At 45.6% G+C, this 72,089-nt stretch overlaps 2 protein-coding genes across 2 annotated transcripts; one reads left to right on the plus strand and one right to left on the minus strand.

The window, feature by feature from the left end:
- The first annotated feature begins 5,830 nt into the window (after window positions 1-5,830).
- LOC135826571 (uncharacterized) lies at window positions 5,831-9,082 on the plus strand. The gene is made up of 3 exons (XM_065339176.1): window positions 5,831-6,562; window positions 8,950-8,977; window positions 9,069-9,082. The coding sequence occupies exons 1-3, from the start codon at window positions 5,831-5,833 to the stop codon at window positions 9,080-9,082; spliced, it is 774 nt and encodes a 257-aa protein (XP_065195248.1).
- Window positions 9,083-19,570: 10,488 nt separating this feature from the next.
- On the minus strand, window positions 19,571-52,853 carry LOC135825932 (uncharacterized). Its single transcript, XM_065338574.1, has 8 exons — window positions 52,406-52,853; window positions 50,664-50,936; window positions 46,806-47,090; window positions 42,028-42,435; window positions 25,109-25,579; window positions 23,459-23,734; window positions 22,196-22,360; window positions 19,571-20,064 (listed from the first exon to the last, which is right to left on the minus strand). Exons 1-8 carry the CDS (start codon window positions 52,821-52,823, stop codon window positions 19,811-19,813), a joined length of 2,550 nt encoding a protein of 849 aa, XP_065194646.1. The 5' UTR covers window positions 52,824-52,853; the 3' UTR covers window positions 19,571-19,810.
- Window positions 52,854-72,089: the final 19,236 nt, after the last annotated feature.

Raw genomic sequence — 72,089 nt, forward strand, 5'->3', positions numbered from 1 at the left:
TTGCAGGTTTGCCGAGTGGAGGGTTCGATGGTCTTCTCGTGTGCTCTGGATGGCAGTCGTGATTCAGTCAAGTGTCAAGTAAAGTCGGCGGAATAGCGCGAGCTCCGGTGTGGGGGAGCAAACCCTTTCTTATAATAATAATAATAATAATAATAATAATAATAATAATAATAATAATAATAATAATAATAATAATAATAATAATAATACTGACTGGTTTGAGGGAAAGAGACAAACGGGAAAAGTCTGAAGAAAAAATTGACTGTCACCACCAGGACTCGAACCAGGGACCCTCGCTTGTAGCCAGCGATGCTCTAACCACTGAGCTATGGTGTAGTCGTCATCCCAGCAGAGGCCGTTCAACATTCTCTTCAGACTTCGTAACTCACACTTCCTGTGAATCCACACAGGCGGGTGGGACGCAGCCCTCACTGTAACCCACACACTTCACGTACAAACTAGCACGCGGGGAGCCCCAAGTCGTAAAATACTGACTGGTTTGAGGGAAAGAGACAAACGGGAAAAGTCTGAAGAAAAAATTGACTGTCACCACCAGGACTCGAACCAGGGACCCTCGCTTGTAGCCAGCGATGCTCTAACCACTGAGCTATGGTGTAGTCGTCATCCCAGCAGAGGCCGTTCAACATTCTCTTCAGACTTCGTAACTCACACTTCCTGTGAATCCACACAGGCGGGTGGGACGCAGCCCTCACTGTAACCCACACACTTCACGTACAAACTAGCACGCGGGGAGCCCCAAGTCGTAAAATACTGACTGGTTTGAGGGAAAGAGACAAACGGGAAAAGTCTGAAGAAAAAATTGACTGTCACCACCAGGACTCGAACCAGGGACCCTCGCTTGTAGCCAGCGATGCTCTAACCACTGAGCTATGGTGTAGTCGTCATCCCAGCAGAGGCCGTTCAACATTCTCTTCAGACTTCGTAACTCACACTTCCTGTGAATCCACACAGGCGGGTGGGACGCAGCCCTCACTGTAACCCACACACTTCACGTACAAACTAGCACGCGGGGAGCCCCAAGTCGTAAAATACTGACTGGTTTGAGGGAAAGAGACAAACGGGAAAAGTCTGAAGAAAAAATTGACTGTCACCACCAGGACTCGAACCAGGGACCCTCGCTTGTAGCCAGCGATGCTCTAACCACTGAGCTATGGTGTAGTCGTCATCCCAGCAGAGGCCGTTCAACATTCTTTTCAGACTTCGTAACTCACACTTCCTGTGAATCCACACAGGCGGGTGGGACGCAGCCCTCACTGTAACCCACACACTTCACGTACAAACTAGCACGCGGGGAGCCCCAAGTCGTAAAATACTGACTGGTTTGAGGGAAAGAGACAAACGGGAAAAGTCTGAAGAAAAAATTGACTGTCACCACCAGGACTCGAACCAGGGACCCTCGCTTGTAGCCAGCGATGCTCTAACCACTGAGCTATGGTGTAGTCGTCATCCCAGCAGAGGCCGTTCAACATTCTCTTCAGACTTCGTAACTCACACTTCCTGTGAATCCACACAGGCGGGTGGGACGCAGCCCTCACTGTAACCCACACACTTCACGTACAAACTAGCACGCGGGGAGCCCCAAGTCGTAAAATACTGACTGGTTTGAGGGAAAGAGACAAACGGGAAAAGTCTGAAGAAAAAATTGACTGTCACCACCAGGATATAATAATAATAATAATAATAATAATTTTGTTTTTTGTAGGACAGATTTTTGGTGTACTGATTTCGGTTGTTGTTGTGTCTGACTCTATTCCCAATATCTAATTCTGTGGTTGGTTTTCCAACTCATTGGGTTGTAGTTTCCATCATGAGTTTGATTGCATCGTGAGTTTGATTCCGTCTTGAGTTTTGATTCTATTTGCTATTTTTCGTTCCATTTTTGAGCTCATATTGTATTTTTCCTGATTTCTTCTCCAGTGTATGTTGTACTGCATTTTAATACATTGTGTTAATTTTGCCCGTAAAAGAGGCTTGCACTTCAAAGAAAAAAAAAATAATAATAATAATAATTTGAAACTCGGATGTTGAGCCATAAATAAATTAAAAAGAGAAATGGACATATGGATACGAGTTTAGAGTAACTCTCCATCACTGTAACATGATACTATAATTATACAGTCAGAAAGTGCAATACCTAGGCACAAAACTAGGTGTCAGGACGTCGAATGTCTCAGTACTCTGTCAGTTTTGTGCCTAGTTATTGCACTTTCTGACTGTATATAGTATCATGTTACAGTGATGGAGAGTTACTCTAAACTCGTATCCATATGTCCTTTTCTCTTTAACAACAATAATAATAATAATAATCGACGCGGAGACAACAATTTTATAATACCTATAAAGAGAACAAATTCCGCTGTCATCGCCACACTACAACAAAGTCATGAAGGTTTACCAATATTATGTGAAATGTTTTTAGCCACGTAGCGTTTGCGCAGAGCATCATTCAGGATTTCAACCTGATTCCTAGAGTATCTCCGTTTAAAATATGTAAATGAGCCAGAGCACGCCAAAATATGACCACAGACCAAAAATTCGATTTTCAGTTTTTTGTTCAAAAATTATCTAACACACCTAATGTTCACTGTCTGAAAGTTTTGGATTGATCCGACATGTCTAAGTGTTGCTACAATGGTATTATATGCAGCACTGTTGAAATGGTGAAATTCTATGTACAGCAATGGGATTGTCATTTTGCACACAATTGATATGCCCCTTGGTTCATCCTTTCCGGGTCAGTTCCTCTGTCCAGGGTCTTAAAGAATGAGCTGACAGGTACTCAGCCACATCCAAATTGTCTATAGGCAGCTGAGCTAGGTGTCCGAAATACCCCCTGTTTGAAGCACCACTGGAGAACCGCCAGCGAAAACACGGTCAACATCTGTCGATGGCCGAAGAAGTTGGCACTCGATGTCCTCTCCATCACACTCCACCTGTACTTTCAGATATACAGTATACTGCTGCACACAGTGTTCCTCAACATACTCGACGTCGCACTCATATTCCCCACACCAAAGCCCATCTGCACACGGTTTTCTCCGCTCACCAGAGAGTACTGCTTTCGCTGCATACTGCTCATGCTAGCGATGTTCCGCATAAGGGTCCTCAAATTATCGACTTGAGCAAGTTCAGGGAGCAGCAGAGTCCAGTGATTGTTTTTACACTTGCAACCAATACTGGCATTGTCCCGGATATGTGCAGCGATGTCCATTCTGGCCAAATCATCGGCCGACTCACCTCCCAAGTCAGTGTCGATGCCAATCGCTTGCCAGGTTGTCATCAGAGTAGAATTCCTCGTCACTGCAGATCGTGGGACTACCAGCATCAAATATTTTTACGCTCGATGAAAGTGTCGCCCTCAAATGACTCGTCGCTGTAGCCATCATCGTCTTCCTTCTGTTTCCGACTCGAATCCTCAAAATATTTTATCCTGCGCATGGAGTGCGATGATGTCGTCTTCTTCCGCTCCGCAGTACATTACTACTACTAGGCTCTTCTGTCGATACATCGATGACGATCAGTTTTAGGCGACTCAGCGCAACATGGAATACAAACTCTAACAAATAAACTTACTTGCAACAAAGAATTGCATCCGGAACAGTCCAGTCGACCGAGGAGAACAACAACAGCGACTCGCGTTGCACTGCACTTCGTATTTTTTGCCGCGGAATTCAAATCGCGATTATCTCGACTTTTTCAAAAAAAGCTGTGGTCATGTTTTAGCGCGCTCGGGCTCAAATAATCGACGCGCAGACAACAATTTTGTAATAGCTATAAAGAGAACAAATTCCGCTGTCATCGCCACACTACAACAAAGTCATGAAGGTTTACCAATATCATGCAATAATAATAAAAATTTTTTTTTTTAAATATTGCAATAAGTAGGACGAGCTGAAGCGACATGTGGACTACTTTATTAACAATGTAAGCGATGGAGACGATGCAAGAAACGACCTAAAGGGTAAGGAAAAAATACATGTAAGAAGAAAAAGGGCAATGGAAAAAAAGATGATTCGAACAAGTTTTCGTACAACACTCTTCAGGAATCACCGTTGTACTAAAGAACAAAATGAGAACAAAGGAAATAATATAGCAATCCAGGTAGGGTGACACGATACAATGACAGCACTGGAATATCGAGGTGCGATTTCTCACAAAAGTGTGCAGAACACAAGGGTATACAAGTAAGAACTAAGCGTGACAAGTGTGTATCAGCAACAAAAACAAAAATGTGAGAACGAATGATGATAATAATAACAACAATAAACAAGAAGGTGACAAAACACATTTAGGCACAAGTGGCAACAGCGTTGCCACATTACACAAAAGAACATTATTTGAACAATTTCAGTTTCTTGCATCGTCTCCATCGCTTACATTGTTAATAAAGTAGTCCACATGTCGCTTCAGCTCGTCCTACTTATTGCCATATTAAAATTATTGTCTACTCGTCGAATTTTTAAATAATATTAATAATAATAAACTCGGGTATAATACTCATAAAAAGGACACACTTCAGGCTCATTACAAACATCTTGAAAGTTTTTGTCTTCACAAGTATACTTTCAAGCCTTCTCATCAGGTGAAATACAGGCAAGGGAAAAGGAACAGGAACAGGGGATTAAATACAGTAAGAAGGTGGTAAAACAGCGCAAAAAGAAAGAAAGAAAGAAAGAAGATAGCTAAAGTAAACAGCGAAAATTGCAATAATGACACAAAGATGATGGATCGGGATAGGTTGTTGTCAAGTTACGGTTCGGTTATATCTCGCGTCCGTGGGTTTCTTAGCCCATTTGACTATATTCGTTTCTCGCGTCTTATTGGTGAATGTGACAGTAAACAGCGGAGCAAGTTAGTTGCCAGGTACTCACGACAGTTAGAACTTTTGCGTAAAGATCGCTTTGGCTCATTCAAGTGCCGTGATGAGTTCATTGTTAATTTAGCAGGAATTGAACTGTCGGATGCACAAAGAGAGTTGTTGTGCCGGGGTATGGACTATGGTTTACCTTGCAAGCCTGGCCGCGAGGAGGTCTATGCACAATTTGAGTTGTTTCACGATCGGTTGTCTGGTTCCCTCCCTAAGTCATCTGAGTCATATGACGTTGCCGCGACCAAGCTCTCTACTGTGGCAGTTGACTACCTTGATGCGCGGAGTGATACGGCGCAATACCCTATATCTCCTCAACATTACAAAGCTCGTAAAGAGTTACGCAATAATCCAGATATAGTCATCACAAGGCCTGACAAGGGTCGAGCCGTAGTAATTTTGAAGAAAGCCGAATATATTGCTAAGACCCTTCACATTCTTGGCGATGCCTCTAAGTTTGTTAAGTTAGGTCCCGTCGAGTCACATGATCGTACCTCTATAATTGAAGATAAATTATGCGCCTTTCTTGATAGGTTGGTTGAGTCGAAGGAACTGATTGACTATGAGGCTAAGCTGCTTAAGCCTTTGGGTTCAGCTCGCCCTAGAATATATGGCTTACCGAAGATTCATAAGAGGGATTGTCCTGTCCGGCCCATCCTTTCTATGTTAGGTTCTCCCCAGTATAAGATTTCTCGCTGGCTGTGTAGAATGTTGCAACCCGTTTTAGAATTATACAGTCGGTATGTAGTTCGCGATAGTTTTCAATTTGTCGATATTCTGCGCGACCACTCCTTCCCCGATACCTATGTTATGTGCTCTTACGATGTTGTTAGTCTGTTCACAAATGTCCCTTTGGATAAAGTCATTGATATTTGCTGCGAAACGCTATATCATCGCTCACTATGTCCGCCTGGCGAGTTACGTGAAGATTCGTTCCGCGAAATGATCCGCTTGGTAACGTCAGGTGTGGAGTTTTCCTTTGATGGTGTCATGTATCGACAGATTGATGGTGTTGCTATGGGTTGGCCCCTTGGTCCTGTTTTGGCATATATATTTGTTGGTTATTACGAATGTCAGATTCCGGTTAGTTTGATGCTCCCATTGTATGTGAGATTTGTCGATGATTCTTTCTCGTATTTTCAGTCTGAGGCTCGGTGCCTCCAATTTCGTGATCTGCTGAGGAAGGTTGTTGATGGTATGTTGGATTTCACGTGTGAATTTGAGGAGTCAGATCGTCTACCTTTTCTTGATGTGCTCGTTGAGAAGTCAATTGATGGTGGTGTTGTCACGTCGGTCTATCGCAAGCCTACGTTCACTGGCTTGTACATTGTTTGGGATTCGTTTTGCGCGACACTGTATAAGATCAATTTGTTGCGTAATTTGGTGGATCGTGCACGTCGCCTTTGTTCGTCTTCAAGGTTGGAGCAGGAGTTGGAGAAGTTACGTGCGCTTTTTCGTCTCAATGGATACCCCGAATCTGTTATTGTGAAGTATGTAACTGAGACCAGTCCAAAGAAGAATGCTGAAGTTTCCACTAATCCAGTATACCTATGTTTACCGTGGAAGGGCGAGTCAGTATCACGTATGGTTCAGCGTCGGGTTAAGTCTGCCGTGGAGTCCAATTACCATAATGTTCATATTCGCATTATCTACTCCACGGTGCGTGCGTTCACGGTGAGGAAGGACGTCCTACCTACAGGTCAATTATCCAAGTTGATTTATCACTTCGAGTGTCGGCAATGTGAGAGCCGATATGTAGGTAGGACTCTTCAACATCTGGACGCACGCATCCAACAACACGCACCGCTACACCTTATTCCACAACACGCACGATCCACTCGACCACGGAGGGGACGTCCAGCAAAGAATCATCCTGGTACAAGATGGTCCAACGCAGCGGCATCAACACCAAGCAACGTCACCTCACAATTAACTAGACCACCAGAAAAACAACCGGACAAGACACCTACGTGCGTGGCAGTGACAGGAACCGCATCAACCAGAAGAATGACAAGATCGGCAACAGCGGCGATGGCAGCGACTAAAGCACAGACAGAGGCAACGGCTAGGGTCCACTCGACTAGCCATGTGAAATCGGATGTGTCCACTGCACATGCTGATTGTTCTGATGTTAGTTCTGATAAGTATGAGTCGTCCATTGCTAGTCATTTGTTTGAGCATCCTGATTGTCGTGCTGTGTATTCGGATGATTGTTTTTCGATTGTGTCACGTGTACGCAGTGCTAGATTGCTGAATGTTTTGGAAGCTGTATACATCCACACAAGGAAACCCAACCTTTGCAAGCAGAAACAAATCAAATTCACACTTAGGCTGTTAGGTAGGTCGTCAAAACCTCGTTAGTTACATGTATGTCCAGTGGTTGTCTCTTGTTGTCGCACTACATGTCGCGCTTATTGAGTTTTCTCGCATTTGCACCTTTGTGTCGTTATTGCAATTTTCGTTGTTTACTTTAGCTATCTTCTTTCTTTCTTTCTTTTTTTTGCGCTGTTTTACCACCTTCTTACTGTATTTATTCCACTCTTCCTGTTCCTTTTCCCTTGCCTGTATTTCACCTGATGAGAAGGCTTGAAAGTATACTTGTGAAGACAAAAACTTTCAAGATGTTTGTAATGAGCCTGAAGTGTGTCCTTTTTATGAGTATTATCGCATTTTTGTCTCAGAGGAAACTGTTAAACTCGGGTATTGAGCCAATAATAAAAGTAGAAAGGAAAAAGACATAATTATGGAAACAAGTTAAGAGTAACTCTCCGCCACTGTAACTAGATACTATATACAGTCAGAAAGTGCAAAGTCGGTTAGCGCTACGGAGATGTGTTGAAGCTAGGTGTCAGGACGTCGAATGTCTCAGTACTCTGTCAGTTTTGTGCCTAGTTGTTGCACTTTCTTACTGTATATAGTATCTAGTTACAGTGGCGGAGAGTTACTCTTAACTCGTTTCCATAATTATGTCCTTTTCCTTTCTACTTTTAATAATAATAATAAAAATAATAATAATAATAAGACCTACTCCGAGTCTCCCCCCCCCCCGCACAAGTCTCTCTACTTCACATGGAAAACTAGGAAATCCGCCATATGAGCCGCAATCAGCGAAAACGACCCTTAGAGGTTTCGTTATTAATTCAAGAAAAAGGTCGATTTGTGACGTTCAACGATTTTTTGATCGCGCTGCGAACAGCTTGACGCGTTCTTCTTGAACTCCTTGCTTGAATTTATTTGAAGTTAGTTAGTTAGTTGAAGTGGTGTCGAGTGGCGACTCAAGTGTTCCTTGATCTTGTTGCGATTGGACACCAGAGCTGTTCTTAGAGCACACGCGGCAGTCATTGTATACAGCTAGCTCGAGCCTTGTGGGGAGTGGATGCTGAAGTAGCGGAGCGCTGAAGTTCAGAGTGAGGATGAGACGTTCTTTGGTTCCGACATCGATGTTGACAGCGAAGCGGAATCGCAGCCGTCATCTCCTGCTGCGTGGTGGCTCAAGGAGGTCCATGACTCGTCAGAGTCGGAAGATGAGGAGTCATCACCTGAGATAAAGTCTGAGTCGGGACTAGTGACGGCAGCCACGTCGTGTCGTCAGCTGCGGAGGAAGAAATGGAAGACATTGCGGAACGACTCCACGCAGGATGCAGCTGCAAATAAGTTGATCATATCTCCGCACTCTTCAGCTATTCTTTGTCATTCTAGCTGCTTACTGCACTATTTCAAAGGTATTCAAGCTGCCTACCCACCTTAGAATGCTGAATATTTATTGTAAACATACATCGTATGCATACATTGCACCAATTTGGAGTACACCTTGTAAATTTGTGTATACACCCGTTTTAAATCGGAATATTTAACTTTTTCTTGGCTAAAGTCCTTCAGTAGATGTATTTCAACAAATTTCAAACAAAAAAGGAATTTTGAAAAATTTGACCCTAAGGCCTGTTTTCGCTGGTTGAGGCCCATATCATTAATTTTGTTTCCCTATATCACATCGTGATACCTGATTATGTTCATTTTCTGTCCTACCTATCTTTTCTTGTATTTGGTGCTTGGTCCTGCAGCTGAACGTGAGACATATAGTCGGAGGAGGTAGGCCCAATTCCTCAACAGGCTGCTTCGGGTTCTCGCTGTATTATCAGGTCTCCATCTTGTTCCTGTCTTCCCAATCTGTACTCTGCAGGTCTGTGCACTTAAGTGCTAATAATTGAAAACTAAAATTAAGGTCCTACCCCTGTAAGAGTGCAAAATTATGCTCCAATATTTCGACTACCAAATTATGCCAATAATCATGCTGCCCTATTCCGCGTAGCCTCTTGCTTATAGCCAGCGATGCTCTACCCCTAGTCTACATGTTTGGTGCAGCCGTAATCTGTAAATACCTAGGTTGTTAGGACAAGAACACGCACTGTGGACCATGGTTTGTGGACAGTGTTATAGTACTACAATAGCAGTGCTACCATCACGCCATAAACGTATTCCGTACCCACGAGCTTTGCAAAGCCGATATTTTGATAATGTACCGTGATACATGCACTGATGGTACCACCACTTCGTAGAATGCCTCCCGTTCATTTCTGTGCTCCTGTCCTTATTCTCGTCAGCTGTGTACTTCAGCAGCTCAATTCCGTGCTCCAGTCCTCATTAGTCTCGTGAGTTTGTGTACTCGTTTTGCTGTTTTTTTGGGTTTATTTGAATTCGCACAATAACTTCAGCTATTCTCTCCTCCCTCTTCTGAGTTTGACTCTCCACCGGCCTTCTCTCCTCCCATTCCCGGCCTTACATTGTCTTGGGCCTCTGCAGCCCCCCCCCCCCTCCCCACCACCATCACCACCCTACGCACACACTACATTGTCACATGGCACAACTCAACCATTCGCTGCCCTGTTATTGAGCACTCCGGCTCCTTTGGTCTCGGGAATCCAAATAATAATCAATCAATTAATCAATCAAACGATAGTTCAATGATTTTTTCTTTACACACCAACACTTACGCTTTATGTGATTCCATACCGGCTGTTGCGACGCAGCCCCCAAGGGTTCCTAAATGTAGAAAACTGTTTTCTAGCACCCCTCTTTCTGTGGAGGTTTTCTCAAGATGACTCTAGTATAAGATAAAATGGTTAGTGTCGACGGCACTGTCGAAGTTACCTAGACATAATCCGCTATGTTAGATAATGTCTTACCGACTTGTTGCGTGCCACTGGTACGTGCACACCCATAATTTAGGTAGACCAAAATCTCAATGTACAGCCACAGCTGTACCGGTATCTGCAATGCAGCCATTCGCGCCTCGATGCGAAACGTCTACAAACCTGGTCACTCGTCACTATGCTCAGAGAAGTACGTCTGCAAACTTTTTCACTCGTCTCTATGCTCAGGGAAGTAAGTAGCCTTCACCTACTATTGAAAACATTACGCTTTTAGTTGTGCAAGAGACTTCGAGCTACATGTAAGTAGTCCTGATTTCTCGTGATGTCCGTGGTACAAAGAAGTACGATGAGCCCTCCGTGACCGGCTTTGTGTGTCACCTGCTAGTACAACAGTGGAGAGTTAACGACGTATTAGCACATCTCTCGTTTGCTTCCTCCTTAACAGCTTATTACCACCTGCTTGGTTTTGTACCAACAGAAATGAAGGTGAAAGATCTGTCCGCTTGCATTCGTTCTCATCATCGTCTGTCATGTACTGTTCGCGTGATTTCGTGCAAAGTACTGGCCCCATACTCCTACTACTACTGTTGCTTGTTAGCTTCAATGCACATTTCGTTTGTTTTGCATACACTGTACAGTGATATCTGTGGAGCACATGGCGTGCATGAGTCACCCTGCAGATGTCAGGAGTTCTCACTGGAGTGCAACAGAGAAAGAGAACGGAACAGGTCGGCTGCCCTGCGCAGAAATTGTAACGTAGAGCATGCTAACTAGGAAAGAGGGACTGGTCAGCCTGCTACGAGCAGGAACTGTTACTGTGACAGATAGTGTGTGAAAAGGAGCAGCTGAGGTGCAGCTGCCCATTCCCCATGTCCCCTGTCCAACATGTTTGATTACCAGCGGATGGTTCAATGGTCTGCGTCACTGCACCATCTACCCCTGCAAGAAGCAGCAGGTTGCGCAATTCAGATGACACTGCGTTCATTGTGAGTAGCTCGCCATCAGCATAGCTGATTATAAGGCAGTCACGGGGTGTGTAAACCCAGGTACTGTACAAGCATGCAGTTGGGCTAGACCCGCACAGAGCAGGTCAATGTGTCCGTGCTTGCTCCAAGCAATACCGTGTGTTTTGTTTTTGTTTTACAAAGACCACCTACATGCCAAACATGACATGCAGCTAGGGGAAGCACGAACAACCTGAATCGTGGCAGGTGTTGGTGAGGTTTAGGGAGCTCCGCTAAGCTAGGGTCTCGACTTCATGGCCACCTAGACGCAACAACAACTGGTTGAGCATATAAGTAACATGCACCTAGCTTTGACAGCATTACCCTATTGAGTTGAACAAGGAATTTGGAGCTACAGTAACATCTGTAACTAAAGTCTAGCGTGACTAGCTAGCAGCCGGTTACTACAGACCACTTTGCCAGGCACGGATGGTCTCACATTCATAATATGCGATGAAGTGCAAACCTCTAACTAAGGACCAGGTGCAACTAAAGACCGCTTTATCTGGCACTTAGGGGTGGTCGCTAGTCACAGGTGTTACTGTACATATAAGTAAAGTAAACTTCGCTTATAACGACTGCGGATATAACGACAATTCGCGAATAACGACAAAATTTTCATGCCCAGAGCAAAGTCCCATCTACCTGTATATATATACGACTTCGGATATAACGACGATCTGAATAACGACAGTGCGCAAATGGCGACATGCCTTTTAGTGCCCCGAGGTCATATACACTGCTAGTCATTATTCAGGTGACGTCCGTGATACGAAAAAGTGTGACCTGAACTCCGTTAACAGCTTTGCTTCCTGCTTGACAGCTTCTTATCACCTGCTTCCTTGGTCGATTCGCAAATTATGATGATTTTCAATGGACATGATGCCATGCGATTGCTGGCTATGCAGAGAACGTGCATGGAACAGGTCAGCTGCCCTGCGCCCTAATTATGACGTGGAGCACACTAACTGAGAGATAGAGACTGGTAAGCCTGCCTTGAACAGGAACTGTGACCGGATGTGTTTCAGAAGAAGCAGCTGCGGACCAGCTGTCTATCCTCAATGTCCCACGACCATTCTGGTGCATGCCAGAAATATCTAGTTGCAATTGCATCATGCTTGATTACCAGGGGACGTTTCAATGGCCTGCGCAACTGCACCATTTCCTACTGCAAGAAGCAGCATGTTGCGCAACTCACATGACATTGCGTTCCTTTCGAGTAGCTCGCTATCAACATAGCTAATCAGGTTGTAGTCACAGGAGCGTAAAACCAGGTGCTGTACAAGCATGTTCGCCATGATCCGCACAGAGCAGATCAATGTGTCCGTGCTTTCTACAAGCTATACCGTGTGCATCTTGCTGTTTTATTTGTTGTTGTTCTTTTATCCAAAAAAAACAAGTAACTTCAACGCACAAAAGAAAAGTCAAAAACTAAACCATGTGCAGGCGCATTAAACTCATGTTTTTTAGAAATACAGGACAAATGACTTATTAGTCTGTCGATTGTTCATGATAGTCTCCGACGGTTACACTTTGGTCGCTCTGCAACCATCCTGAAAAGTAAATTGCATCGTTGTTGGTCATAGTGAGCAATATGTACATGTACAGAAATTTATAAGTGGCCCCATTTATGCGCCCTTCTAAGGTCCTGTATAGTGTGGCTTGGAGGGTTTAGAACTTGAACATTTCAAAATAACTACAACGAAGTTATCAACATCAGCTTGCCGGTTTCTGAGGCATCAACTGGTGTTTAGTACTTTTATACTTGTAGAGTTTTAGGTATTCAGGGTAGCGGGGGCAGGTTTTGTGCCTGGCTTTCATCTGGTTCGACACTATTTGAATTGTGTTTAATGTTCATAAACTGCCACCCCCCCCCCCCAACCCCAACAAGAAACAGTTTTGTGAAACAGGCCATTTGTACAGCTAAGACTAAGAAGTCATACTCATTACAAAGCAGTTATAGTGTGTGTGTGGGGGGGGGGGGGGGTGATGGGTCTTGATAAGCATAATGTTCCACCTCGGCATTTTAGCACTGAAATTTATACGCCGATTTTTCCCTTCTTTAGCATGAATACAAGAATAAGCTGGTGACAAAGGTTTGGTATATTTGGCGACTATTATGACAGTAGAGACCTGTGCACAAGAGGACAGCAAAACCTGATAGGATGCACTGGGCTTGTAAAACAGGGCTGTCCGGTGAGAGACAGATGCAGGATGGGTTCCAGTGCGGATCAGCGGTTACTTGAAAGCCACGCGGCAGACATATAAACAATATACTGGTACTGTTATCTGATGTCTGGTGTTTGTCTTCCGATACTTCAACTTCAACTAACTCGTGAACAATCACATAGGCCAATAGTCATATCCCCCAGTCGTGGATGCGCCGTTTGCCAGGATAGAAAGGGGACGAGCTCCGGATTAAACACCAAAAGTCTCTTCTTTCAGAAGACCCGGCCGAAAGTGTTTCGGGGCAGCGACTGAAACTTCTGCGAGCAGGAGATATTTACTTGCATTAAGAGTCTGAGAATACCAAAGTATGTGCGCAAGTAGATCTCTCTGATTTCGCTCAAAACTTGCAGGTAGGTTCCCTTTGGGTTGTGGATCGATTGTGCAAAGCCCTTGAAAAAGTTTCTGAAGGGAACCTTGAAATTTGCATACCGCTCAAAAATGGCCGAAATATCACATTATTTATGGGTCTAGAAACGAGTCACGACACAGCGTATACGAACAAGCTATGAACAAAACTCCATCAAGCCAACATCGCCTCACCTTAGAAGAGTTCCTGGAGTAGTACCGCATATCCACGCCAGCATCCCAGAAGGCGAGGTCCATCACCCCCTGACGCCACAAATGATCATCTTGTGGCGTCAGGGGGCAAAACAGCCAGCTACGTCCTCAATTGGCCAGAACTATACACCGGCAGATAGTAGAACACCTCTTCTAGCGCTGAGGACATGTCCCCCATCTTCCTTTTTGGGTTTTCTTGAAATAAACTTTTTTTGAATTTTTCCACTCGACCATGCTGAAATACGGCCAAAGTCATACCCGCGCAGTAAAGCTCGCCACTCTGCGACGTCTCCTCAGCAATTTCTACTCCAACACTACTCCCAAGGCCGCAGAACAAAGTGTAGTGTTTACTCTGACAAGGAAAAGCAGCGGTGATCACTTGTCACTCCAAACGACAAGCTTCTCCTTGCGCCACCAATAATGTTTTGGTGCGACTGTTGATGCAAAGGTGACTGAGGGTGCGTTTACACGACAACGCTGCCAGCGAAAACGCAAGAATATTTTTGCGTTTTGGCCTTCCGTTTACACGACAGTACACGAAAACGAAAGAAACGCAAGTGCGAAACGGAACAAAATAAAAACGCTCACCAAGGTGTAAGAATCTGGAAACGCAACTATTTTTTTCCGGATTCCAAACGTGTAAACAGCGAAAATGGAGCCTCATCGTTTCTGTGCCATGGCTACGGCAATGGCGGAAAAATAGAAAGAGCTGAGAGACGTATTTTTTGTGTGGTGGATTATTAGAAATAATTTCATCACGCTCACAAGGCCATCCTCGTGCAGCGTTCTCTACTAACTCCATCCTCGCGTAGTGCCTTAATGACTGTTACGTTCCGTTGTTCTCTGGGTGCAACCCGCATGCCCAGGATTTGGAGTTCTTCACTGGAGGCCCAAAAAGAAGGTTGATCGCTGTAGCCGTTCTCTGTGCACTCTTTGCAGTCCAAACCTGCGATAACTTGGCCATCCTACACGCTCATCTACTGCACCGCTCGAAAGCAGAGAAATAATTGGTGCAGTGGTATTTACTGCAGACACGGGACCTGGTTAGGAGAGCGTATTTGCGCGCCCAAAATTCAACGGTACGTCACTTGTGGACTGCATGTCCGTGCACGCAGCGCGTTCTGTGTAAACACCCGAAAACGCTGCACCGTTTTCGTGTAAACTCCCGAAAACGCATACAGCTTTGCGGGATCGAAAACGCAAAAATGGTCCAGCGTTGTCGTGTAAAGAAGGAGTGAGCGCAGTTTTTGAATTTTTTTGCAATATGCACGGTGAGATCGCGTGCCCTGTGACGTAGGATGACGCTTCCTGCATCACGATACGCGGCCATCGATCGCGAATGTGCCTGGACCGCTACTCGGAACAGACCATGATGGCATAGGTAAGATGAGCTTCATTTCCTGCTTGAACTGCTGAGAACCCCTACAAACTGTCCTAGGAGTGTGGCAATGGCAGCAAGCCGTTGAAAAATGCCCCGCACAGCATGGACAGTAAGGCCGCGGTCACACATGAAAAACTTGCACCGCTTTTGCGGAGGCGAAAAGCGGATCTTCCGCAGCCGCTTTGGCGGCCCACACGATGCAGCGGTCACACATACATGTAGACTACTGTGCTCCTCAACGCTCCGCTTTGGCGGAGAGAATGCAAATGCAGCACGTCCTATAAAATTTTAGATGTTCTTGTCCGATTTGAAGCGACCTTCGCTTGTAACAACTAGAGCTATCGCGGATCGCTGACAGGCTGCTGAATGTCTCCTATCAAGTACACTCGTGGATTTGGGGCGCATTCACCGCGGCCCAGCACAGGTGTATTTGAATATTACTAGTTTGGTTTACTTCAATATCAAATTCAAATAGTTGTGTAGCAGGGTGTCGCTGCCTCCTTCTTGTCCGAGTTGAAGCGACCTTCGCTTGTACAAGTAGAGCTATCGTGGATCGCTGACAGGCTGCTGAATGTCTCCTGTCAAGTAAACTCGTGGACTTGGGGCACATTCACTGCGGCCCAGTACAGGTGTATATCAATATCAAATTCAAAGTTTTATAGCGGGGTGTCGTTGCCTCCTCCATGATCCATCACCGAGCCCAGCGACTGCGAGGATGCCTGCAGTTGCAGTGAGGGTGTGGCAGAGTAATCTACTACTCCCTGGTTGCACTCCTAGTGTTGCATACTCTGGTGGACGCATTGCTTGGAGAGAGAAGGAGAGAGTTGGAGATCGTCCGCGATCGGGGCCAATGAGTTGGGAGACGGATTCCCTCACCAACTATCCACTCATAACGATGCAGTATCGTTTGCGAGATCTCCAGAACGTAAAGTACATAGGCAAAGAAGAACAATATGAAAACTGAATACCAAACGGCAACCAAACAACACCACAACTCAGCGCAGAAGTAGCACACCAAACTCCTAAGCCATCACCACGCAGGTTCCGCCAAAGCGGATCCGCGATAGCGGAGGTTCCGCTCGCATTTTTTTGGCGTAGCGAAATCCAAACTTTCCGCCAAAGCGTAACTTACGCCTAGCGTAAGCTACGCTTTGGCGGAACCGCCAAAAAAAGTGCATGTGTGACCGCGGCCTTATTCGTCTTTCACTTGAAAGTTACCTCCTACAATGCCGAACATAGTCCAACAGTAAAAGTCCCTTGGTTTCATGTCGATGCTCGACAAAAGCTGCTAGCTCGATCCCTTTGTGTTGACTGGCGCGCGCATGGCACGCGAGCAGCACTCACTGCACGCACTTGTCGCGTGAACTGCATGAGAGATTTTTAACGTCATAAAGAATGTGATTTCATCATCATTTCACAGGTCTTCGAACTACATGGTCAGGGAAAGTCCCGGTTCGTAGGCCTACAACACGGTCAGCGTGTTCTTGAGCGCAGTAACAACACAAGTGTGATCATTTCTAAGGTGAGGCAATGTTGGCTTGATGGAGTTTTGTTCATATCTTGTTCGTATACGTTGTGGCGTGACTCGTTTCTAGACCCATAAATAATGTGATATTTCGGCCATTTTTGAGCGGTATGCAAATATCAAGGTTCCCTTCAGAAACTTTTTCAAGGGCTTTGCACCATCGATCCACACCCCAAAGGGAACCTACCTGCAAATTTTGAGCGAAATCGGAGAGATCCACTTGCACACATACTTTGGTATTCTCAGACATGCTCTCTTAAGAGAAAATTTGCAGGTAGGTTGCCTTTGGGGTGTGGATCGATTGGGCAAAGCCCTTGAAAAAGTGATGCAGGAAGCGTCATCCTACGTCACAGAGCACGCGATCTCACCGTGCATCTTGCAATAAAATTCAAAAACTGCGCTCAGGCCTTCAGTCACTTTTGCATCAACAGTCGCACAAAAAATTATTGGTGGCGCAAGGAGAAGCTTGTCGTTTGGAGTGACAAGTGATCACCGCTGCTTTTCCTTGTCAGAGTCAACACTACACTTTGTTCTGCGGCCTTGGGAGTAGTGTTGGAGTAGAAATGGCTGAGGAGATGTCGCGGAGTGGCGAGCTTTCCTGCGCAGGTATGACTTTGGCCGCATTTCAGCATGGTCGAGTGGAAAAATTCAAAAAAGATTATTTCAAGAAAACCCCAAAAGGAAGATGGGGGACATGTCCTCAGCGCTAGAAGAGGTGTTCTACTATCTGCCGGTGTATAGTTCTGGCCAATTGAGGACGTAGCTGGCTGTTTTGCCAGTGCTTGTAAATTGGCTATTTTCAAGACGATCATTTGTGGCGTCAGGGGGTGATAGACCTCGTCTTCTGGGATGCTGGCGTGGCTAAGCGGTACTGCTCCAGGAACTCTTCTAAGGTGAGGCAATGTTGGCTTGATGGAGTTTTGTTCATAGCTTGTTCGTATACGCTGTGGCGTGACTCGTTTCTAGACCCATAAATAATGTGATATTTCGGCAATTTTTGAGGGGTATGCAAATTTCAAGGTTCCCTTCAGAAACTTTTTCAAGGGCTTTGCCCAATCGATCCACACCCCAAAGGCAACCTACCTGCAAATTTTGAGCGAAATCGGAGAGATCCACTTGCACACATACTTTGGTATTCTCAGACATGCTCTCTTAAGAGAGCATGTCTGCGAAAAGCAGAACACATGTGCAAGGAGATCTCTCAGATTTCGCTCAAATTTTGCAGGTAGGCTTGCTTTGGGATGTAGATCGACATTTCAAAGCTCGCGCAAAATCTTTTGAAGCGAACCATTGTATTGGCATGCCCCTCCATATTGGACCACTATGGGCACGATGTATGGGTTTACAAACTTGCCACGCCACAGCGTAGAAGAACAAGCTCCATCAAGCCAACATTACCTCACCTTAGAAGAGTTCTTGGGGCAGCACTACTTAGCCTTGCTAGCATCCCAGAAGACGAGGGCAATAATCCCTTGACGCCACAAATGATCGTCTTGAAAATAGCCAAATTACTAGCGCTGATAAAACAGCGAGCTACGTCCTCAATCAGCAAACACTATACACCGAGAGATAGAAAAACACCTCTTCTAGCACTGAGGAAATGTCCCCCATCATCCTTTTGGGGTTGTGGTTTGACAAGTGATCACCGCTACCTCACACTTATCAATCGTCTTGGCGTCACGACATCGTGAAATATAAGAATAATAAAAATTAAAATAAAAGGTTTCTGTGGTTCTCTGGTGTTTACCTACAATCATTATTGAATATCCATATCATGTCGCCACATTTGCCTGCTGGATGCTAGTCGGATGGGTGCCAATCTCCAGCCTTCGACCGAGTGCTGCTGGATAATGTATGCATTCCTGGAAATGATCCTGATAACTCAAAGCCAATCTACATTTTGAATGGTGGGCAAAGAAGACTCGCATTACTCACATACAGCTCTGGGCCAGTGGTATTTCGTAGGAGTTGATGAAAGACACATGCTCCCTAGCAATTTGGTCCCCACATTTTCCTTAGTACAAAATCCCGACACTATACATAGGGATTTGGTAACACTAGCTGGGTCAGATAAGGGCCGAGGAAACCAGAGAGAAGTACCCCGAAAATGTTCTTAATATTCATACCATCCACGTCACTAGTACCACTACTGTTATGCACATGTTTTTAAAACAATCCATGACCACAGTGAACGGATATACTGATTATGCATGCGAAATTTAGAGAAAAGTGCTATCAAAAAGAAACAAAGTGTGAATAAAATTCTAGCGACTTTTGAAGCATAAACATAAGCAAAAAATATACACCTGCTGCAAGTTCATAACGAACGAGCTGCAGTTTGCTGCTATGCAATGGATTTACTGACAGGGATGAAATGCACAGGTGGGATATATAATGTCAATGGCAATTCTTCCGGTCATATAGATATTGAGATTCGGTTACGAATCACCGTGAACGTACATGTACTTCAGTATAGCAAATTACTTCAAAGATCTCGCTCCGAACCGTTTAGCACTGAACTTACTTGTGAAAGTTACAAATGATATCCATACTGATGCGTGACATCAGGACACAAGAGCTGCAATGAATATTTGAAACTATATCAGTAATAAATGCATGCGCTACTGGAGTTTGAGGCAGTGAGATATGAAGAAAAACTCCAGAAAGACTGCAACATATGGCGTGTTTGCCGTGAAAAAGTATACCATGATACAGCTTTTTTTGTGTAAAGAGAAAAAAGGCCCTATAAGTTACTAGTTATAATTAACTGTCCACCAAGGTAACGAATTAATAATTATAACATCAGATACTGAGACAACAAGGCACAAGACGGACAAGTATATTGAAACATTCTACGACATGACACTGACCTGACACCTCACCTGGCTGTATATTATCTCTTTACCTTTGTGGACTGTTAGTCATAGCTAGTAACTGATAGGTCCTTTTTCTCTTTACATATTACTATTGGCTCAACAACAGAGTTAAATGCTACTGTATCATTTGCATTTCGTTGAGCGTATGTATCATTCGGTAAAAATGAAAAAATTCCTGGGCTGTGAAAAACATTTGGCGTTATTGGACGCTGACATAAGTATGCTCTTCTTCTGTGGCCGGTCCCCCTTCCTCGGCACGCCCAGCTCCACATCCGGCACGAAGAACACCATTCTCGCGCAAATCCACACAGCCATATGCATCATTCCTAGCCAGAATCCAGCTCTCGTACGCCTCATTGGGATCCATACTAGTGCACGTGTTCTGAACCAAATCATGTTCATCATCATGGGAAACAGATTGAGTTCTTTCGTCCAGTTCGCAGTTAGTCAGCACTGAAAGAGGAAACCATAATATTGTCAGAACGATGGATACGTGGATGAGATACTAACTATGCACTTTGTGTCACCTTTCAGTAATGCAAAGAGAGCTGCATGTTTTCACTCCCGTTGTACGGTTAACCTCAACTTTCTGAAAATCATGCATACTTCCGATTGTATAAGTGTGTAAGATGAAGGGCGGGTCTATCGTGCTAAATATGGACTTCTGGGGGTGTGATTAAGTTCTACAAGCACACATGATGCGCAGTTGCCAGCGGTAAACAATAATCAGCACACGAAGCACAGAAGCCTTATAATTTTTTGGACTACGCCTTTCATTCGCCTCTTCAGGTCGAATATAATGGTGATTAACAAGGTAGTAAGCAAGTCCTTATAACTAGCACTTTTGGCGGGCAGAGCATTGGCAAAAATAGCACTTGAAAAATAGCCCTAGTGGCACCCACTCTCACTTTACCATTCAAGTGCGTGCGCGCAACAAATCTCACCTTGCTGTGCTGGAGGCAATGTACATTGCCAAGCTGAAGCCTGAACTGTGCGTGCAAAAGAAGTATGTGCGAAAGTTTTCACTGTTTTAACATTGTGGTACCGTGCTCCCCACTGTTGTCTGATACTAGATATCCTTAGCTAAAAAAACGTTAACGTAAACGCAAACCTTTCCGTACTTCGGATCGTTCAAGCTGACTTTTCCCTTAGCACAAAGTACGTTATATTTGAGACGAAGTAGTCGTGACAACCATGGCGATATGAATTTTCGTGGAAACAGGTGCGGGAAATTCAAAATTTTGAACCAGGGATTAGTTTGCCTTCGTTCCGAAAGAATACCTTGGCGAGGTCTTTTACTCTGGAATAGCAAAAGCACGGCGAAAATGAGTTTTCGCTGTTCCCAGGTCCTTGGAAACCCTTTCCTAAACGCAGCACCGAAGACTGTAAGAGTTCTCCAGCTCCAGCACGTCTGGGAGAGGCCGATGAATTTCTTCCTCAGGAGTGCCGTGGAACTGGTCCTTTGTTTCCCAGATGGGATGGAGGGAGAAAGGCACGAAGCAGAGGACGCAGAAATTGTCAACTGAAAGGCAAAACTCGCCAAAAAAGCTAAATGTCACAAGAGGAAGCAATCTCGACTCTCGATCTCATCTCGATCTGCACGACGTGCTTTTTATCTCCCGCCAGTTACAAAACAATGCGAGTTTTTCCATTTTTTGCAGAATTTCCATAACGAACGTCGGCCCGTTATTTGGAGCTCTGTAACGTTTTTCCGTTATCCGATAACGTCTTTTGTCACGGCTGGGAGTGAGTACCGTAAAAGTTAGCGTTATCGTACTTTTGCTAAGGATGTCTACTGGTAACTACACTAGCGCTATCGTTTAAAGTGCTATTTGGTCTATGCTCTGACCGCCAAATATGCTGTTGGCGCCACTAGCGCTATTTTTCAAGTGCTATTTTTGTCAATGCTCTGCTAGCCAAAAGTGCCGGTTATAAGAACTCGCTTACTACCTTGTTGATCACCATTGTATTCGACCTGAAGAGCAATGGAATAAAAGGCCTAGTCGAAATAATTATAATAGCTTTTGTTCTTCGTGTGCTGATTTGCTTTCCTCCAACCCAAAATCTATTTAAACAATATATCGCGAGACATTGTTTTCATGATCGATGATGTATATAAAGTTTATGATGGTATCTGCCCATGATGTACAATGCACTGAGGCCTGAAGGAATGCATGTATTATTGTTCCACACAGGAATTTCGAGTAAGAGAGGCCAGACGGAAAGTGTAACGTTTTCATTTTTAGATGGTAAAGTATTTCCAAGAAACGTGTCCAGAAAATCACTCTTGGAATTGTAAGATGAATGCTGTAGTATCATTCGGTAAAGTTTTGAAACCTCTGATTGTATCAGTTTAGCTTTTTTTCCAGAAAAGAAGAAAAAGGAACCTTATTTATTTATTTATTTATTTATTTATTCAACATCTCCTGGCCCGTCCGAAGACTGCCAATAAACATGAGAGGTCAGGTGATAGCCAACCACGGCAAGCTAAAAGGGAAAAAAAAGAAAGATGCTGTCAGAGAGTGAAAGGAGATAGATAAGGAGATATTACTATGCAGAAGCTCCAAATTTGGACGTTACGTACCAGGATTAGGTTTCGCGGGTGTCAACTTTAATTTCCATAGCAGAAAAACTGTCGCAGCCAGCACCAGCAGTCCTGCGCTTGACCCTCCCGCAATTATCGCTGCAGATTTGGAGCGGCTTGCGGCTTGGTAGCCACTTGTTGCGTCGACTTGATCAGTTGTTGGTGCTATGAAAGCAAGGAAAACATCACCAAGAACAGATTCTGGACAACATGTAATCTTATAAGTATTTATGGTGCGAGGAACCATAATTCGTGTTTTCTGGTGGAGTGTAGATGTAGGTGACCTACTTTTTCTTTACATACAGTAACTGTTCTCGTACATGTACCTTTTTAGTGGCCAGATTTCCCTAACGGAATTACCGAAATTACAGTTCCACCGAACATAACGTGTTATAGAGTAACCATAAAATCCAATCTGTTACAGGTAGAATCATAAAGAGAAGTCAACTAAATTATAATATGTGAACAGCAAGACGTATCGAGGAGGAGAATCGATAAAGTTCTTGGGTTTTGAACGACTCGAACGAAACGTTCCACCATCTATTGATGGGTGAAATTCATGCCAACTCGAGGCTACACATGTGCAACAAATGTGCCAAACTTGATGCAACGTGGTGGAGCGAGTGGAGGTCGACTGATCCTGTCTCCATAGGCATTGCTTACATAGGTGGTGAAATTATAGGTCATGCCTGGTGCCAGGCCGATCAAGGTAACATTTTCAGAAGCGTTGCACACTGGTATCGATGTAATACTCCCAAACAGATCATTAGCAGGCCTTTCATGCACACAATACTGGAGTATGCGAAGGTTGTTTCCTTCTTTTCGGCCTATAAAGACACTGATTGTAGTACTTGAGAGGACGTAATTGTCAAGCGATTTTGGCGCTAATGGAAGCATATTCAGATCACCTGTAAAGTATCAGGAAAATTTTCATACGTAACAGTGTATTTGCCGTCAGCAAGAGTCTGTTAATATTCCAATGCATTTTTGTGGAGAATGAAATCTCGCGTGGGATAAGAGACAAGAAGTGTTGTTTTCATTTCTTCACTTTGAACATCCGTCCATCAACCAGATGAATTGGGCACATGGGTAACTAAGTCCTTAATTGATTCAGCAATGAATCTTCTGATAATCATGCCATTGACATAGGAATGTCATTTGCGGAACGAGACCATGCAAAGGAATGTTCGAGGTACCATAAGAATCACACAAAATTCTTCACACCCGTTCGTGGTCGGTTTTCGATGTAACTAGATTCCTTACCTTTAGGCAGTGTCCCAATATAGACTTCAGGGGACATGCTACTATTGTGTCCGATCGTTGTTTTAGAGAATGCTCTGACCATGTACAAAGTGTTGTGTGCCAGGCCTGATAAAACGGTTGACTCCTTGTTTGTACAAACTACAGTGGACGCTGCCGCAGTGCCATTCTTTTCGTACACAAAGCAGAATTCTGACACCCAATCTCTTAGTATCTGTGGTTGCAATATGCGTGCAGCTATTTCAGTGTCCGTAGAGTTGACAGCTATGCCTGAGGGCGCTATAGAGCAAAGAATACAGTGAGGCACGCACAGGATGTCAGTGAACAATACATCTTCATGTACATGTACATGGTCTTTTCCTTGCCAAATGATGCCTTTAAAACAACGTGATTCTGGCCGTGATGCCGAGACCTCAGACCGTAGAGCCATCAATGCCCCACCATCACTGCCGCGTCTTGGTGCAGCCCATAATCAGTAGTTGTCATGTCTGTCCTTGTCTCCGGACCATTGTGTTTCATTCTTATTTACGAGTTGGGTATGTGAACATAGTAAAACAACTGTAAATAAGGAAAAACAAGAATAGTTGTACAAGTACTGACTATTTTGACTGTTTAAAAATAACTCGCCAAATGGATTATGGGATTCTAGCCGAGACCTGAGCAGCCTTTAACAGTTTAGATTAATATTAGTAGGAAAGATAAGGACGACGGAAGTACAAATTACGCATTAAAATCATTTATCACATGCCCAAGTCTCTTTCATGCATAAAGAAAAGTAAATTATTGTGTCCAATTTCGATGGGAGCTCAGGACGCCCACTAGCACCCATTAGATCCTAGCGGCAGATTAAGCGCTTGACGGAAAAACCCCATTAGCATCATCTACGTACCCCTGCCACAAGCGCCTGTCTACAAGTTCTCAACTTTCCTTTCAGCCTTTCTTCGATTTTCCATTGATTTCAGTGCTCCCGAACCTGGCCTTAAATCCCTCTATTCTGACCGCAAAGTTGTCTTTGGCTGCACGAGCCATGTTCCCCTTGGAATATAACTAAGCCTAAAGTTATGAAAGAAGGAATGTACATCGATTACGGTCTTTGTAATTATGGTATTAGTGATAATGATCATGGATTGCACTATGTGCATTCAACTTTCAACAAAAGTGCTTACAACATTCCCTAGGCTGGCCTGCATTCACGCTCTCGCTCACTTTTTGTCTCATATTTTGTCACCTTTTGTTACATTGGTCTGGGTGGCTACTTTCCAGCCCATATTTGCCATAGCTACCCAGGCCAATAATTATCTTTCGCCCTCGCTCCATCTCTCTCTCTCTCCATCTCTCCCTCTCTCTCTCTCACTCTCACCCTCTCTCTCTCTCTCTCTCTCTCTCTCTCCCTGTCTCTGTCACTCTCTCTCTCTCTCCTCCATAATGTAGTCGTTGTAGTTCGTCTAAGTCTCCGTCTCTTCGTTTTTGATTAATGTTTTCCCAACTACCAGTCCCCGTTGTGTCTGGAGGAGTTTGTTACTGTTGTGTGCAAATTAATTAATGTTGCATATTAGCCCCTTTACTTCATAGGTAGGTGAATACAGCAGGGCCATTTGGTAAGTATAGGAGTAGCCTGATGGATGTCTACAAGAATTTCTATGAGATCCCTACCATTTGGTGTATATCTTTGGCAATAGAAACTTAGCTTCATTGAACAAGATTCGATTCCAAAGCTCTCCTTCTCTGGAGAATAATAGCCACATTCGTTTCGTCCACCTCCTCCTTCCAGTGGTGCAGTAATCCAAGAAACATTGTTTGCTGAGATTGGAACCGGTAGCATCCATGTCCAGGTTTTGGATTGAGATGGTCGTTGAAGAGCAACCCATACATTGCATGTATTGGTTTTGCAGAGGTACGAGGAAGTCGTGCAGTTATCACTGGAAGAACTGTTGCACTGACCGTTTCGGGGTCCAAGCAGGTCTCCTGCACACTCGGCATGATATCTATTCTGGATATTCGCCAGAATGCTACCTCGCCGGGCACACTCAGCAGACGCATCTTCGTATATGTTAGGTTTGGCAATATAAAGTGTCTCGAGTCTTCCCGATGCTTCTTGGCCCTGTGAACATACGTACCAGTTTTCTGCAGAATTGACAGTTTGTATTTAAAGCAAGCGCGGTTATACAAACATTGATATAAACCAACTAACGAATACAACCAATTCACGAATATGTCCACAAAATGTGAGGGCACCTCGAATAGAATGCTAAACACACCAATGTGCAGAGAAATGTAGGGAAAAGCGCCAAGACCAGGTGCAAAGGGAAGTTTCAGGCATTGCAGTGGTCACCAGACAGGGGAAATTGGGACAGATTTTTTTTAGAGATGCACTAGATACTGTACAACAAAACTATTCACCCCGTATTTTCTCAATCTATACCTTCGCATGCAGAGACGAAAATCGACACTATCAAGTAGCCACTTCCTTTCATATATTACAGTGTATTAGGGTCATCCTAATAATGTTATTATTATTATCTATACAAGGTTTTCCTTCCCTTCTCTTCAAGATAGTCCAGGGAATGTTAGAAATTCGGAAAATATGTGACTACATAAATTTTGTAGAAAGGAAAAAAAGAATAAAGACCATACCTCAAACTAATTGAGAAATGATTAAAGTGCTAAAACCTCAAAAGCAGAACCTGCAAGTTGTAGACAAACATGTTCAACACATCAGGAAATACTGGGCACACTTTCATGAGGTGTGCCAGCAAACAACTGCAACGATAACACACTCTCCTTCTGTACACATAGTCATGGATCTAATTTCCGAATACACGGCGCATCTAACACAGAAATGTGTAACCTTCCACAAGTTTGAATCGTAAATATATCATCACTATACAACTTCCGACAACTAGCACTGCGCGACAAATTGATGATAATTGATGGACGAGGTCCGACCTCCTCACTCAGTAATCTTCAACACTGGTCTCCTCCATTGGGCTTGGTTGTTTGGCAACTCTGGTTGACACCCCCAAGTGGACGACCTGAGGCATGCACTCGTCCATCACGACAAACATGACGAAATTATCATTGAAGCTATATTCCCTGCTGATGCAATAACTAGCCTTGACTCGTCCATCCTTGAACACGGATTCTATAATTTATTATTCTGGCAGAGACCCAAACCAGCACATAGGTGGTATCAATGTGTTGATCAAGTCCCTATTTGCTTCTGATAATCTTTGTTTTGTTGTTGTTTGTTTTCTTTCTTTGAATTCGCTAAAACCAAATGGACAGAACTGTCCAGTGACAAAGGAGCGAATGATGAGCGTCATAATCACTATGCATCAAAACACCTCAGTGCAAAATGAGACAGACAATATTAAAGGAGGGTTTGCACAACACTTGTACAGAAAGGGGAGTACGAGAACAAAGGCGCGGCAGAAGTCGAAGCAAGAAGGCAATCAGCCCCAGAGATGTTTTTGTCAACCAAAAACAGAGAGAGCGAGCGAGAGATCCGAGAGAGAGAGAGGGGGGCAGAGAGAGAGGGGGAGAGAAAGAGAGATAGAGAGAGAGGGAGAGAGAGAGTGGAAGGAGAGAGACTCAGCAACGAATGAGGGCTTAGACCTCTACGACAGGGCTTTACGTCTAAAAACAACCGTACGAATTAACCAGCAGGTTGTCAGAGAAACAGGGAGAGAGACGAGCAGGCAGGCCAACAGACAGGCATATAATGAAAATATGGCGATAGAGATCCGTGTGACCTCAAAGGTTCATGCTGTGTGGAACAGCAGCAGTGCGAAATTGGGCCGGGTACGGTATGGCCCGTACCTCGCTGGGCAACGCATTCTAGAGCCTAGGTCCTTGGAAGGCGAGACAACTCTTACCCGGCGCAGTGCGGTTTGGCAGTGGTCTTAGACCCATAGATAATTGCAGCTGAGTAGGAGCGCCACTGGTTGGTAGCAGCCGCACGTGCAGTGTAGGGCTAGCACCGGAGTATCAGCAGCGCCAAACCAGGAAGATGAGCTTCTGGATGAAGATCTCCCGGACACGGTAGGTGGCGAGTTGGATTAGCAGATTTCTGGCAGACGTGCGCCGCAAGCATCCGTACACAGCTGGAGCCGCACGATTCTGCAGAACTTGGAGATGGTCCAGGTGCTTACCACCCAGCGATGCTGAGAAGGGATCGGAGCCAAACGAAAAATCGGGCATGATCACAGACTTGAAGTATTGGATGCGGCTTTGCATGCTGAGGCAGCGGCGCATCCGCCACAGAACACCAACTTTCTTTTTAAGGCGGGCAACGCACCTATCCATTTGGGTGTTCCAAGACATGGCGGTGTCAATGTGAACTTCGAGGTAGCCAGCAGAAGAGACAGATGGCAGCTTAGTCGCATGACACCATACGTCCAGTTCAGCTCAAACTAGCGTGAGGAAGCGGGGGAGACCGTCTCGAAAACCACCCAATGTGACACTGGAGCTCACAGACACGGGAAGAGTACCCGGAAGCAAGGTGAAGAAACGGAGTTCTGGGGATTTGAATACGTCGATAATGGAAGTTACAGCAACGATCAACAAGAGGAAACGAGGAAGACCATGAAGTGACACGAAAACGGCCATGAAGTCGACGGATGTTGGAGGTGTGGACCGGAGCAACCAAACAAACAAGCCTAACGGAAGAGAACAACCGCAGGCGTCGAAGGTGACAGAGCTAAGTGATCGGGCATCGTCCATCATGCGTCATTTGTCGGGCAGTGCTAGTTGTCCTAAGTTGTCTAGTGATGATATCTTTTCGATTTTGACTCGTGGAAGGACTAATTTACATCTTGCTGTGTTAGAAGCTCTGTATATTCGTAAACAAGATCCAGAACTATGTGTACAGAAGGAGAATGTGTTATCGTTGCAGTTGTTTGGTGTCACATCTCGTGAAAGTGTGACAAGTGTTCCCTGATGTATTCAACGTGTTTGTCTACAACTAACAGCTGTTTGTGTTTGAGTTTTTAACACTTTAATCTTTTTTTCCCCTATGTTGAAGTGTTGACTTTTCTCTTTATTATAGTTATGTGTTTTTCAAATTTATAACATTCCCTGCACTATCATGAACAGAAGGGAAAGAAAACGTTTGATGGAAAGGAAGTGTCAACTGAATTGTGAACTCCTATCAAACGGCTGCACGTTTATTTGTTGCAGGTGGAGGGGAAGTCAAGTCGAGTGAGGGAACCACTCAGGGCGACCCCTCTCCATGGCCTTTTACTCTGTTGCCACCATACCGATCATCACTCGTCTCAAGGAGCAGCACACATCAGTCCGGCAAAGCTGGTATGCGGATGATTCCAGCGGAGCAGGTAGGCTGAGACAGATCCGGTTGTGGTGGGACGAGCTGCAGGCAATTGGACGGCGATACGGATACTTCACGAACTCCGAAAAGACCCAGCTCCTTGTCAAGCCAGAGCTGGAGCAGGAAGCACGCCAAGTGTTTGCCGAGACAGGGATCCGGATTGTCACGGGGAGCTTGCGTTATCTCGGCTCCGAGATTGGATCGGAAGAGGCGGTCGCGGAAAGTGTGCAGCAACGGGTGGCGAAGTGGAAGGAAGAGCTGAAGAAGCTTACAGAGATTGCAAAAACGGAGCCACATGCTGCCTATGCTGCAATATCTCATGGTTTACGTGGTAGGTGGACCTACCTATTGCGTACAGTACCTTTCCCTGCACAATGCCTTACCGACCTTGACAAGGTCATCACGGAGGAGCTTCTACCTGCTCTAGCGGGCCGTGATTCCTTCCTACCAGAAGAATTGAACCTTCTCCGCCTGCCCTGTCGACTGGGGGGGGGGGGGGGGATGGCCCTGCCGTGTTTTCAGCAAATGGGTACAGCAGAGCTCCCTGCGTCGAGCGCTGTAACGGCCCTTCAGGTGGAGGAGATTGTACACCAGAATGATCAATACACCCATAACTCCACGGAGGATGTTCGCCAGGCAGCCCTAGGCGAGAAGACACGGCTAGCGCATGACCGTCGTCAGAGGGAGCAGAATGATTTCGTCACGATCAAGAGCAGTGCGTCCCCTGCCCTGGCTCGTCGGCTTGAGAGTTTATCCACGAAAGGCGTGTCGAGTTGGCTCGGGGTATTGCCTCTGGCAGACCATGGTCACCATCTGTCCAAGGGAGACTTCCGCGACGCTCTAGCTCTCCGCTATGGTTGGTCTCTCTTGGACACACCAGCGAGCTGTGTGTGTGGGGAGCCGTTCGACGCCACGCATGCGATGATTTGCCCCCGCGGAGGTTTCCCGACAATTCGCCACAATGAAGTAAGAGATATCGTGGCGGATCTTCTGACGGAGGTATGCTCAGATGTGGCAGTCGAGCCTGTAGTTGCTCCGATCACAGGCGAGGTGTTTTTATCGGCAACAACAAACACCGCGAACGACGCCCGAGCTGATGTCCGAGCTCGTGGGTTCTGGACCCGAGCTCAGAATGCGTTCTTCGATGTCCGGGTCTTCCACCCGGATGCAGCATCATTCAAGAGCAAGCCCGTCAGTGATCTTCTGAAGCAACATGAGCGCCGCAAGAAGAGTGAGTATGCCGAGCGTATCAACAATGTCGACCGTGGTTTACCCCTCTAGTCTTTACCACGGCGGGTTGTTGTGCTCCGGAGTGTACTGCATTCATTAAGGGGTTGTGTGCATTGCTGGCAACTGCCGATCGACCGTATGCCCAGCTAATGGCCTATGTGCGGTGTCGCTTGTCCTTCGCTTTGCTCAGGGCAGCCATAATGTGCATTCGCGGTGCACGTTCGGCCTACCATCGTCCAGTTAATGCGATGAGGGAGTTGGCCATTGTGGAGAGCGGCTTCTAAGCATGTGATTGAGTGGTCTCTGCATGTTGATCGGGTAGTGGAGTTCCATCACTGACACAGTGTGCGGGTATTGCATTATGAATTGGTTGAGTAGATAGTTCCGGAATTAATCCCGTGTTCGATATTGTTTATTTTTTACATATTTTTATTTTATTTTATTTTATTCGTGTTCGATATTGAATTTTAATTTTAATTTTTTTTTTACAAATATTGTTTACATGGTGATGCTTGTGCTTTGCTTTGCCCGTAAAAAAGGCCTTCCCTGTCAACTGAATTGTTTGGATTTGCGTCATTGCATGCGAACACTTATTACGAAACTATATTGCAATTTCAAATTTGGACTTCACGGAGAATTTCAAAGTTTTAGGAAACTTGAGGCAACATGCCACGTACTGCTCTTTTATCTCCGAAACTGAACACTTGCAAGCCAGATATGAAAGAAAGAAGAAAATCATCAGTCACACCACCGGGACTCGAACCAGGGACCTTGATATTAGCGAGCAATGCTCTAACCAACTGACCTACAGTTCGAGTCCGGGTGGTGTGACTGATGATTTTATTCTGTCTTTCATATCTGGCTTGCAAGTGTTGTTTTTTGGAGAGAAAAGACCAGTACGTGGCATGTGGCCTCTAATTTCCTAAAACTTTGAATTATATTATTATTAATGCAATGAATATAACTAAATGCGCACTCATATCACAACCACGGGGTCGAATAATGTATTCCAGAACGTTTTCGTGTTACAATTATCAATGGAATTCGTGACTAAAGAGAATGATGACACTACAATAGGATATATACACTTGGAGTGAAACAGCGAGGATACAAGCATAGTAAGAAAAATAGCACAAACCTAGGAACAATTTCCACAGGTAATAAACTATAGGTGAGGTGAGAAATGATAGAAATTTCAGTAAGTGCAGTGTGACAATGGACATGCATTATTAAGATTATTGTCTCCACGTCAGAACTAAATATTGCGACAGAGCTTTTGGCCATATTTTCAATTCATTGCACTCCCAACTCATCACAACCACGCGCTCTTCAGCCGAACCATACAGACACCAGTCTCCACGTCGCCTTTTTATATATTATTATTATTATTATACAAAGGAAAAGGAAATATGGATACGAGTTAAGCGTAACTCTCCATTACTGTACTTGTAACTGGATACTAAATTATACAGCCAGAAATTGCAATAACTAGGCACAAAACTGACAGAGTATTGAGACATTCGACGTCCTGACACCTGGCCTCAACACATCTCCGTAGCGCTAACCGACAGCCTTCCGATTTGGAAGAACATCCGACTTTCAAATTGCACACCTGATGAGCTGTCACGAACCACACGGCGAAACGTACGTCGTGTGAAACAACTTGTTTTGGAGTCAACTACTCCATCACAATGTCATGCATGAGGAGTACTGTAGGAGTTTGGCTTTCGGCTTGTACAATTCGTTTTCGCAAAGCTTCCCCTTTATTTACTTATCTTTTATATTTATGACCCGCCCAAGTTGGGTTCGTGTGCTGCTTTGCTGCTTCGAATTGTAGTTAGACCGCTTTGTCAAATATCGTACTGGTCTCGTCATCGTCTAGTAGCAATCTACATTCTTTGTTCCGTTGGGACTGTAGCTTTTGCTCGTTTTCGTTGCGCTTGCCTTCCCCTTGTTGGTCTTTCCACAACCCTGAACCGCCCAAGTTGGAAGGCTGTCGGTTAGCGCTACGGAGATGTGTTGAAGCTAAGTGTCAGGACGTCGAATGTCTCAGTACTCTGTCAGCTTTGTGCCTAGTTATTGCATTTTCTGACTGTATAATATATAGTATCCAGTTACAAGTACAGTAATGGAGAGTTACTCTTAACTCGTATCCATATGTTCTTTTCCTTTGTACATTTATTAATGGCTCAACATCCGAGTTTCGAATTATTATTATTATTATAAGACACAATCTCAAAGCATGTGTTAGGTACCACCTCCCGTACCTTTTGTAGCTGGCCTGCATGCACTTGCGTACTCACCTTTTGTCTCCTTCTGTTCCGTTGGCCTGGGTAGCTACTTGCGCGCCCATAGTTGCCATAGCTACCCAGGCCCTTTATCTTGCCGTTCAGACTTGATCTCTCTCTCTCTCTTTTCTCACTCTTAAATGTAGTCGTTTCGTTCGTCTTGGTCTCTTGTCTCGTCGTCTATAATAAATGTCGTTCCCCCAACCTACCTGTTCCCGTTGTAATGTTTGGATAATGTGTCGTCAGTCGTCCTGTTTCGAACTCAACATTGGTGCCCGATTATTGATCGACCCACGACCCTGAGATCATCCCATGCCCAGTCGTCCTCAACTGCCATTCGTCTCGTCTATGTCAACCTCTTCTCGTCCATGTCAGTCTCGTCTCTCCTACGCCAAACTCGTCTCGTCTCTATCAACTTCGTCTCATCCACGCCAACTTCGTCTCGTCTATGTCAACCTCGTGTCGTTCACGCCATGCAGGTCAGCTACCTTTCTCTCTTTCTTTCTTTTGTATGCGTTCCTTCTCCGTCACATGTATTTTCGTGAATTTTTTTGTAGTGTGTGTGCGCGCGGGTGTCCTTCATTAATATCAGGGGTCCGATCATGGTGAGCCACGCTCTCTTATTTATGTCGTATATTAAAGTGTAACTAGGTTCTATTAGCCGTGCAAAATACTAGTCATCAGAATACAATTCAAGTCCCTCGTCGAACTCCAATAGTTATTTGTTGTGCCATGTTTTGAAGGGGCGTTTGGGCCCGTTGTTATTGGCAATGTACACACTATAGTATGAGTAGTACAGGAACGTTGACGGTTGTAATGATCTGTAGTGCATTTTTTAGTACACACTTTTGTGAGGTCCGTGCGTTGTGTGTGTGTGTGTTTTCTCCTTTAGTGATTTTTTTAAATCTTTTTCTCTATTTTTTTCTCTCCGCGAGGACGCGGGATATTTTTTCATGGAGGGGTGGTATGTTAGGTACCTCCTCCCGTACCTTTTCTAGCTGGCCTGCATGCACTTGCGTACTCACCTTTTGTCTCCTTTTGTTCCGTTGGCCTGGGGAGCTACTAATAATAATAATAATAATAATAATAATAATAATAATAATAATAGCACATTTCGCGTAGTAGAGCACTAAATAAAGAAATTCAGTGTTTTTTCCGCTTCTGTCTTGTGAGCATCATCAGCTAGGTGTAGTAGCTGCTGATACCGATTTCTCGCCGGGTGTCGAGCTGCACAGTTTCCTCCAGTCTGTCTTGTCTGCTGCTTGTTGTCGGCACCTGGAAAGGTCTTCCATGGTCTTCATTGGCAGACCCAGCTTATTCAGCTGAGCAACCAGACTTGTGGCCAGTGTCAACCTTGGCCGTCCACGAGGTGCTTTGTTGCCCTTGTCAAAATAGCCGCTCATGGCTACTTGCGGTGGCGTGTCCGTGTCCATCCGTAGCACATGACCGGTCATTCGTAGTCGCCTACATGCAACTGTGTCTGATATAGGGTTGCTCTTGGTTCTCCGGTATAGGTCGTCGTTTGAAATTGTGTCTGGGTATCGTATTCCAAGGAGTGATCGCATTTGACGCCGGTGGAATGCGTCTGCCTTGGCCATTGCTGTTGACGATAATCCCCAGGTCTCGCAATTGTACAGGAATGTCGGCAGTACGATAGCGTTGTACAAGCGTAAGCGTGTCTTCTCCGCTACTTTATCTCTACGCAGCCATAGGGCGTACAGCTGGCCAAACACGCGAGAGGCAAGTTCCATCCTGCGCCGAACATCCTCTTCCTCCCCCATCAAGGAGCCAAGCTGCCTAGATGCCCGCCAGCTCTCGGATTCAGGTGACACACGGATCCACTCTGTTTTATCTGGATTTACTTTTAATGACCAATCGTGCAGTGTGTCTGCTATTACAGGCAGAGCATTCTCAAGCCACAGCCTGCAGGTTGAATAATAGGAGATGTCATCTGCATAACCCGTCTCTGGTGGTAGACTTGCGTCGCCAGCAGGCCGGGGCGCGAGACGAGTTCTGCATTCCTGTAGTGCAGCCTCCAGATAGCAGATGAAGAGAACTGGGCTGAGACTGTCGCCTTGTGGTGTTCCAATAGTGCTCTCAAACGGTTCAGCAGTGGCACTTGCAACCTTAACAGTGATAGTTGTGCTGTGGAGTAGGTGGTGGATGAGACATGTGCAATCTGGATTGGTGATTGCAGACATCACTTCCAGCAGCTTCAGGCGGTTAATCGTATCGAAGGCCTTGGACATGTCCAGGCCTAGAATGTGAAATTGCTGTCGGTAACGAATGGCTCTTGCAGCGATCCACCGCTGGGTCCATACCACGTCCGCTGTACTACGGCCCGGGCGGAAGCCGGACTGTGTAGTACCAAGATGACGAGAGAGTGCCCCGGATTCCGTGATGCGCCGAAGCACAATGATCGATATCACTTTGCGGATAGATTTTAATAAAGTGATGGGCCGCAGAGTGGTTACAGGACCCTTGGGCTTGTTAGGCTTAGCGAGAGGTATGAGTATTCCTGGTCCAATAGCCGTCGATAAATTGGCACCCTGCGAGAGAGCAGCGTTGACGAAATTTGCTATGACCGGCGCTAGCACCTCGGATCCATATTTCAGGAGCTCTGCTGGGATTTTATCTGGACCACAGGCCTTCCCGTTTCGCAGGCGCTTGAGGGCAGTGGCGACTTCAGATTCGGAGATGGGAGTGGCGAGGGAGTATGGTGATGGCGGTGGTATTTCACCTGCTGTTTTGGCACTGAATTGTGAGGAGAAGTGATCTCGAACTCGACTGGCCTTGTCTGTGGCATGAGCAAGAATACATCCATCAGCTCGCTCGACAATCAATGGTGATCGTTGTCCACTACCACTCTTTAGCTGCGCTGCTGCAGTAAACATCTGAGCAGATGTAGGTGCCTTTTCAACCCGCTCTGCAATCCTATCCAGGCGTTCCATGGCATCGCTGCGCTGAATATTTCTGATCTGGTGCATGATGCAGTTCCGTTCCCTCTTTAGCTCTTCTGGATTGTGATGGCCTGATTGCTGAAGTAATCTGATTTCCCGTTGGCGCCGTGAGAGGGTTTCAACCTCTGGATTAGGTACACAAACCCTGCGTGAACCGCTTCTGTGCATGCGTCCAAGAGTGCTCTCTGCCACGTCCATGACCGCTTGCGCTGTTGAGTCCCAGGTACTGATCACGGAGCCACTGTCAGATGACCCACAAAATGCAGGTTGTTCACGCAGTTTCTGGCAGAGGCTGGACTGATATTCCTTACGGACGTCAGCGTTTTCTAGTCTCTGGATTGCGATGGGAGCAGCGGCCTTGCCTGCTGCGGCAATGTGTACACGGTATAGACCAGTCAGTTCCATGTCCGCAATGACTATTTTATGATCGCTGAATGTCTCGGTTCCAGCATACGAATGAGCTCTCACAACTAGTGGCTTGTAGCGCTTTGGGATCACGATGTAGTCAATCATGTTGTGGATCATTTTCCTGAGGCCATCAGGGGATGCCATGCATCCAGTCCATGTGGTTCTATAGCGCATTGAGTAGCGGAAGAGCGTATTAGCCAACACCAGATGATGCATGTTAGCCCACTCTACCAGCGCTTGACCATTGTCATTTCTTACACCTTTGCCATATTGACCCACACACGCTGCTTCACCTGCTCCGACCTTGCTGTTAAAATCACCAAGCCCAATCACGAGTGTTCTTCCACTGCACTTGTTCCAGGCTGTGGACAAGGCGTCATAGAACCTTTCACGAACCTCAGGATTACTCTGCGCTGCTGGGTTTGTGGGGCCATATGCCACGACGAAACGAACAGGTAAGGTATTGCCCTTGCCTTGCGGAATGGAGAGGTCGACAGTTCTGACTCGGTCGGAAATTTTTTTGAATGTTGATACAAATTTGTTGAGCATGTTCGATATGACAAATCCATTACCTCCATGCCGGCCCTCTGCTTGACCGAAGCTGACAAACCGATGCGAATCACCGAGAGGCTTATCGACGGTCGTTGTCATCTTGAGCTCCTGAGGTCCCCAGAAATCAATACGATAGGCGTCCATGTCACGAGCTAGTTGCTGTTGCTTCGACGCAGAACAAAGTCCGCGCACGTTGAACGTGGCGAAACGAAACCCCCGGGGTATCATTTTTCAGAAGAGTTATTGAAAGTTATTGAAACGTTAGATGTCACAAGCTTTGACAGTCAGGTAAGAAGGAGAAAGAAGAGAAAAAGGAGAGAGAGAGAGAAAAGAAAGCTAGGCAGTCAGCCTAACACCGCAAGCTACTTGCGCGCCCATATTTGCTATAGCTACCCAGGCTCTTTATCTTGCCGTTCAGACTTGATCTCTCTCTCTTTTCTCACTCTTCAATGTAGTCGTTTCGTTCGTCTTGGTCTCTTGTCTCGTCGTCTATAATAAATGTCGTTCCCCCAACCTACCTGTTCCCGTTGTAAAGTCTGGATAATGTGTCGTCAGTCGTCCTGTTTCGAACTCAACACATGTAACAAGCAAATCTAATGCAGGGACAGAATCCCCTGAGACAAGTATATATGATTAACTGGTGACAGACAAAGTGAAAGCTAACATGTTTTACTTTGTGAACATTTGCCGGTTCATAATACTTGCAATGTGTTGTCTATTTCCGCTCCTTTTTGGGTTTTTTTGGTATCATAATGGACAAAGGACTCGCTCATTTTGAGTTGCAGTATCAGGAACTTTTTAGCTTTTTCTGAAAATATGGATGCGCTGCGGCCCACTACCCTTCACTTTGTGTGTTGTCGCTATTGCTGTCTATGTCTCTGTGTATGCCAGTTTATGTGGAGCGAGAAGGAAGCGATTTCAGCACCTTTCACTTGTTTTGGCACGGTTGCGAAAAGCAGAAGTTGCGTTTTTTGGCATTTTTAGGAAAGGGCTAATCACCACCACATAGAGTCTTGGCTACATCCAGGAATGCAATGGCCATCATATCCAAATATCCCTAAATTTCATCGCCAAAATAGCCAAATTTCAGGGGCCATAGTGGGAACCATTTACGCCGACTATTTTTCTGAGCCATACAGTGCAGGAAACGTTTTCTGAAAATATACAAATTGGATTATTTGCACTTCCCAACATTGCAACATTGCCAATTTCCTACCAGACAACAGAAAGCGCGTCCTCAGGATCCTACACCAGGCACCGCTCCAGACACCAGCACGCACAACACTGCAGCGTGGTCACCTCTACCAAGTCTGACAAGAAATTTGAACTGACAATCCTTGTCACTCCAAAGAACAACCATTTCCTTCCATGAACGACTCTAATTTCACTATCCGCAAAGCTCTGCAGAAGTGCAAAAAAGGTTGAAAAAATCTCGATTTGAGCGATCGAAGTACGATATTTTTGCGTCCTGAAACTGGCCGTGCGCCGACTGTTTACCGCGTGACATAGCAGATCGTCGGATGTGATCAAGTTGATCCAAAATCAAGATCAGAACCAAGATCTGGACGACGAAGGCTGGTCAAACCCGCCAGGGCCTATCTGAAGCTTGCCTTCTACTGGGAGGCAGTTGGAGCCACGTGGAGTAGGAGGGAAAAAAGGGGAAATTGGGAATAGGGTAGATCTAGCTGGAGGTGGACAAACGCGGTTTCGGGTGGTACCATCCGAAGTAGACCAATTAAGTAACTGCAAATTAGCAGGGTGCTGGTCAAGTAAATGGAATGAACCAGGGTGCACTTGGAAGCATCAAGGTAGCGTTGCAAGGTGGAAGTAGATGCAGCAGCCTACAAGTCTGGATTTGAGTTGTAACGATCCGCACTAAAAATTATTCGCAGTAAACGGCGATGAAGAACTTCTAATTTAGCGATTCGGGATTTGTTAATGCTAGACAAATAGGCTCCGGCGGATTATGCTGGCGAAATCATGGAATTATGCTTTCATGGATTCTCGCAATATGCTCGCAAAATCCTCATACTGTGCTTTGTCACGTAGGGATACATATTCATTTTGTTTCACTTATGGAGCCTCAAACTTCGGAAATTGTGTGCCTTTTCGTACATGTGCTTGCAAGTGGCCATTAGTACAACTAAATACATGAATATCCCCATAACAAGATGACCATACATGCTAGAGATCAACATGGAAAGGAGAAAACATGACTTCTTCTAATCATTAGTTGAGTTCTTTTGTACCTTTCATTGCCAAATTATTTTTAGTTACCTTTGAAAATTATAGTGTTCAACTGTCTTCGTAATCGTCATACTCGTCCACCGATGTCACCCTCACCCTGGGAATAATCAATTCATCTCTCCCGTAGCTCCACATCTCCTTCCACCATGACCAAACATAAACTATACCTCATTTGTTTAAGAGAGCATGTCTGAGAATACCAAAGTATGTGTGCAAGTGGATCTCTCCGATTTCGCTCAAAATTTGCAGGTAGGTTCCCTTTGGGGTGTGGATCGATTGTGAAAAGCCCTTGAAAAAGTTTCTGAAGGGAACCTTGAAATTTGCATACCCCTCAAAAATGGTCGAAATATCACATTATTTATGGGTCTAGAAACGAGTCAAGCCACAGCGTATACGAACAAGCTATTAAAAAAACTCGATCAAGCCAACATTGCCTCACCTTAGAAGAGTTCCTGGAGCAGTACCGCTTAGCCACGCCAGCATCCCAGAAGACGAGGTCCATCACCCCCTGACGCCACAAATGATCGTCTTGAAAATAGCCAATTTACAAGCGCTGGAAAAACAGCCAGCTACGTCCTCAATTGGCCAGAACTATACACCGGCAGATAGTAGAACACCTCTTCTAGCGCTGAGGACATGTCCCCCATCTTCCTTTTTGGGGTTTTCTTGAAATAAACTTTTTTGAATTTTTCCACTCGACCATGCTGAAATACGGCCAAAGTCATACCTGCGCAGGAAAGCTCGCCCCTCCGCGACGTTTCCTCAGCAATTTCTACTCCAACACTACTCCCAGGGCCGCAGAACAAAGTGTAGTGTTGACTCTGCCAAGGAAAAGCAGCGGTGCACTACCCACCTCGCAGCTCAGATCACCACCGGCGGATCGGAGTCGTTGGAGAGCATTCGGCCGGACGAGGCAACTATGTCGGCACTGCTAATTCGCCACCGCGCAGTACTGAGGGCACCAGCGGCCACCATCCAAGACCGCCTGCCGCAGCCACAACAACGAGCAAAACCTTGGCAGGCGAGAAGAGCGGGTCCTGTACCCTCACCACCGTCCCTATGGCTGAGCATGGTTCCAACTTTGATGTGAAAGCTTACTTTCACGATCGTATCCGGCTCCGGTACTGTAGGCCTCTTGAAAACCTGCCAGCATCCTGTCTATGTGGCTCAAGGTTCGCACTTGACCTTGCCCACATTTGTAAGCTGTCGGAATTCATCTACATGCGACACAATGCTCCCACCGACTTTCTCGCGTCGTTCACGAAGGAGCTCCATCATGATGTGGAGGCGGAGCCACCATTGCAGCCCCTAACTGGTGAAACCTTTCACCATCGGTCAGCCAACACTGATCCTGATGCCCGTGCCGACTTGCAAGTAAAGGGATTCTGGACCGATAGCCGCAATGCATTCTTCGATACAAGGGTATTTCATCCTCACGCGTGAAGCTAGCGGTCCAAGTCTCTACCCTCCGTCTACCGAAGGTTTGAAGGCGAGAAGAAGAGTGCTTACGGTGAACGTGTCAATGGAGTCGAGCATGGCTCATTCAAACCGTTAATCCTCTCCTACTGTGGTGGAATGAGCTCATAAGCAGCCGTAGTAGTCAAGACGCTGGTGCATGACTTCGCCACCAAACGCAAAGCTGCCTATAGCCGGGTTGTAGCTTGGCTGCGGTGCTGCTTGGTATATTTTCTTGACACTTCTGCACTCCGTTGCTGCGTACACGGATCACGCCCTGTTCGCCGTCGTCACGGTCTTTTCCTGTTAGCTCTGTTTGTCAAGTACATGAGATACAATGTCATTCTTGTCGCTTTTCCTTCAACAACTAGCTGCTTGCAGCATGGTAAACGACAGTATCATGTATTTTCATATTTTCATTGTACTTGTACCTATTTGTAGTACCTCCCGGGATCAGTATTTTCATTTGAAATACTCTTCACCAAAATGCCTCATTCTTAGCATTCTTTTATTCGCTTCCATGTAATTGGGCTTATTGCCCGCTTGGTAATGTGAATTCAAACAAAAAGAACAACAACAACAACTTCGACCTCGCACCTGTCCACCTTGTCCAGGCTGAGGCGCGTCTGGCTCGACATAAGACTGTATTCACAGCCATTTATCTCCTTTCTTTCTGTTGTATAATTACTGTCCGGCGTGTTTTTACCGCCATATTGACAGGTGCGTGTTTACAACCATACTTATAAATAAAGTAGTAACTGCACATTGTTCTGTGACTGCTCATGGGGCCTTGTGACTTGTACATTGATTTGTGAATGGTCATGGCTGATTTGTGACTGTCATACTGTTTGTTATGGCCTTGACTGGTCACTGCTTCCTACATATTTACTCAGCCTGCATAGTCACAGCAAAGGCGCCAAGTACCTAGGAATATTTCAGAAGAAGGCAGAGTTCATGCTACATGAAAAGTAGTGCGAATTATAACAGTTGCAAAATGACTGCTGATTAAATATAATTTACTACATTATCCACCACCATCACCGGTCATTATCTCATCGTTTATCATTATTCAAGCGTTAGGGCAAAATCGAGGTGCTGTATCTCTTTCTTGCTAATAAAAGGGCTTGTGACGTGTTTTTGTGGGTGAAGGGCTTCCTATTTGCGTCGCCGAGAACGCTCATCATTTGGCGACCAATGCCGCTTGCATGATTTGTATGATGGACGCATCGATAATAGTGTGTTCTTTGTCGTTTACAGGCATGCTTGGTAAAATATTATTTTTTATTGTTAATAATAACGACCTACTTCTTGCCCAGGGATATCAACTCTTGACCAAGGCATTACCCGAAACACAATTTGCCTTCCGCAAGAAATGTTCCACGGAAGACGCCCTCTGTGTGCTGACTGATAATCTGCAGAAGGCGAGAGACAGTGGCAAGACCACAGGGCTGTGCCTACTAGACATGTCGAAGGCCTTGTTGTATCGCGCAACTCTTTATATCCCTGGAAAACTGAGCGCAAAACCTTTCCTGCGGTGTCTCAACATTAGCAATCCGAGATATTTAGAGAGAGCAGGAGCGTGACATGGCGGCTTGGAGTGGTAAGACCGGTGGTCCGGGGTGTCCCCCGGAGAAAAATAAGGGTTATTCGGCAAACAGGGCACGTTTTTAGCACTCTACAGCCGCAAAGGAGGGTCCCTCTAGCAGTTATTCGACAACCCCACTCACTTTCCAGCTCAAAAAACATACTCCTCCTGGATTTTTGGTATTTTCTGTACATCTTAGGTAGCCAAGCAAGGCAAAAGAAGCTAATGTACTGTAAATTGTAGGCAGAATGCGTAAACGCGTCCATGGCCAATCTGCTCATACTGAAAAAACAGTACACGCATCCATAGCATGGAAAGGGTTAATGTTGCCAAGCTCCACTGGAGCCAACTTCATTACATGAGGAAATCATTACACTTTGGGTTGCATGGTTTAGGTCCACCTGTTTTAACCTCAATACTGATGACTCATGGCCGATAATTACATGTACAACAGAACAGACTGTATAGATTTAAAAACTATGTGAATACAATTTGCGTTCATTCAAATGCCATACCCTTACTTTTAGGCACATATCGTTTACAGAGGTACCGAAGTCTATGGTTGTTGTCCCAGTTCCGTAATCTGAAAATGTCTGGCTGATAGTATCCGTATATGTAATCATCCCGAGTCGCTGGAAATTTTGATCCCCATGGAAGTTGCGCCGTAACGGCCGACAATGCAGCTTCCCATTTCCAAGCAGTCCAGTTTCCGGCGCTCCATGTACCAGTCAGGCCTACCCACGTGGCGGATAATCCTTCTGCGGTCCGGTTAGCACACTGCAGCTGAGCCATTGTCTGGACAGTAGCCAGTGATCCGCCAAAGAACCTACAGGATATGTTGGCGTCTTTCCAGGTTTTGTGGTCATCTTGAAAAGTCCAATCGACTTGCCAAGTGCTGGTGCTGGTTTGAGCACACGCATCCCATTTCACTGCACAGAGTGAATCAATGCACAATAATTATCTGAAATTACCTTGGATGTTATGACAATTGATTTTTATTTCAAGTTATAGAAGTAACATAAAAGAGGAAGATGACTTATCTATACGGCGAAACGATTGTCGTGTGAAACTACTGTTTGTTACCTCTGCTTATTGTCCATCTAAAGTGTCAAAGTCGAAGTACAGTGCTGTTTTACTGAGACGTTCGGTTTTGCATGATTCTTGTTCGCATAGCTTCACCTTTTCTTGATATTAGCATCTTTTGAGCCGCGCAAGTTGTGTGGAATGTTGCTTTGCGTCCTTGAATCATGGTTTGACCGTATTGTCCAATGGTCTAGCCAGTGTCATCATCGACATGCATGGCTATCCGCGAACGTCCTTCACAGCTGAGACTTTCAGCTCTTGCTTATCTTGGTATTTTCATTTTCCGTGAAAATTCGATTCCTGATACAACTAAGACCATTACGATTTGCATAATCGGATCCTGGCTGTTCACTCTGTATTAATTTTCTGATGTTTACCTATGGGCATGAAACTTTAAGTTACGATTACAAGTACATAATTTTAGAGCGTTTCAGGAGGAAATTGTCCAGAAAGGATGCGAGAACAAAAAGACAGCGTTCCCGAAGGCAATGGTTTCACATAAATAGAGCATAAGGCAATGGTGCAGGAAAGAAGTGAGAACTTACAAACAAGGCAATCATGCAGAAAATATTCGGAACTGAAGAACTAGCGCTTCTAGGGGCTAAGACACAAAGAGGTATGGATAAGCGACTCAACACAGAGTCAGATGGTGCTCTTGAATTCATCCTTTTGTGATATACATCTAAGTTCAGCCAGCAGCTTATTCCAGAGAATGGCACCTTAGAAACGGATGTGGGACCGTCCCGCAGGACCCGGGAGGAAGGTGACTCATAAGAACCATGTGACCTGTCCGCGAGTGGCCCTTCGGTCATGATCTTCTGGAGAAGGTGCGTTTGGGGTGAAAAAATCCGGAGAAGGTCCCTCAGATAGACGTTAAAAAGGGTAGGGCCTAAAATACTTCCCTGAGAAACTCCTCGAGACACTGCAAGACTCGAAGACTGGCTGGCTTGCGTGGCGACACGCTGAGATCTCCCGGCGAGGTACGACGCAAACCAACGCAGCGCGCTTGCATAAACACGCATGCCATGGAGCGCAACGAGTAACTGTTGATGCTAGACGCGATCAAACGCTTTGCTGAGGTCGACAAAGGCTACACTGGTAGTCTATCCGCGGTCCTGGGCCAGTTTCCAATCATTTACAGCAAGTGTGAGCAGTTAGGTCGTGGAACGAGCTGGTCGGAACCCAATATGGTGTTCATGGAGGTCATTTTCGATGGTCAAACTGTCACATACCTGATTTAGAACCAGGCGCTCCAGAGTCTTAGCCAGAATCGACGTGATTGACACAGGACGATAGTTTGAAGGAGAAGTAGGGTCGCGCTTACGGGATTTCAATATTGGCGTGAAATTAGCCAACTTGAATTGTGTCGGGAACACAGCAGTGCACAAAGTGGTATTAAATATTAGAGTGAGGGAGAATGCGACAACTGGTGCAACGGCCTTCAGGATGCTCGGGAGGAGACTTTCTGGCACAGGCGCTTTCATCCCGTCGAGTTTCTGAAGGTGCCGAAGTATCTCATCCTCAGAAATAAAACGAAACTCGTGCAAGTCACACCGTCTTGAGGTACCACTTGGAACAAAATAACCCGGGTTCGGATCTGACACAATACTATGGAAATACCTGTTCAAGGTATCTGCCTGGACGAAAGGGTCAGTTCTTGGGTTTGTGCGCCGAGTGACTGAGTTGATGGTGCTCCAAAGAACCCTAGGATCTCGCCGGTAATCGTCACAGATGGAGCGGAAGTGGGCATTTTGGAGTTGGCGATAAAGGTTAGTGTGCATGGGCGGCTTAAGAACGACCAGTTGCGCCAGGGCGATGTGGTCATGGTGAGCCTGCTAGAGCAGCAGGCTACTAAACCATGTCCTGTGTCGGTCATAGAGGATTTCTTGGAGAGAGCACGGCATGTACCCACTCAACCTCTCTTTGGCAAGGTCTCCGCAGCAGCCCACCAGTCATGTCTGCTGGGAAAGATGACATACACAGCAATGGCACTGGGCCACTGACACTTTGTATGATGTATGCACATCTGCCCACACACTGCTGCTTATTGCCATACGCCTCGTGCCCTGCTTACTCCTTTCTCTGGATCTGAATGTGCACCTATTACGCATTATATAATTATACTCTATTTAGTTCTCTCCCCCTCTCTTGCTCCCAACCCTCCCCGCTCTCACACTCTCTCTCTCTCTCTCTCTCTCTCTCCCTCTCGCTCTCTCTCTCTCATTTTTTTAAATACTTTATTTACTTCTCTTATTTAGTTCTCTTGCTCCCCAACCCTCCCCGCTCTCTCTCTCTCCTCTCTCTCTCTCTCTCTCTCTCTCTCTCTCTCTCTCTCTCTCTCTATCTCTATCTCTATCTCTATCTCTCTCTTTCTCTCTCTCTCTCTCTTGCTCTCTCTATCTCTCTTTCTCTCTCTCACTCTCTGTCTATGTCTCTCTCTCGTTCTCTCTCTGCTATTGGCGCGCTTGGTTGTGATGAAGCCGAGACCCAAGGTCGGCAGGGCATCCCAGAACACGCCACCACTCCCCTTATTCATGGCCCATACATGACGGGTTTACGTGGCTCTAGTAAAAATAAAATAAAAAATAAAATAAAAATATGCCCGGGCGCGCGAATTAATCCACACAGCTCTTGCCCGCGTAATTGCAGACCCCACAGTGTGTGGCACGCACAGCCTCCGCTCGGGGGGAGCGACGTCAGCGGCCAATGCTGGCATGCCAGAGCGCCTTCTTTAGCGGCAGGGGTATAAAGTCATCCACATGTAAGAATATGTATGTGGAGGATTCCCTCAAGGACATGCTGTTTGTGTCTCGCGCTATACTGCACCAGTGCCTGTCTTGTCGGCTATCCTTTCCGTCGTGAGTGAACAAAGACTACACTACCACTGTGACCTTTATCTTTCTGTTGTGTGTGGGTGTGTCTGCGGTGGACGCAGAGGCCAGCCAGATGGCAAAAAATAATCATGCATCTATGAAGCGCCAGGCGCAAACTGATGGTAATGGTGGGGAGAAGGCAAGATCTGTTGCAAAATACGATTTCCAGTCTAGAAAGCTAGTTTGGGTAGGCTTGTATGTACCTCCACATTTCCAACTGTGTGCTTCCCGCCAAATTAATCAAACCTATGTACAGCTGCAGTGGTGGCTTCTTCTACAATCCCCTGTGTGTTTTGGGTTTCCATGGTCATATTGTTTTGGTGGATGTCTATAACATTAGTACTGTTTATATAGGTGTTTTCGTTTCACAGCTCTTGTGGCCTGTGTCAGGATAATTATGTTGCTCTCGTGCTATTTATTTTCCTCCTTTTTCTGGGAGACGTGTGTTGCCAAATCTTCTATCTTCGCACTTAACTGGACCAATGGCAAACAGTTTTTAGGCCGTACGGAAACAACAGTTGATGTGGTCGAATGAAGCTAAATGCCTGATTGCAAGTGCACATCGAATATTGCTTGCGTTAGGCTAGTGTGTGTAACCACCAACCAGCCGTGTGTGAACTGCTACCCTGAGCTCAATTCTCCCAGTCTGGGACTAAACCAACTCAACATCCATTCCCGGGACGTTGCTTCCTTCGCATACGCTTCTTATCGCCACCCAACGTTGCATATCAGTGCAGACGGTGTGATACATTGATTGCTACTAACTGAAAATCAAGATGCGGAAAGCGAGGAGATGAACAATGACCGCGACAGTAGTGAGAATACCTCTGCAGGGCCTGATTGGGAAAACGAAAGGCGAACTTGGGGGAGAAGACCAGCTCCTCATTTACAAGCAGCTTGTCCCGTCGGTATTCAAAAGACGTTAATTGAGTCGGGCGCGAGCAATGGTTCACAAAGCTTTAAACCTCTGAGACCCGAACGGAGAAATTCGATCATTTGGTATACAGTGACACTAAACAAAATATACTTCGTATCTCTGACGGTCCTTCCCAGATTTACATAAACATGCTACCGTGGTGAGGCTCGAGGAAAGAACTTTCGATATTTCCTTTAATCAACTACAAGTACGCACGCCACTTTATTGAGGCGAAAGGATCTACTAATTCAAAGATTTGGATATACTCTCCCATTAGAAATACCCGTCAACCGTCCACGGGTCATCATCTTCTAACCGGATTCATGCATTAAAACTTTCTTTGTGTTCCCTATAAAAAGGTGATGACGCCTGTTTGAAATTCCCCCGTAAAATAAGATAAGAATAAAATAATAATGTAATGACTTACCTGGAGGCAAAGTGGTGATGCGAATGGATATGGACTGATCACTATCTCCGTATTCATTGCTATTATACGTACTGATGATGTAGGTGGTGTTTATAGTCAAACCTGTTAAGGTGACTCTATTAGAAACGCTGCATGCTGACACCGACGGCAGATTCCCATTCTGATCAATAGCTGGTTTTCCGTACGCACAGTACTGAAGTATGGGTAGGCTGCCTACTTCCATCGGACTTAGCAGCACGGTGATCGCAGAACTGAAGATGCTCATTTCCAGAGGCGGTTTTGGTGCTGAAAGTGGACAAAAACATAACACGTATGGTATCCCAGGAAAAATCGACATGTGACACACAGTTCTGTTAGCTCATTGGATTATGTTTTTATTGCTTTTCACGCGACAAGGGTGTTTAGGGTCAAGATGAGTTTTTAAGGTATTATGCTCTGATTGTAGTCCTGTCTAGCTATAATTTAATCACAGATGGAAATTGCTCCACAAATGAATCAATGGAGATGCGTTTTGTGTGTGATCACGAGCCAAAAGTGTTGTTAGGTTCACAATTCGAATGTGTCTTTCTCCCTATCAGTCTAGAGCAGGTAAGCACCCCTTCATGTGCGCCGCACTCTATAATATAGGGTAGGGGAAATAAATGGCCCAGAATCTGCGAAAACCAGGCTTAGGGTGAAATTCCACAAAATGACCTTTTCCCATTTTCAGCTTCTACTGGGCATGGGGGGTCAGGAAACAAAATATTACAGGTGTGGGTCGACTCATAGTGGTATTAAAAGCATCTCAAACACACCAGGGTATTATGTTAAAAAATCCAAAAAAAAACACAAAATTGTTATCACAGGAAAGAAATGAAGAGAGATCCACCAGACTGCAGGAAGAGACATGAATGATTTTTGTTTAGGTGATATGACAAGGTAGGCATGTTGAGGCAGGCTTGTTGTGGCCCCTTGGTGCTGCAGGCTGTAGTGGCCATGCACAGTTCTGCATGAATTTCGTTTGCTCCTCACTCAGCACATTCTGGGGCTGAATACATGTACTGGCATGCTCTGCCGCTACACACCACAAGGAAACCCGACTCCAGTTGAGATGGCACCCTTTGAAGGGTGAATCTAGTACAACTGTTCAGAAACAAGCAAGAACACAGCCTTTCAACGTGTCCCACTTTTCATAGTAAGCGCATAGTGTGCTGGCGTGCTGCAGTATCTGCTTGGTGCTGACCAGCAAGTGAAATATCAGCACGCCGTACAATCCCTTGCAGCTAGCTGTCCAGCGAGGAAAGTCTCGAGTGGGGGCCTCTCGATCTGCTCGCTCATTCCCCTGGCATTCAGTAGCACCTCATCGCGCCAAGGACTTCAATTAAAAACCGTTTTCACACTGCGCTTCAAGCCATTTTCCTCGTGAATTTGCTGCAAACGTATGAGCTCCGCTGCCCGCGTTCTCTTTGCGTGAGGCCCAGAAACAGCTAGTATCTCTGTACTTCGATTGGCTGGATCGATGTCGTCCAGGTTCTCCTCGCTATCGCCATCACGACTCTAACTGGAGACGATTTTTCACCATATTCCGCAAGCAGCAGCTAGCGCAGAAATTTCGCCATCCCTGAGTGTAGGAAATGGAATCCGTTCGATCAGCTCAAAAACTCTTCGTTGTGACTAGAGGAGTAGCAGGGAATACTCTACCGGAAGCCCTTTGACTTCCCTGACTGCTGAACCCCTTCCTGCCATGACTGCTGAAACCCTTCCTGCCATGACTGCTTCTTCTTCAAACAAGCGAGATTCTCTTTGGTTCCACTTCACTGCACTCGATCGTCCACGCGACACAACCTTTTTACAAAACATCATTTTTCTCCAAAAAATGATTTTCACCCTAAGCCTGGTTTTCGCAGATTCTGGGCCATTTATTATATATTGCACCTATTGCAGAGATTTGACGACAAGTAAATTTGAGTGGATCCACGAACTATGATGTTGTCACATTGGTGTAATCCGCGAATCTTTTAAGTGTGGAGTCAGTCAGCAGAAAAAGCAAGATTCAACGTTTAGAGCAGCAACTCTATTCACTGATCTTGGAGTGTATAATTAATGATTATGCAACAGGAGAAATGTGTCAGCCTTTACGGTAAAAAGCCTGTACTGAATTCTATAGGTGTTTCTCTCTATCTTCCAGTCTGTCCCAGTTCTCATCCACACTTCCTCTGACGTAACTCGCACCATCAATCTCCCATCATGTGAAAATGCTTACCAAACGCATGTGCGCAGTATCGTTTGCATGATGATGTTGCATCATCAATGTTCATCTGTTGATTGTCTTGGCAGGGTGAAAGTCTCACGAAAAAGCTTCATTACGAAAACTAACGAAATAGAGTGAGAAATGAATGAATTGAGAAGAGAGGGTTATACTTCCAGATCATTTCATTACGATCCAGGACGTGAAAAAAATAGCATCGATAATAATTTCACGGTTCGTCTCACACTCGGCTAGATGCCGAGTTTTTCGCATCGCTTTGAACGCCACCACCTTTCAAAATATAAATAGACATTCATAATTACATTTTATGGTCAAAAAGGAGAAGGACAACATGTTACGAGTTATGACTAACTTTCCATCAATGTACCCAGATCTTATACGCTCAAAAAGTGCGACAAAATGGCAAAAAAACTAACAAGATTGGGTGGTCTGTTGCTTTGCATCGTCGAGTTGTAGTGAGGCCGGTATGTCCAATAGTCGTACTAGTTTCGTCATCATCCAGTAACCTTTTTTCGGCATTGATTGTTGCCGTGATGCGTAGCTCGTGCTCTTCTTCATTGCGCTTTACTTCCCCTCTTGGACCTTCCGAGCCTTCCAAGTTGGAAGGACGTTGGTTTGCGCGTTGGAGAAGTGTTGGAGCTAGGTGTCAGGTCACCGAATGTCTCAGTGCTCCTAGTCTGACTGTATAAGATCTGGTTACGTTGTTGGACAGTTAGTCATAACTAGTAACATTTTGTCCTTCTCCTTTTTCACCATAATTTAAGTTGGCTCACCATCCGAGTTCAATTACATTTATGGCAATTATTTAATTCCAATGAATAGAGTAAGCTGCACACTCAGTACAGACACCATTAACAAAACTTGTTTTAATGTATAAAAGCCTGTTCCTTGAACGTTTTCGTGGCCATTTCTTCAGAAGGATTACTGTCTAATCCAAATGAATTCAAAACTTATTATATATACGCACAATGCAAGTAGTAACTTAGATCCTGTTTAGAGTGAGCACTTTGAGCTGTAAGAAAATTGTACCAGTTAAAAATATAAGGTGAAAACACATGAGATTAATATTATTAGCAACCGGAAAGTAACCATTTTCAAATGGTTAACGGTACTATTCGCCCAATACAATGTAACCATGCAATCAAAAAAGAAGTGAGAACTGTGGATCTAAATTCACAAACAAATTCAATGTAAACAAATTCTTTTCGTTTTGATAATGGTGTTTGTACTGCGTGCGCAGCTTACTCTATTTATTGTCTTAATTACATTTTTATGTCCATGTAAGCTTACATTTGTAGGGAGGAAAAGGGACCAAGACACTACATGTCACGCTTTATTCGATCCGAGTCAATAATTACATTAGTCAGCCAAACGTATTTTAGAGAGAATGAACCCATGATTTAGTTTTTCAATGGAGCATCTTTTGTGAACATCAGCCCAAAGGAATTGGCATGCTTACGTTCACTGCCGTGATGATACAAACATTCCAGTCAATGTGATTGGATGATTAACGCAGTCCTCTTTCATCTCCCTCTAGTAACTTTAAAAACTGAATAGACAAGTCACCTTTTATAGTAATACGTTTCTGATTTTTGTTATGTACCTCTTACCTTTTGGCAATGTTCCAATGTAGACTTCTGGAGACACGCTGCTGTGTATTCCGATCGTAGTGTTGTAAAATGCTCGGACTCGGTATAACGTGTTGGAACTTAGTTTTCCGAAAACCGTGGATACATTTGTGTCACAGACTGAAGTCGTGAAATTTGTGCTGTTTTTCCCGTACGCAAAGCAGAATCCAGTTATCCACTCCAGAAGTATGTGTGGCTGCAATATCCTTGCCGAGATCTCAGTTTCCGTGGAGTTGACAGTAATATTGGAAGGCGCTACATGGGAAAGAACATAACGTGTAACTTTGGAATGGTCAATGTACCAAGCAAAGCGTTTCAATTGGAAGTATAAACTGTAGTGTCTTCCACCACTGTTGTCGTTCACGCTTTTCAAATTCATGCTGCGATGAAATGTTTCACCACTGTTGTCATTAAGTTAACAATCTTGGTTTTCGGCGATATAAACCATTATCCAGAGTTACGGAGTACCCATAGGTAGTGTTTTCTGATGATCGCTTAGTGCATTAAACTCGTGAGTAAAACACTTTTTGCATCATCTTATTACTGTTTGATTGCGGAACATTCTAGAAGTTAGAGGACTGACGGCTGTGTTCAAGAAAAGTCTAGAGGGCATGACGAAATGTGTGGAGTTTTAAATCCTAAACCGAATTCATGAAATCCAACAGCATTAGAGTTTGGAACCAGCAGACAACCGGTTTGAAGAGAGAGTTGAAGAACGAACAAACGAGCGTTGGGTAACGAGCAGGAACAAATCTCTTCCGTCTCCGATAGTTCTGTGAGGCTATTTTGGTGCAGCTCACCTATAACAAACATCATGCCTAGAAGTCTAGGACACGTTCTATCCCACAACCCCGTTCTCTTATCATCAACAATTCTCCATCCACCAAGGTGTATCCTGTTGAGAGTAATCCTGGAGTGGTTGTGCTCACATTAAGAACACGTCAAGCAGGCAGGATCCTGGTAACTATCGCCCTTAATCTCTGCTGAATACCAACTCCACGATCCTTGATCGTATAGTAACTATAGAATCGGCTGTACCATCATTTCGCACCACTGCTCAATTATTCCAACAAAGCAGAATCCAGATATCCATGCCTGAATTATCTGTGGCTGCACTAAACGTGCGAAGACCTCAGATTCGGAAATTTGGGAAATCGACAAAGTGGAATTAGAAATTGGAATCAAGATACATGAAGTTTGAAGATTGAGGTGATCTAAGGTTAGGAACCCACGAGAGTTTCATTGTCAAACATAACGAGAGAGGACATTACAATACTTTGGTTTCTTTGTCCAGCACCACTTTACATACGTACCATATCACTTCAGCTGATCCTGGTTATATATTATGTTTACTTATCTGAACTGTGTTTAAGTCATTTTGGTGCACCAATATCCATTCATCTTCATACCGGGTATGATGGATAAACACACGGTGAGCACTATAGAGGTGATACGGTTGTGGTGGTCGCTGTACATGTCACGGGCCGAGTTACATATTGGATTGGCTAAAGTGGATTTCCCTTTCGAAACTTCTTTATTGCCAATTGCCCATAGTATAATTTTGAATTGTTTTCTTCTTTACACAGTGAATGCATACGATACTATAGTATTGTAGGTCAATGAAAGAGCGGAGTGTTGAAAGTCGGCATGTATTTCTTAAACCAGTATTTCTAACGCTGTACCGACAACTACACGCTAGTGAAGTCCAAGCTAGTATACCTTACCATTTGGTGTATATCTTTGACAGTAGAAACTTAGCTTCATTGTGCAAGAATCGATTCCGAAACCCTCTTCTTCAGGTGAATAATAACCACATTTTCGCTCTCCACTACCTCCTGTTGTTGAATTTCTCCATGGAATTGTACTCGGTATGGATGGAACAGGCAACACCCATGTCCATTTTTTAGATGGTCGTTGTAGAGCAACCCACACATTGCAAGTATTGCTTTCGCAGCCGGACGAGGCATTCCTGCAGTTATCACCTGAGGAACTGTTGCATTGACCATTTCGTGGTCCAAGCACTGACCCTGCGCACTCTGTATGGTTTATGCTCTGGAGATTGGCCAGAATGCTGCCTCTACCTGCGCACTCGGTGGTGGCCTCATCAAATGTCTTAGGTGTTGAAATGTAAAGTATCTCCATGAGTCCAAGAGATTTGCTCACGGAGCACACGTACCAGTTATCTTCACAAAAACATAGATTGCATTCGGACACAGCCACGATGAAACATTTGCCATATATGTTGGACTCAGTATAGAGTCCATGCACTATATGATGTCCAGCACCCTATATAGAGTCCATTGGTCCAAAATCCACTATACAGAGTCCAGGAGTCCAGGAGTCCACTCAGTTTTGATCAGCTTCATCCTGCCGCGCAATCCCCTATAAGGAGTACACTTTTTCTACAAGTCCCCTATTCACGGTCCAGGAGTCCAGTTTATCCAGTCACGGTGTCGTGTGTACATGTGTGTGTGTAGTGTAGTGCTCGAAAGAGAACAAACACCTTTTCAGTTTTTCTTTCAGTCGCGGCAGCGCATTCCTTTCTTCCGGTGACTTCAGCCATGGCTGCCAGTTCTGCTGTGCAGTTACTGACAGTAATCTGTCTCGAGGTGAAAAAGGAGGAAAAGGAGACGTTCAAAATCAAATCTAACAAGCGTCTTGTGGTTCTGAAGACGTTTCATCAGTGCGCGAGAAAAGCAGAAATAGGAGAACGAGAAAAGTTCAACACAGTTCAAATCTGACGAGTCAGGTACACTGACACTCCCTTTCGTTCGACGCCACAAGGATCCCCTGTTTGACTGGTCATGGCTACCAGTTCTGCTGTACAGTTGCTGGCAATAAGACGTTTCATCAGTGCGCGGGATGAAAGCAGAAAGCGGAGAACGAGAAAAGTACAGCACACTTCCAATCTGACGAGTCAGATACACTGACACTCTCTTTCGTTCGACGCCACAAGGATACCCTGTTTGACTGGACAAGAGCTGCCTGTACCACCGTGTCAAAAGGCTGTCCAACTACATGGCAGGACGATGGCTGAGGTAAGGAAGCTTTTACTCGTTTCGATTGGTCTGCTGTTCTGTCGTTATGCTTGAATTTTTTCCATTTTCAAGGAGCGTATCGCGTCTGTTTGATGTTGTATGAATGAATGCCCTAAAAGTAATCAACGACTTCGTAAAAGTTGCGTTACAATAATAATTATCAGCCCTCAAGGAGTCCAAGGACTTTGCCTCAATCGTCTAGCTATCATCAAATTTATTTCATGAGAAATGTATTTTTATCCCTGTGATAATTATGTAAACTCCACGAAACTCTTCCTCTAGTATGATGTCAAATACAATGGGATCCACAAACGCAGTGCCAGTGCACTAGTAGTAATAGCAGGATTGCTTGTCTGCCAATGACAAGAAAATGCTTCTCAAGATAATACTCGTATTCCATGAAGTAACCGTTTTGATGTTACAAACATGACATTGTGTCAGTGAAATTGCCCCGCGACAACGAATTGCATTTCCACCTTTGGGAAGACTGTTCGACTGACGGTAACGCTGTACAGATTGTTTAAATCATCTCGTTTCAATTTAGTTGCGGTGAAGTGAAACACTGTGGAGTACACTACATGTATGTTGGTGAGTCTGTGCATCTTGAGTGTGCACAAACGATCTTATTCCTCGTATGACTAATAGATTATTGTCCCCACCGTCACCTGTTCACCGGTCTTTGAGTGGATGAATTTTCATTGAGCATCACATTCGGTGAGAACTTGGTAGTTGTGTGCTCCCATGCATCATTCAAATAAACGTATCCGTGTGCTATCTATTTGTTGCAGGTGTGCTGATCTTCAGAAGCTTGTGGAACTGAGTGCTGCTGAACATTTTCATGGCCATGAGCAATATTGAAGCTTGCTATTGCACTCTCAGCATGTGCTAGTATTATGCTGACTACTGCACTATGTTACTCTCTTACACTAATACATGTATGTAAACGTGCGTGCACCCGTCCACGTATGCATGCGTTTCGTATAATTATTTATTATCCCTCTTTACTTGTAAATGGGTGGACGTTGGCATGGCTGTTGGAGTTGTGTGTGTATTGTGTCTCTCCTCCTTTCTTGGTGTTTTCTTGGCGTTGTATGAATTTGTGTGTGTGTGCGGGCGCCCTTGCGCGCGCGCGCGCACACACTAATTTAAAAACAACAAATTAATCCTTGGCTCTCCATAATACTATCATAGCCTTTTCTCTTTCGGTTCTTGTTCTTAGTATTTTCTTGGCGTTGTGTGGGTGTGTCGGTGTGCGCGTGCACAATAATTTGAGAACACGACATGATTGAGATTATTGTAATTTGCAGCGAAGGGATCACTTGATTTGAGGATGGTGTCTGTACGGTTTTTCATGTAATGAAGTGGCTGCAGTGGAGCCTCAATACTTTTTTATCTTGAGAAGTGAATGATATAAAGGACTAAAGGGAGAGGTAGTTTTCTGGTTAATATTCACTGCTTACAGCAGATCCTATGTCTAATTTTGAACTCTGGATAGGGGATGCTTAATTTGCTGCACTTTATACAGGGAGTGTTGTCCACATAAAGACTCTTTATAGTTGATTTCGAAGTTTGGACTCTGTACAGTGGATTTTGGACCAATGGACTCTACATGGGGGTGAAGCCAATTGGCTGGACTCTATACAGGGAGTGATCTCCATCTAAACTTTGAGCTCACAGTTGATTCCAAGTTTGGACTCTGCACAGTGGATTTTGGACCAATGGACTCCATATAGGGGTTGGACATCATATAGGGGCTGGACGCTCTACTGATTCCAACATATACATGTATAGGAACATTTGAGCTACCTGAAATAGATTGCTCAATACACAAAATTCCACGCAGTTCAAAAGCCACAGGCAGGATAACTTGAGGAATGGGGTTGTTCAACTCTGAATTGAAGTCTCAAAAAATAATTTGGGCGGTTACCATCAAAGATTTCAATTTTCAACTCACGTTTGTTTGTTTGCAAGTTTGGCTGGTGTGAATCGACTATTTTTGCGCGAATATTTTTCTCGGCTAACATTTTGGGCTGAGTGTTTGAAATCTACCGCAGCAGAGATTTTTTTAAAGCTTAAGTGGCACAAATTGTGTTGGACGGTGAAACAGAAAATAGGAATTGATTGTTGACGGTAAGTGATTTAGAACTCAGACTCTGAAATTGAAACGCTCGGATAATTTGAAGGCGAATATCTTTGTTGTGTTGGATTGGGATTAGACAGTATCTGTAGGGGATTTGTTCAGTGGGGCTGTGTCATTATTTTAACGTGCACATTTATGTGAAAACTCCGCTCCATGGTGGTAAATAAAACCGTCGAATTCGTCATGCAAGCAAAGGTCAGAGACTGAAAGGTGGATCATAGTTTCTCCCCTGCATGTCTACCGTATTATCTCTAATATATGCTCGGTCGTTTATTTTTTCAATGTACCTCCGCCCCGTGCTATTAATGGAGACGTTGTTTTATTGGACACTGTTCCTTTATGATTTCAACCTCATTTAAGAGGCATTTTGCCATGGCCCAATTCATGTCAGACACACACATTTCAGTTTTTTCGCCGGTACAGATAATGAATTTACACAGCGTGCTTATAATGGAGACTGAGCACTTTATTTCTTGAATGCCGCCCCAAGGTGTTCTATCTTCGGAGACGTGCTATTATTGGAGACTGTGCTTATATTCGAGGTAATAAGGTATGTTCGAAACGATAATTATATAAAAGCAACGAACCGTAACCTACTATTCAAGAAATTACGCAATTCTCATGCATTTGCATCATCCAGCATAAAACGGAGCATAAAGTTTTCTGTACGCGTTCCTGAACCAGCAGGAACGGCAACAATAACCTTGATCCTTGAACCACCAGTGCAATGGCATGGACAAGTCCATTAGCAAAACAGCAACAAACTTGCATAGGCGCTTGGTTAGCAAAAGAAAACCAAACATTCACAGGAGCTTAGTTAGGCACAACTCAAGAGAGGGATTTGTTTTTATCCACTAGCTCTTAGAGATTGTTACCCTCTGACTCTCTAAGACAGTGCAACTATTCCACAGTGGGGTATAATAGCGGAAGTCTGGTTCTCGCTTGCTTATCTAGGGAAGTATCACTCGGATAGATAATGGTTACAGCATCACATTAAAGATAAAAAGATCAACAACAACAACAACAAGAACAGCTTTCGCACCGCAAACACTGAGGCGTCACGTTATGACACAATGGCGTATTCAATTATCACAAAGAAACATCCTGGGCGTGACTGTTACACCACTCATAACGGTGTAGTAGTAGTACACAAAGGCACACAATGAAAACCTTGGCAAATTAATTCCGTTGTGACTCAGAGTTTCATGGCTGAACCAATCATCAGACAACGATAATGGAATAGGAGACAGCGCTGGTATATCTAAGTGGAGAGAGGTGTGATAATACGATAGCGAGAGGAGTAATCACGTGAATGTGTACCGGGAAAGGCTATTTCAGAGGCAGATGCAGTAGGCGCAGGTCTAGCACTAACAAGTACGCGCTTAATCTCGCTCACACACCACACACACACATACTAACACGCACACACATAGTAACACCCACACGCACATACATATACACCCACCCACAACACCCCTAGTAGTATTAGTAGAATTTATTATTTGACTAGGGAACTCCCAACAGGCGTTGCCTTTTTACTGGGAACCCTAGGAATGACTTGGTGCTTGTGACAAATGCAGACAGGGGCTTAGCTTGACGACATCCAGGTGGAAGCAAGTTCCACTTGTCTGCTGCCAAAAATGAAATAGCATCCAGGCCTTATCGAGACGTAGCTCTGGGTAGGTTCAGAGCGGCTGACGTTTGACCGCGGGTAGCAGCATTTGTGCTGCATGATGCAGTGCGGAGGGGTAAATAACGTGCTTAAAAGAGGACTGGTGCAACGAGATAGACACCTAAGAACAAACACAAACAGCTTCAAGTTTACACGGCGAGAGAAAGTATACAGGTTATATTTGATGAGAATGAAATCGATAGAAGTATACTGATCATGGCCAAAACACTCGCCTTAGGCACTTATTACTGGTTGACTCTAGTTTGTCTCGGAGTTTAGCAGACAAGCAGTGAACACAACATGTGGTGGCATAGTCCAAGGTACTCTGGACAATTGTCAGGTGAAACATGCGGCGGCTGGTCATGGAGACATCGCGGCGCCCGTGGCGGAATAAGGTAACCTTGCACTGTGCCTTGGTGCACACACGCTCAATCTGCTGCTCGAAGCTGAGCGACGAGTCCAATAGGAGGCCAAGGTACAGAACATGGCTGGACTCGAAGATTACAGTGCATCTGCAGGTGATGCTGGGGATCACGTCCAGTTGCGCAGTAGGTCGTCTGAGCAGCAGTAGCTAAGACGGTTTGGGATTCAGCACCAGTAACCAATTGCTGAGGAAGTCCTTCAGATTCAAGAGATCTGACTGCAGCATTCTGAGCACGGTAGAAGCCTTGCGACCAATGACGTAGAACGCGATGTCGTCCGCAAACAGGAGAGCACGGCAATGTTGAAATTTCTGAGGGGTACGGCGGATACAAATGCAGAAAAGTAAGGAGCCTAACACAGAGCCTTGTGGTAAACCACGTGAGCAGGGCTCTGTACTGCCTCGGGCATCCCCGACAACGACCTGCTGGGTTCTCCCATTAAGGTAGTCTGCGAACCAACGCAATGCCACACCTCCGACGCCAACTGAAGCCAGGTCCTGCACGAGCTTGCTATGCTGAACGTGGTCAAAGGCCTTGCTCATGTCCACAAACAAGGCTCCACACAGCTGCTTCTTGTCCAAGGCCTACAGCCAATCGTTTATTGCATACGCCAAAAGGTCTTCACAGGTGTGATTGCGTCTGTAAGCAAACTGCTCCTCCAGTAGTGCACCGAGGTCCGGATGATTTTCGAAGAATGCTACAAGTTGTCGATGTACCACCTTTTCAAGCACTTTGGATATCACTGGCAAAAGTGACACTGGTCGGTAGTTATAGCCAATTGTTGCGTCGCCAGCTTTGTAGAGTGGGCACACGTGTGAAAAATCACTTTGAACTTGGCCTGTAGGTAGATACTTATTGATGATAGCGGTGAGTGGGCTAGCGATGTCTGTGCGGTATTCTTTGAGGGGACATGGTGGTATTTCATCCGAACCTTGTGCTTTGTGGCTGTACAATGACTTCAAGACATCTTCAACATACTCTACTGTGACTGGCGTAAACTCGTCGAGAGTGGGAATGTCGCCTGGTGGGCTGGGTAGAACAAGTTCAGACGGTCTTGCAGGATCACAAACTACGGTTGCAAATGTGGCTGTCAGGTCGGATATAGTCGCCTTAGGTAAGGACTAAGGATTTGATTTTTCCCGTCCTGCAAGCTTGTTCAGGATTAGCCACTGAGCTCTGGGTTTGCGTTTGCGGGTGTTGAAGGCCTTCACGCAGTTTTCTGTTTTGAGTTTTTTATTCAAGAGGGTTCCCTCGGTACTGCTGGCGGAGGGGGCCGTCGCCTGGGTTCCTTCGTAATTTCCTGTGCAAGTTTATTCGAAGCTGAAGAAGCTTCTTCAAGTGTGGCGTAACCCGTGGTTGCCGACGAGGCCTGCCAAGTCCAGACACCTTGAGCTGAGTGATAAGGGATTTTATTTCCAGAACATGTCCCAAACAATTGGAAAAATGCTTCACTTGACCGTCCAGGCTGTTGGGCGACTCCCAAGTTCTGAAACTTGCACTGATTTCCTGGCCACATTTGTCGAAATCCATAGAATGGGGTGCAGGCTTCCGAATCCGCCTGTGAGTCTGCGCAGGAATGGGCTCAAGGTCTTGAAAGGCACATTGGACAATGATGAGATCGTGATCACTTACACCGTTCAGTGAGACTACGTCCGCCTTGACTACAGGGGAGCCGTCATTAACCAGAGCAAGATCTAGGCAAGTGCGTGCTAAACGAGTGGGTTCAGTGATAACATTTCTGAGGTGATGTTCCGCACAGACACGCTGTAGATGGCGATATCCTGGAGTCGTTCGCTGGAGAACATCAGTAACGAAGTCGCCTAGGATTAATGCGTTCGGAGTTTGAAGGGCTAAGTCAAGTTCAGAGCTCAACTTGTCTCAGAAATCCACTGTGGCAGACGGCGGGCGATACAAGGTGGACACACTAATGTCTGTTGCACGTGGCTTGGTAGCCAGACGGAAACGGACTGTTAATATCTCTACAGTGGATCATGTAGATCGTTGGATCACGGTTCCAGCAAAGTGAGAATGAACATAAATGCAGACACCGCCACCATGTATAGTGCGAGCCAGCGAGCCAAGCGGTTCTACCCTCACGTCTATTCTTTTAAGGCAGCGCTTCGGAGCTGTTGTGTGCCCTAGGAAATTCAACGCTAACCTCCTTGAACAGGGCTGTTCTGAGTACAAACGAAATTTCCTGGATTGCCGCTTGATCCGCAATCATCGGGCCATTGACATGTTGAGCGTCCAAAACCTTGTTTGCTCGCTGGAACGCTCCGTCTGTAGAGATGCTCAATGTCAGCACCTGGTCACATGCGGATCCAGCTGCAATGGCAAGCAAGGAATTTCGTTTGTACTTAGAAAAGTCCTGTCTACGGAAGTATTAGTTAGCGTAGAAATTTTCGAGGGTACTCGACAGCTCCGGTGCGCTGACTGAAGAGGACTCAAGCGCAGCACCGAGTACTGCTACTTTTACCGTACATGTAAGTATCGAAAAGTGGTGAATATAAGTGGTGATCATGAGGTAAGTGGTGAATTTTAGTGGTGAATATTGAGCAATATTCACCACTTATGTAGATGGTCAAATGGGGCAAGAACGACATTAGTGGAAGAACATAGAAGGGGTGATGAGAGAGGGTGCGATCGTGAGAGCGTGAGAGAGAGAGTGAGAGCGAAAGAGAGAGAGAGAGAGAGAGGGAACAGGTGGCCCCATGTTGACACACAACTCGTGGAACTGATTCATAGAATTTGGACAGGTATCACTTGTGCTCGTGTCGGCATTTCGATACCAACTACGACTTTTTGTCGATGTTCACCGTGTCTGCTTCTAGTGTCTACAACTTCTCAGCAAAGTGGACGGCGTTCAGGTAGCCCGGGACCGTGATGATGGGGGACGACGGCCCATTTGACAGACCGTGGAGTGTTCTTTTGCTCGACCTTTAATATGCTCCTGGATAGTTTCGTGCTTTCTGCCATTTTCTCATGCCTTGTCTCGGTCGCGTGGTTGTTGTATCTCTGCTTAAAGGGTGTTTCCTCAAAGCCGAGGTACCGGTTTCGCTGCTCTCTTCCTCTGTACTGTACTGTTGCCTTGTACACGATGCATCGTACTTGGAGGTCCCCGTCCAGTGAGCAGGTCCTTTTTTCGGCAGCTACATCGTTTGTCAGGGACGTTCTTGTCCTGTGTTTGTCTCTTCCGTTGAACACGGATATTATTGCACGAAAGATGCTGCAACAGTGAAGAAATTGTCTGCTCTGAACGTAGGAGCTCCTGCTTCCTGCGGACTGACTAGACACTTGACCGACTCACGACTGCGTCCGGAGCACACTAGAAAACCATCGTGCTCTATACCCGGCTAACAAGTCGGCGACCCTGGATGCAGACAAAATGGTCAATATCAACACAAGATCGGAGCTGGTTTCGAATTTTGGACACGAAAACAAGTTTTACTTGTCTAAAATATTCACCATCAGTTACATGATTGGCTTTTCCACATGGCGCTACCTGTACCAGGTTTGGCGTCACGGTGCTTTCTCTCTCCCTCTTCACGCCTGATACAGCATGTCATTGCGGTACTGTCGCAATCGCCCTCGATTACTCAGTTGCACTGCCCTGTTATCGCCTCTATTCTCATCATTATTCGTTAACTGTCATAAATAATTCAACAGCACTTTCCCATAGACACATCTACACTTCACACATACAGACTTTATTCCACACTAGCACAAAATAGCTAGACCCGCTCGTCGACGATTCGATTGAAAATGCTGCTATCTGATGATTGCTGAAATGCGTGAAATGTAAAGTTACATTTGCACAGCCTTTCGCCTCTGTCGTGCGTTCAGTTCTCCACCTGAAGCAGCCTATATTGGCCTCTTTTGTACATGCATATAAGCATGAGTCAAGTGTCGAGCAGTCTTGTCTACTAAGGGTTTGCATTCATGAACATAATATTATACAGAGCGCTCTGAGCTTACAAGCACCATCAGTTTAGACGCACGTACAGTAAAACTTTGCTTTCAGGTGCGAGTGAAATTGTGAATTAAATTGCCACCTCGGTACATTCGGGAACTTACCATTCGCCAACACCGAAGAACACTATCCCGTGCCCTATTTCTCTTTCAAATACATTCAGGTATATCCACGGTCTTCGTTTTTGGGAATTGTGGTTTACAGAGTAAATGGAATGTCCAATTTAATCAGAGGAGTGGCCGGAACGATCTAGATCAATAGAGATATTCCTTCAGTTTAATCAATGGATATAGACCTACCTTTAGGCACATATCGTTGACAGAGGAACCAAGTTTGAAAGTTGTTTATCCAGTTCACTAAGCCCTTGTTTGGATCCAAAAACCCGTAAGTATAACTAGAATTTTTAACCGGAAGTGTATACTGGGATGACCAGGGAAGTCTCGTCGTACGGGTGGACGATGCCACTTCCCATTTCCAAGCACTCCAATTTCCAGCTGTCCATGTACCAGTCAAGCCTACCCACACAGCGGAAGGTCCCTTCACTATCAGGTTTGCACACGTCACCTGAGCCATTGTGTGCACAGTTGCTAGTGATCCGCCATATGATTGACATTCTGCTTTTGCTTCTGTCCAAGTTTTCCGTTCACATTGAAAGGTCCAATCGACTTGCCACGTGCGAGCACTGGTTAGAGGACAGGCATCCCATTTCACTACACAGAATTACAAATTATGCAGAAGCAAACACGAGTATATGTATATGGGAGCAGTGTAAATAGAAAAGGAACGAAATGAAGAATGGAAAAAGATCGGATGATGATGGTGGTGAGCGCAGGGGTGGAGAGGGAGGGTTCTGTTGATTGCTAACATTGTACAGATCCCGATATTATTGTTGATCCCGGAAAGTATTTAAGAGAGCATGTCGGAGAAAACCAGAGCATATATGCAAATCGATCTCTCAGATTTCAATCAAATTTTGCAGGTAGGTTTGCTTTGGGGTGTAGATCGACATTGCAAAGCTCGCGCAAAATCCTTTGAAGGGAACCTTGCCATTGGCATACCTCTCAATATTTGCCCAATATTGGCACGATTTATGGGTCTACAAACGAGCCACGGCACAGCGTACAAGAACAAGCTACGAACAAAACTCCATCACGCCAACATTACCTCACCTTAGAAGAGTTCTTGGGGCAGCACCACTTAGCCATGCTAGCATCCCAGAAGACGAGGGCAATCATCCCTTGACGCCAAAAATGATCGTCTTGAAAAAAGCCAAATTACAAGCGCTGATAAAACAGCCAGCTTCGTCTTCAATAAGCAAACACTATACACTTGTGGTAAGTAAAACACCTCTTCTAGTACGGAGGACATGTCCCCCATCATCCTTTTTGGATTTTCTTGAAATAAACAATTTTGAATTGTTCCACTCGACCATTCTGAAATACCTCCCAACTCATACCTGCGCAGGAAAGCTCGCCCCTCCGAGACGTCTAGTCAGTAATTTATACTCCAACACCACTCCCAACGCTGAAGAACAAAGTGTATTGTTGACCCTCACAAGGAAAAGCAGCGGTGTTCACTTGTCACTCCAAACGACAAGCTTCTCCTTGCGCCACCAACATTTTTCGGTGCAACATGTTAACAGGTATGGAAAAGTGACTGAATTTTGCGTGTAGTTGCAGGATTTTACTGCAAGAGGAATGATGAAATCACGTGCTTCGTGACACAAGAATGCCAAGTCTCGTAGATCACGGTTCAGCAGTTGTTCCGAGTCACCATGGTCACCTTGATCAAGCGCACCTGCACTTACATCGATCACCCGTTGATCTAGATCGGATGAAGTGCATCTTAATGTCCAGCTCACGAGAGCGCATGTCATGTTTTAGGCCTTCCAGCTGGGACTTTCACTCAACATGCAGCACACAGACTAGGGCGAGTAGGGTCAAATCACGTTGTTCATGACGTGAGAAATCTGCCATGTGGGCCCGCCACATACCCCATGCAACCAGTGCATACATGCAGGCCACGCGCTGGTCAACTCCAAGCGACCTTGATGGCATGGACAACGGTCAATCCTTGCTGTCGCAGATCTACGTGGATCATCAGGATGTAAACTAGCCGTAGTACCTGTTGAACCATGTTCGGGATGAGCGAGGTAAGTGTGAAAAAATGAATCCCTGTTCTTTCTGCAAGAGGAAATATCTCCAACAATTCTTGCCAATGCAATACTGCTAGTGCTATAACGATAGTTGCTGAATGTTCTGAGCAGAGCATGCAAGAAATATAATGCATCTTACCTCCTCCCTCATGGTCCGTTTCGAATAGCGCCTCGTGAACGATCGCGATCATGTGCATTGTGTCGTGCACCAGGAAACATTATTCTACGTCATGATGCACGTGATTTCTTCATTCCTCTTGCAGTAAAATCCAAAAACTACACGCAAAAATTCAGTAACTTTTGCATCAACTGTTCACCGAAAAATGTTGGTGGCGCAAGGAGAAGCTTGTCGTTTGGAGTGACAAGTGATCACCGTTACTCCTGTGCGCTGATACATAGGGGAAAAGAAACACGTGCATCCAAGAGGGAAGCACCGGCTTTGCCAGCGATAATGGGGAGAATTGGAGATTGGGATAGGACAAAACAATAGTAAAAGCAGTGCACCGTAGGAAGATGGAGTGAACTGATAATCGGATTTTAAGGCTGAGCGAAGGGGATCAAAGAGGGGTAGATGGTAGCTCGAGTGGGGTCAGTATACTTAGGCTGGTGGGTTGGCAGAGATCATAGCCTGTCTGTGGCCCACTCCCACTTGCTGCGCCGCAAGTGGTCGGTGATGTTTTTCTTGAACGTGTGCATAACTCTGCGAGAAGGGCGAGACTGCAGAAGGGTAGGTGGGCGCTGATTCCACGTTGCGAATAGAGAGTGGGGAAATGAGCGGAGCGTGTTGTTTCGTGCCTGACGAGGAAGAATACTGGTAAGTTGCGATGGATGATGTGTTGCTTATCTGGTTGTCTCACGAGTAGACATGCGGCATTGCGGCGCGGCTGCTGATGGTGGCAGAATGGCTTTCACCATTTCCGGACCCTCCACAAAGTGCAGCTTGTACAGAAAGCAGAGCCCTGCTACGGTACGGCGAATGTCGAGGCTCGGGAGGTATGATCCATCTCCAATTATGTGCAGGGCACGGCGCTGGATGGCAGTGAGGCGGGCCAAGGTGGTGGGGGCTGCGCTCATCCACGCCAGCATGCCATACTCTAATACAGGCCAGTACACGATTGCCCAGTGCTTTGGGTCTAGCACAGCCGATGCCTTACGGACGAAGCCGAGCCGCTGGGCTCCGCGCACTGCAAGCTGTCGGATATGGCTGCGGAATGCCAGCTGCCTGTCGAAGGTGACGCCAAGAAGCTTGAGCTCCTCTACTTCTGGCACGACTGCACCTTGGAAGCGTATTGCGGTCGGGGGGGGGGGGGGGGTTGGCGAGCGGTGGTGGCTGATGGTCAATGCCTGCGACTTTGTGGGCTCGAACTTGATCCTCCACCTGCTTCCCCATGCTGCCAGTTAGTCTACTGCCTACTGCCAGTACTGGAGAATTGCTTTCTCTTCTGGCAGTCTGAGTCGGGTGGTGATGCACTTGTAGAGAGTTGTGTCGTCGGTGTATACAGCCAGAGTCGCCCCATCAGGCAGGTGGTCTTCTGCGTCGTTGACGTTTTTTTTCGTTTTTTTTTCTCTACAAAATCCACATATCTCCAGACACTGGGGTGAATGATGGAGTGTGGTGGTGGGGCCCATTAAGCTCCGCGGACCAGAGGTCTCGGCTTCATAGCTCCATGGACGCACCAAAGGGATATTGGGTGGGGAGGATTAAATTGAAAAAGAAAACAGAAGAAAGCAAATGGAAAGATTGCATTGCTCAGTGAGCAAAATAATAAGTTGAGTATTGATGTGAACGCTGTTAGACTTTTAAATTGAAGAGGAGACTGCCCGTGAGGAGAGATTACATGTATGTCCAAGCAGGGTAGGACACTGTACCCTCTTACTCGCGTATGCTATGATTGGCCCAGTGCCAGTTCGTTCTGAGGAGATGATGATAAGCTGCTGTCTTGAACTTTTGGATGTTCTTTGGGTGAAATGGGTGGGGAATGATAGAGGTAGGCAGCTGGTTCCAAATTGGGATGACGGAGTGGGGAAAGGCTCGACTCACGTTGTTCCGGGAATTGGCAGGAAGAACATTCTGTAACTGATGGGGATGCGTGGTGGGCAGTCGTACAGCCTGGCGGGTGAGGCGTGTGGTCCTGGGTTGGTGTGTCGGGGGTGGAGCCATTCTTGAGAGAAAAGCGGGAGAATTATCGCAAAGGGAGGCAGAGGGCAGCGATGGTGCGGCGATGGTGCGGCGAATTATGAGGCTAGGAAGCCAGCATTGCGGATGTATTGCCTTGATGGCTCGCTCCTGCACCCAGTCCAGCCGATTCAAGTGGGAAGGAGCTGCCCCCATCCAGACGATTGGGCAGTACTCCATAACCGGCCGGACAAAGGCTTTGTAGGCTCGAAGCCGGGCAGGAATAGTCAGCAAGTGAAATGCCTTGCGCAAGGCTCCAAGTCTCTGCGCTGCTCGGACTACAACAGTTCGGCTATGCTGGCTGAATTTTAGCTGATGGTCAAACGTGACGCCGAGTACTTTGATGGAGGGCTGCTCCTCGACAGGAGTTCCATTGAAGACAATGGGGGGTATTGGCCAGACCCGACGATGGTGGGAAATTATAAGGGCCTGAGATTTGACTGGCTCGAACTGCACTTTCCAATCCGAGCCCCAACTGGATACTAGGTCGACAGCAGCCTGGAGTACTCTAGCTTTGTGAGGAACAGCAGCGAGCGTTGCAATTTCGGCGTAGAGGGTTGTGTCATCGGCGAATGAGGCAAGGTTGGAGCCGATTGGGAGGTGGTCTTCAAGGTCGTTGACGTAGACCAAGAATAAGGTGGGGCCCAGGATACTGCCCTGTGGCACCCCAGCCTTAACTGGGCGTCTGGCTGATGTCTGGCCGGAGATGAGGACTTGAAGTGTGCGGTTGCAGAGGTAGTATTGGAGCCACCGATGCAGGTCTCCCGAGATGCCATACACTCTAGCCTTGTGCAACACACCAGTGTGAGACACCCGGTCAAATGCTCCAGCAATGTCGATGGCCAGCACTCGAGAAGCTCCTTTATCTCCGGCGGTGTGCAGCCACTGGTGGTGGAGAGCAGTCAGCAGGTCTGCTGCACTGTGGCCGCGACGGAATCCAAATTGCCGTTCTGACAGGACGTGATTCGTCTCCATGAAGTTGCTCATTGCCCTGTTGACTATGGTCTCCCATGACCTTGGAGAGGATGCTCAGTAACGACACTGGTCGATAGTTTGATGGCGATGATTTAGACTTGCGCTTGTGGACTGGAACTACGTTTGCAACCTTCCACTGTTGTGGCTGGATACCGGAGCGAAGACAGCATGTAAATAGTTTTGAAAGCGGCCGTGCCAATTCTGCAGAGCAACGTACAGAAGGAAGAGGGTGGGGCCGAGGATGCTGCCCTGTGACACGCCAGATTGGATTCGGTGGGTCGGTGAAGACTGGCCACCTATGACGACACGGATGTGGCGGTCTTTCAGGTAACTCCGGAGCCAGGCAGGGAGGAGGCCACTTATGCCGCACCGCTTAGCCTTGTGGAGGACGCCGTTGTGCGAGACCATGTCGAAGGCCCCGGCAATATCTACTGCGAGTACCCTGACGAGGCCTCCACTGGCAGCTGATTGCACTCGTCTTCTGGAATGCTGGCGTGGCTAAGTGGTGCTGCGCCAAGAACTCTTCTAAGGTGAGGTAATGTTGGCTTGATGGAGTTTTGTTCGTAGCTTGTTCTTGTACGCTGTGCCGTGGCTCGTTTGTAGACCCCTAAATCGTGCCAATATTGGGCCAATATCGAGGGGTATGCCAATTTCATGTTTCCCTTCAAAAGATTTTGTGCGGGCTTTGGAATGTTGATCTACACCCCAAAGCAAACCTACCTACAAAATTTGAGCGAAATCTGAGAGATCGACTTGCACATATATTCTGGTTTTCTCAGACATGCTCTCTTCATCAATTTGTGAGAAACCCAAGGTACTGTGATGTATACAAGTATTGTGTTTTTGTGTATGCTACTTGTGCTTGTACACTCAATGGTGGAGTCCCTAATTCGCGTAACCCTGGATAATGCATTCCGAAGAAGCACTTTTCCGCACTCAACGTCCTCACTTTAAGAAATGGCGCCTTACACTCTTTTACCTCCCTGAAACGGGATTTTGATCGCGTGTTATTTATGGTGGTGAATACAACAGACATCTTCATATACTGTACTCGCGCAAATAGAGCCATCTCTTGGATAGTTCACTTTTTCTCAAGTTATGCCCCAATGTCTAAGAGACAGTAAAAACACCAAGCTCCCTCTCTCTCTCTTGATTAGTATAATCCCCTCCCTCCCCTCAACCCCTCCCCCCGTAGTTTCATGATCAAAATCTCAGCTCCCGTTGTCGTATCGATGAATCGTAGTAGTTTACAGTAAGCTTTCGGCTCGGTGTTTTCTTAGGCGTCTGCCCTTAGAATATCCCCTTAGTACCCTCTTTCGAATAGCTCCTTCTTTGAATAGTGCTCCCCCATATGTACTGGACAGAAATATGTTCCCCAGGGTGACTGTTAGCGCGAAAACATAATATTATAGATTCTTTCCTGAGAAGGAAATAGAATGAAATGATAAAAGTAAAGAAAGACAAAATTGCAACCGTTAGCGCAAGGAAATCCGCACGTTCATTTTCTAGAAGTTACCACACGCTTCTCCCTGTCTTCGCCCTATACTTGGGTTCTAACTTTTTCTCCTTTGGTCCAATTTCGTCATCACTGCCCACCGGACTTAGAATAGAGGTTCTGCCATCTGTCAATGCCCTCTTAACGCTCCTCACACTGTCGGAGCCTCTTCTCCACGTGTTCCATCTACATATCGCCTTCAAATCCCTTACCGAATTTCTTTGGCGATAAAGGTGACTTCCAAATTAGTTTGTTCCTCTGCCATGCTCGCTTTGATCCTGGCGTAGTCGTCAAATGTTGTGAACCCTTCTGATTCTCTAAATTGTCAGGAACGAACGGCCACACGGCACGAGGACAACTATTTATTCTTCAACAGTATTTTTCACTTCGATCAACTTATAACTAACACTAAAACCATCAGGTAGTTGTAGCGCGAAAATGACAGCGTATATCAGAAAAGCATACACATACAACATACAAATACAGCGCACACAGCAAATCGCACGTAGCTCATGTAGCGTATGCCCCGTCGTAAACATCAGCGGCACGGCGGGGTCGAGATACAACTGCATTAAAACGAACACAATGTCTCAATCGAGAAGGCCTTTCACACTTGAGAACTTGTGGGTTAATGACAGCCGTGGTAGATTGCCCGATGACAAGGGACAGCTCGCCCAGGTTTGTTGGGGTTGGGTTTGCAAATCTTTATTTTACACACGCATTTTCTGATTCCTTCTCCAGCGTATGATTTATTGCATTTTAATCCATTGTGTTAATTTGCTCAAAAAAGAGGCCTGGATAGCTGGCCCATGCTTGACCAGCCGCATTGCTAAGCTGTCACATTGTGTGCCTGCGTAGCGGGTTCTTACTGACCTCATTGCGCTATGTGATTCACCTTCACATCAGGCAGCTGCTGGGTCAGCTGCCCCATGTTCATGTCTTTGTAGGGATGTGTTCCCAATAAAAACAAATAAAAAAATAAAAATGTCGGTCATACCGATGTAGTGCAAGACTCTGTCGTTCTTCCATAGGCCCATCGCCAGGATGATAATTAACATAAGTACAGCTGCAGTGAGGTATCATTCTCCCACGTCAGGCTCCATGCGAAGACTTTCAAGAAGAAGATTGCCTCATGAGTCCAGCGGGGACGAAACGTGCCTTACAATCGAGCTACTAGTATGTTGTTGCTGTGTGATCTACTTTCTACTTTATTGAGTATCATAAACCATTCATCGACTAGGCGCCAGGCGTGAAGGGATATTGGTGGTGAAGGTGAGCAGTGCCAGAGTAACTTTGCAGCGTAGAGAGGGCGTGTGGGCAGGCGTGTAACCACCGCCATATTGACCGGTGTGTATTTATCACCATATTCATCAACAATAATACTCATAAAAAGGACACACTTCAGGCTCATTACAAACATCTTGAAAGTTTTTGTCTTCACAAGTATACTTTCAAGCCTTCTCATCAGGTGAAATACAGGCAAGGGAAAAGGAACAGGAACAGTGGATTAAATACAGTAAGAAGGTAGTAAACAGCGCAAAAAAAAGAAAGAAAGAAGATAGCAAAAGTAAACAGCGAAAATTGCAATAATGACACAAAGGTGCAAATGCCAGAAAACTCAATAAGCGCGACATGTAGTGCGAGTTCATCAATATAAGTACATTTGAATTGGAGTCTTCAAATTTATTGTCCCAAGTCCTGGTCCGTGTGAAGACATCCAATAAGAAGATTTCCTAATTGGACTAGCAGGGACGAAACGTGCGTCTTTATCGGGCTATGACATTGCTGTGTCATCTACAATTCGCCGTGCGCTACCTGATGTACCAGCCTGCTATGGCAGATACTACTAAACATGGATTGACTAGGCGCCAGTCGCGAACTAATGGTGGTGGGAAGAAGAGGAGCTCTGTGCCACAGTACCTTTGCAGCGTAGGGAGAGTGTGTGCACAGGCGTGTGTCTTACCGTAATGTTAACCCTTTGAAGCCCAGCTGGGTTTTCTGATTTCCCAGGCACTCGCACCGCGCAGCACGCAACCACGGATGGTCGATTTCAAAATTTCATAATTCACTCACCAGCAATGGAATTTCATGATCTGGAACTCCCTGAAAAGCTTGTGATCTCCTCCATCCAATGATAAAGACTAGACACTAAGCAGAAGCAATAGAAGCGCCTCCAAGTCCCTTGAGTGCAGCTCTATCGCGCCTGAACGAGATACACCACCCACAGTGACAATTTCCTTCGGTTCATGACTTTTACTCAACACAAAACAACGATTCAAAGTTCTCCGTGCTGCTGAAGCTCAAGCGGTCATCTTGGTACCCATCGCGCATGGGCTGCACTGGTATGAGTCATGGGGAAACCCCATGCGCACGCGAGCTCTACTCGAAAATTTCAAAATTCTAAAGTTTAGAAGTATTCAACCGCGTTCCGGTCTTTGCCGCTCGGGTATTTCGCATCGCGCTGCCACAAGTGACACACCGCTGGAAAGGTCTTTTCCTTACCTTTCCAACAAGCTATCGTTTGTGAAAATCAAAGAAAGGACAACGGAGATACGAAGCTTTGTACAGTGATCTATGCTCAATGCGTACACAGTGCGCGTTTTGGACGAGTATACTCGTCCTTGGGAAATCACTAGGGACGAGTATACTCGTCCTTGGGCTTCAAAGGGTTAACTTAATCAACAAAATTACAGCTGCATTGGAGTCTCGAACCCCCTTCTCCTTAATCAAGCTCCGTGTGAAGATATCCAAGAAGAAGATTGCCTGATGATTGAGGATGACTGTCTGCAAAGGACTTGTCCATCCAATGGTGGAATATGCCCTCCCCCCACCCCCCACCCATACTTTCGTCGATGGGATGGGATCACCTCCCTCACGCCTGGCCATGCTTGATGCTGTCCAGTTCCGCGCCCCTGATGTCATCGGCCCAGGTACCAAACTTCCCAGCCGTATTGTTCAGCAAAAGGCCTCTGCTCTCCGCCTGTTGTATAGACTGATGTCTGGTCATGGTCTACGTGAAGATGCAGCCATGTACCCCCTGCCGGTTATGGCGTCGCGTCATCGTCGCACATGAGCAGCCTTAGCACAGCATTATCCCCACCAGCTTGAGTTGAATATCTTGCCATAGACCCCTGACTACCTTCCGCGCTCTTTCCCATTGTGCATATATGGTCATATGCGGCGATATGCCTACAGAACACTTTCTCTTTCTATACCTGTACTTATACCTCCCCACCCCTTTCTCTATCTATACGTGTATCTCGCCAACTCTTTCTCTCTCACTCCCATCTCTCTCATTCACCTATCGCTCTCTCTCTTTCTGTCTCTCTGTCCGTCTTTGTCTCATTTCCTTTTCGGTCTGTCTC

Source organism: Sycon ciliatum, chromosome 10 (genome assembly GCF_964019385.1).
Source record: "Sycon ciliatum chromosome 10, ocSycCili1.1, whole genome shotgun sequence".
Taxonomy (NCBI): domain Eukaryota; kingdom Metazoa; phylum Porifera; class Calcarea; order Leucosolenida; family Sycettidae; genus Sycon; species Sycon ciliatum.

What these genes read in the sequence shown, in the direction of transcription:
- LOC135825932 (XM_065338574.1), bottom strand. Translation starts at nt 52,823, where the DNA reads ATGGAGATACTTTACATTTCAACACCTAAGACATTTGATGAGGCCACC. An exon ending in TCAAAGATATACACCAAATG is followed by an intron (nt 50,937 to 52,405) that starts GTAAGGTATACT and finishes TTTCCCATGTAG; the next exon opens with CGCCTTCCAATATTACTGTC. An exon ending in TATTGGGACACTGCCTAAAG is followed by an intron (nt 22,361 to 23,458) that starts GTAAGGAATCTA and finishes TTGCTTTCATAG; the next exon opens with CACCAACAACTGATCAAGTC.
- LOC135826571 (XM_065339176.1), top strand. Translation starts at nt 5,831, where the DNA reads ATGATCCGCTTGGTAACGTCAGGTGTGGAGTTTTCCTTTGATGGTGTC. An exon ending in CCACGGTGCGTGCGTTCACG is followed by an intron (nt 6,563 to 8,949) that starts GTGAGGAAGGAC and finishes TTGGTCCTGCAG; the next exon opens with CTGAACGTGAGACATATAGT.